Source organism: Schistocerca gregaria, chromosome 1 (genome assembly GCF_023897955.1).
Source record: "Schistocerca gregaria isolate iqSchGreg1 chromosome 1, iqSchGreg1.2, whole genome shotgun sequence".
NCBI classification, from domain to species: Eukaryota; Metazoa; Arthropoda; class Insecta; order Orthoptera; family Acrididae; genus Schistocerca; species Schistocerca gregaria.
In genome coordinates, this window is record NC_064920.1 from 897,222,257 (window position 1) to 897,294,345 (window position 72,089).

The window sequence follows — 72,089 nt, forward strand, 5'->3', positions numbered from 1 at the left end:
AGTTGCTCGCGACTAGTTTGAAGAACATTCTAGACAATTCGAGCGAGTGGTCTGGCCATGCAGATAGTGCGACGTGAATTCAATCGAACATTTATGGAACATAACGGAGAGGTCCGTTCGTCCACAAAATCCTGCACCAAAAACGCCTTCACAATTATGGACGGCTGTAGGGGCAGCACAGTTCAATATTTCTGCAGGGAATTTCCAGTGAGTTGGTTAAGTCTATGCCACGTCGAGTTGCTGCAGTACGCAGGGCAAAAGGACGTCCGACACGATATTAGGAGGTATTCCATGACTACCCGCCCGGTGAGCCGAGCGATCTAACGCACGGCTTTCCGGAGTGGGAAGGAGCGCCTGGTCCCCGGCACGAATCCGCCAGACGGACTTGTGTCGAGATCCGGTGAGCCGGCCAGTCTGTGGATGGTTTTAGACGGTTTTCCATCTGCCTCGGCGAATGCGGGTTGGTTCCTTTTATTACGCTTCGGCTACACTATGTCGGCGATTGCTGCGCAAACATGATCTCCACGTACGCGTACACCACCATTACTCCACCACACAAACATAGGGGTTACACTCGTCTGGTGTGAGACGTTCCCTGGGAGGGTCCACCGGGGGCCGAACCGCACAATAACCCTTGGTTCGGTGTGGGGCGGCGGAAGGGTAAAGTGGACTGCGGTAGTCGTCGTGGGATTGTGGACGGCTGCGGCGGGGACGGAGCCCCTCCGTCGTTTCTAAGTCCCCGGTTAACATATAATACAATACAATACAATCCCATGACTTTCGTCACCTCAGTGTAGAATATGATGCGTTGGGACTAAAATGTACATAAATGTAAAAAGAGAAAAATGTAAAATGCAATGTTTAAATAAAGCGCAGAGTCAATAACAGTCTTCTCCTAAAGGAAGAAGAGTGTTTAGTCCAGAACCTTCCTAGTGAACTTCACGCTCGGTGAGCAGATAGGCCTGTTCCCTGCCTGAATAGTTCTGATGTGCGGAACAGGAAAGCGCAGAGACGACATGGCCACTCTGACACTACAGTGTGTGTGATAACCACACCATCCATATCTGACGAACAGCCGCACCTTTTTTTAATAACATCAGACTGAGCCTGTACAAAAAATGGCAGCTGCGACCGCGCAGTTCCTGTCGTCGACTGCCGCTTACACTAGGAACACCTCCACACTAGCCACCGTCCCGTTGGGTCATCCACTCTCATCTACAACGTTGGGGCTTCAACTGGGTCCTTCTGCTGGCCGACGTCAAACGAGTCCTGAGCGCCTCTACGGGTTCTTCGGTTCGCAGCCCGCGCTGGGTCGTCTTCAGTACCTAAACCACTGAAACTGCTGGCTACCCACATTATTTGTGCTTAATGGCAGGCCCGATCCACCGAAAAGCTCCAGCACGCCTGACTTCTACAGGCCTGGCTTGGCAGGGTGCTCTCCAAGGCGCTGACACCACTCCTTCTCCTACGCTGCAGCCACCTTTCCAGCCCAGCGTCCTTGTGCTAGCGGCCATCTCCCACTGCCGGATGCTGAGCTGGTCAAGCGCCGCCTCCCAGGGTCATCACACGCTACCTGTACACTATCTGCTTCGGCAGTATGAATTCTGCTGAACAAATATGTAGCTATTACAACAGTATTTATGACCCCATGATGACTGAGGGACTGGTTCTTTGTACCTGCTGCCCAGTCAATCATCTTCCAACATTATTTCACATGCTACAGTCTCAATAAGGCTCTAACCATTCTGAACTATAATAGTCGCCTCGATTCAGCACCGAGGAATCTCCGTAAAATGTTGGCTGACGTCATGAATTTGGATGACTACCCAACGCTGATAAACACCACATCACGACGCTGAAAAGCCACTATACGTACAAAAGGTGAGTCTAATTCAATTGTTCATCATTACTGCACGAACGTAAGTATGCATTTACTGAGTATGTGACAGAAGAATGCTTTAACTGGAAAATTATATTCGGGTTCTTTATACGGTTTTTCAGAATAACTTCATAACTGCTGTTATCAGCTCAGCAGATGCAGAGCAGTTATATTTGAGTTTTACATATGCAAATGAGTTGCAGGCTGCCACTGCAGTACGCGGCTGCTCATTTTTTCGTCCTGCGCTGTGACAATACTTCATCATGTGTAATAGTACTCAGCATACAGTAAATAAATTATAGCATTACTTCTGCCTCTATAGTCGTCGCTGAACCCTACGAATATGCTTGCAATAAATTCACCTGTCCACAAAATATAACTCCAAGTAACTTCGACACGATTTATGCTCTATGCACTTCTTTTCAGTGTGTTCATCTTTCATCTCTGTTTTGGAGAGATGAAAGAGGTAAAAAGAAGGGGTTATCACTCCCAACGACAGATAAGCCATAAAAAGAAGGCAAGAATGAGCCAACCAATTCAGTATCGTGAAATGAAGAGATTTATCGTTTTAATACAAGAAGATATCCAATTACACTGTGTTACAACTAATGTGTGCTGATAAGAGGAGAGCGAATAACAATGCAAATTTTACATCTTTCACACGCATATTTCTACTTTGTGGGCATTTGTTACATGGGAGTTGCTTTAGAATAAAATCAAATCAACGTGAGACTGAACCAATAGCTTCGCGCTGCCGTCGGGTGATATACTTCTCTTTCCCGTTGTTTCCTCAGTTAATCACGTCAATTTATTTTATTTTTTATTTTTGTTTTACTCTAACGGCGGTCGTGCAGAGACACAATGGCGAGTTGCAACAATAACATTTCGATATTATGCAGACGAAGATGAGCCAAAATGCCGGTTTATCATCCAAGACAGCGTTTTTGATTAGTAATCAAAACGTCATAGGTCCCTGGTTCGAAGCACGTCACCGCTTAAATTTTGATTTATAATCAGTATTGGCGGCCGAAGACTTGCGGCGGCCGGTCTTGTCCTTGGGGTGGGGAAATGCCCTAAAGATGGAAGAATCACGATGCAAAAGGCAATGGAAACCACTGCGTTAAAGACACACGACGTGTATCCACAGTGCATGTGGCCTGTAATAGAAAAAGAGTCGTGATGATCTCATCATTGGCAAAAGGTTCCGGAATAATCCCCCATTCGGATCTGCATTAGGGGACTCCCAAGTAGGAGGTGGCCATGATAAAAAGATAAAGATAACGTTCTACGAGTCGAGGCGTGGAATACCAGAAGCTTGAATGTGGTAGGAAAGCTAGAAAATTTGAATAGAGAAATGCAAAGACTCAATCTAGATATAGTAGGGTTCAGTGAAATGAAATGGAAAGAAGACAAGGATTTCTGGTCAGATGCGTATAGGGTAATACCAACAGCAGCAGAAAATGGGATAACGGGAGTAGAATTCGTTGTGAACAGGATGGTAGAGCATACAGTGTGTTACTGTGACAGTTCAGTAATAGAGTTATTCTTATCAGAATCGACAGCAAACCAACACCGACAACGATAGTTCGGGTATACATGCCGACGTCACAAGAAGATGAAGAGACAGAGAAAGTATATGAGGGTACTGAAAGGGTAAGATGAAAATCTAATACTCATGGGAGACTGGAATGCAGTTGAAGGGGAAAGAGTAGAAGAAAAGTTTACAGGAGAATTTGAGCTTAGGAAAAGGAATAAGAAAGAGGATACTCTAATTGAGTTCTGCAATAAATCTGAACTAGCAATAGCGAATACTCTATTCAGGAATCACAAGAGGAGGAGGTATACTTGGAAAAGGCCAGGTGATACGGGAAGATTTCAGTTACACTCCTGGAAATGGTAAAAAGAACACATTGACACCGGTGTGTCAGACCCACCATACTTCCTCCGGACACTGCGAGAGGGCTGTACAAGCAATGACCACACGCACGGCACAGCGGACACACCAGGAACCGCGGTGTTGGCCGTCGAATGGCGCTAGCTGCGCAGCATTTGTGCACCGCCGCCGTCAGTGTCAGCCAGTTTGCCGTGGCATACGGAGCTCCATCGCAGTCTTTAACACTGGTAGCATGCCGCGACAGCGTGGACGTGAACCGTATGTGCAGTTGACGGACTTTGAGCGAGGGCGTATAGTGGGCATGCGGGAGGCCGGGTGGACGTACCGCCGAATTGCTCAACACGTGGGGCGTGAGGTCTCCACAGTACATCGATGTTGTCGCCAGTGGTCGGCGGAAGGTGCACGTGCCCGTCGACCTGGGACCGGACCGCAGCGACGCACGGATGCACGCCAAGACCGTAGGATCCTACGCAGTGCCGTAGGGGACCGCACCGCCACTTCCAAGCAAATTAGGGACAGTGTTGCTCCTGGTGTATCGGCGAGGACCATTCGCAACCGTCTCCATGAAGCTGGGCAACGGTCCCGCACACCGTTAGGCCGTCTTCCGCTCACGCCCCAACATCGTGCAGCCCGCCTCCAGTGGTGTCGCGACAGGCGTGAATGGAGGGACGAATGGAGACGTGTCGTCTTCAGCGATGAGAGTCGCTTCTGCCTTGGTGCCAATGATGGTCGTATGCGTGTTTGGCGCCGTGCAGGTGAGCGCCACAATCAGGACTGCATACGACCGAGGCACACAGGGCCAACACCCGGCATCATGGTGTGGGGAGCGATCTCCTACACTGGCCGTACACCTCTGGTGATCGTCGAGGGGACACTGAATAGTGCACGGTACATTCAAACGGTCATCGAACCCATCGTTCTACCATTCCTAGACCGGCAAGGGAACTTGCTGTTCCAACAGGACAATGCACGTCCGCATGTATCCCGTGCCACCCAACGTGCTCTAGAAGGTGTAAGTCAACTACCCTGGCCAGCAAGATCTCCGGATCTGTCCCCCATTGAGCATGTTTGGGACTGGATGAAGCGTCGTCTCACGCGGTCTGCACGTCCAGCACGATCGCTGGTCCAACTGAGGCGCCAGGTGGAAATGGCATGGCAAGCCGTTCCACAGGAGTACATCCAGCATCTCTACGATCGTCTCCATAGGAGAATAGCAGCCTGCATTGCTGCGAAAGGTGGATATACACTGTACTAGTGCCGACATTGTGCATGCTCTGTTGCCTGTGTCTATGTGCCTGTGGTTCTGTCAGTGTGATCATGTGATGTATCTGACCTCAGGAATGTGTCAATAAAGTTTCCCCTTCCTGGGACAATGAATTCACGGTGTTTTATTTCAATTTCCAGGAGTGTATATTACATCATGCTCAGACAGAGATTCCGAAATCAGATACTGCATTGTGAGACATACCCAGGAGCAGGTACAGACTCAGATCACAATTTAGTAATGATGAACGTTAGGTTGAAGTTTAAGAGATTAGTCAGGAAGAATCAATGCGCAAAGAAGTGAGATATGAAAGTACTAAAAAATGACGGGATACGCTTGAAGTTCTCTAAGGCTATTGATACAGCAGTAAAGAACATCTCGGTACCCAGTACAGTTGAAGAAGTACGGAATCTCTAAAAAGGCAATCGCAGAAGTTACAAAGAAAAACCTTGGTACAAAGAAAGTAACTACGGAGAAACCATGGGTAACAGAAAAAATATTTAATTTATCGATGAAAGAAGGACGTGCAAAAATGTTCAGGGAAATTCAGGAATACAGAAACACAAGCTGCTGAGGAATGAAATAAGTAGGAAGTGCAGGGCAGCCAAGACGAAATAGCTGCATGAAAATTGTGAAGAAATCTAAAAAGAAATGATAGTCGGAAGGACTGACTCAGCGTATAGGAAAGTTAAAAGAACCTTTGGTGTAATTAAAATCAAGAGTGGTAACATTAAGACTGAAATGGGAATTCTACTGTCAAATGCAGAGGAGAGAGTGGATAGATGGAAAGAGCATACTGTCTGATGTGATATAAGAAGAAAAAAGAGTCGATTTAGAAGAGATAGGGACTCCAGTATTAGAATCAGAATTTAAGAGAGCTTTGGTAGACTTAACATCAAGTAAAGCAGAAAGAATTGACAAGATTTCATGAGAATTTCTAAAATCACTGGGTGAAGCGGCAACAAAACGACTAAGTTTGTTTGTAGAATGTATGAAAGCGGCCACATACGATCTGACTTTCGGAAATATATCATCCACACAATGCCGAAGACCGTAAGCCCCTACAAGTGCGAGAATTATCGCACAATCATCTTAATAGTTTATGCATCGAAGTTGGTTACAAGAATAATATATAGAAGAATGGAAAAGAAAACTGAGAGTGAATTAGATGACGACCAATTTGGCTTGGGAAAGTTAAAGACACCAAAGATGTAATTCTGACGTTGTAGTTGATAATGGAAGCAAGACTGAAGTAAAATGAAGACACGTTTATAGGAGTTGTCGACTTGGAAAAAGCGTTCGACATCGTAAAATGTTGCAAGATTTTCGAAATTCTGAGGAAAATAGGTGTACGCTACAGGGAGAGACGGGTAATATACAATACATGCAAGAGTCAAGAGGGAATAATAAGAGTGGACTGCCAAGAACGAAGTGGTCAGATCAAAGAGGATGTAAGACAGGGATGTAGTCTTTCATCCCTACCGTTCAGTCTGTACATCGAAGAAGCAACGATGGAATTAAAAGAAAGGTTCAGGAGTGGAATTATACTGAGTAAAAGTGAAGAAGAATTACACGATCTGCTGAATGGGATGAACAGTCTAATGAGTACAGAATATGGATTAAGAGTAAATCGAAGAAAGACGAAAGTAATTAGAAGCAGCAGAAATGAGAACAGCGAGAAACTTTACATCAGGATTGATGGTCACGGAGTAGATGAAGTTAAGGAATTGCGCTACCTAAGCAGCAAAATAAACAATAACGGACGGAGCAAGGGGGACATCAAAAGCAGACTAGCACTGGCAAAGAATACATTCCTTGACATGAGAAGTCAACTAGTATCAAATTTAGGCCTCAATGTGAGGAAGAAATTTCTGAGAATATACGTTTGGAGTACAGCATTGTATGGTAGTGGAACACGGACTGTGGGAAAACCGGAACAGAAGAGAATCGAAGCATTTGAGATGTGTTGCTACAGACGAATATTGAAAATTAGGTGGACTGATAAGGTAAGGCAAGTGGAAGTTCTGTGCAGAATCGGAAAGGAATGTGTGGACAACACTGACAAGGAGAAGGGGCAGGATGATAGGACATCTGTTAAGACACCAGATAATGACTTACATGGTACTAGAGGGAGTTATAGAGGGCACAAACTGTAGGGGAAGACAGGGACTGGAATACATCCTGCAGATAATGGAGGACGTAGGTTGCAAATGCTATTCTGAGATGAAGACGTTGGCACAGGAGAGGAATTCGTGGCGGGCCGAATAAAACCAGTCAGAAGACTGATGACTTTAAAAAAAAGGAAATGAAAAAAAATCGTCACAACTTCCGAACGGTTTGCGTTAGGACGTTCAAGCCGCACATTGGGCGCGGGGCATGGTGAGAATTAGTATGCACACACACATATGCCGTGTTGTTGTTTGTACCTAACAGACAGACAGAAAGACAGACCGAAAAAACGAAGTACCCTCTTCTACACACCAGACTCGAAAGCGAGTTAATGTTGCAGTGTCATCCAGTTCTTACACCAAGAGCCTACTCTCCGCCGCACACCAGAAGAGAAAGCGAGTTAATACAGAAGGTTACGTGAAGGATTTGGAAGATGATTTCATCCCCATTATCCAAAGTGACCCTGGTTTCGATAAGATGTGGTTCATGCAAGACGGACGTCGACCCCATCGTAACAGGAGAGTGTTTCAGGTCCCGCAGGAGCACTTTGGGGACCACATACTGGCTCCAGGGTGCCTAGAGGCAACTGGCATGGGCCTCGATTGACCCCCCTTTTCTCCCGATCTGAATACGTGCGACTCCGTTCTATGGGGCTACATTAAAGAAAAGGTGTACAGCAACAACCCCGAAACCATTGCTCAGCTAAAAATAACTGTTCAGGAGGTCATCGACAGCATCGATGTTCCCGCACTTCAGCGGGACATGCAAAATTTTGCTATTTGTCGGCACCAAAAAATGGCTCTGAGCGCTATGCGACTCAACTTCTGAGGTCATCAGTCGTCCAGAACTTAGAACTAATTAAACCTCACCAACCGAAGGACAAAACACACATCCATGACCGAGGCAGGATTCGAACCTGCGACCGTAGCGGTCACCCGGTTCCAGACTGTAGCGCCTAGAACCGCACGGTCACTCCGGCCGGCTGTCTGCACCACCTCATCGCCAATGATGGCAGGCATATCGAACATGTCATAACCTAAATCCGAATATCTGTAGTGACGTTTACATGTTGAGTAATGTGTATGCACACCGTACTTTGTAACTGATTTACGTTTTCTTTTTTTTTTCATATAGCTCAATAACTGTCACCCTGTACGTAAGACGCGCGATATATATTGTATCAATCCATGTTCATAAAAGCCATACAGCATTAAATAATTGCACAACGTGTTTACAGAATTGCTGTAGATATACTGTGTGAGAGAATATGTTCCCGCACTGGTATAATATTTGATCTTTTTAATTAAGCTATGAATTCTATAGTACCCTTCTTAAATATGTACAGGCTATGGAAATAATTGCCATTATTTTCGTTTTTAGCCTTTGATGACATAAAAGTGACCTGGGTTTTAATTTTATTTATGTTGCAAATTATTTGAGAGCAACGTCTAATGTCTACTTGCAGCGGCTGCCTTAGTCTCTTTCTATAAATCATAATTCACTTTTCCTTTCATTACTGTCTTTTACAGATACATTTCGCTTAGATCTTATGTTAATAGGTCCTAATGTTGTGTGTATGAAAGCGATAATGTGCTAAATATTTTCTCAGAGATTTTATTGTATCTGACTATATGTTTTAATCACGTCGTCTTATATTGCTTATAGCGATGACTCTAATAATCAAATCGCCTTTGTCATCGTCGTCATTGTTTAACTGGCAGTTGTTGCAATCTTTCTAATCAGCAGATATATTCCGGTCAGAATGCATTGCCAATTACACTAATTACTGAACGTCGCCTCTGAAAAGTGCTGAGAGGAATTCGTTCATGTAACAGTGAAAAAATGAAACGAAAAAAGCCAAATAAATTGTTCATATACAAAATAAATCAAAAAATGTCTAAGATGTTTATGTGCTCCGGATGTAAATATTATTTTTTTAACCACATGAAATATCAAGCAACTCTGTACCACAAGAAAAACTTGTTATCGAAAAGTACATTTGAATTAGCAATGCAAAACATCAAATACGTATTCCAATTTGTCTGAAGCAAACACACATACTAAATATTAACCCTGAGACTTCGGGTGACTCCGTGTCACAGAATATTTGCGATTTCCAGTCGCCTGAAGCCGAATACGCCAAGCTAAGGTAAATATTGTTGGACCTATGTTGAACGGCGCTAGATACAGCAAAGTATTTAAACAAGAATTATACTCTGCAGTTATCAAACAAGTATGGTAGGATTACAGCGTGAAACGTAGCTTACATGACACTGAACTAAACAGTAAACAAAAGCTGAGATATATTTAAAAATAAGGGGATTTCGACCCACTGTACAAGTAGTTTGACGGTCTCCAAGTGTTGTGTTCATATGGGGTTCTGTATTTATGTTCATTTTACTGTGCCGGAGCAATAATGAGAATGTGAATCATTACACCTCTTCTGTTAATCTATTGCGTGTATGTCTCCTATTCTTTCAGCATTTTGATATAAAACTTGCACGGTGCTTACTTGCTTTCTTTCTTCCTTTAAGAGTAATGTTTTCTACTTTCAAATCTATAGTGTTTCCACTAAATAAAAAAGAAAAACGTTAAGCGTCCGATAATCACCTGAGACAAAGATGTCACATATCAAGAGTGTACAAGTCAAGAATTGAAAATTAAGAAATCAGATAAACATCAAAATATAATAATCGAATTGCTAGAACAAAGATGATTACAGTGGTACACGCATGTGATAAGAACGAAAGAAGACAGAAAAGTAGCAATCTTATATGTTCCAACAGAGAGGGTATAACATGGGCCCGGAATAAGTGAACACGTTTTCGGGACGACGAGGATTCAAATCCCTGTTCGACCATCCGGATTTATGTTGTCTGCGATTTTTGTAAATCAAGATACGTGTCAGGAGGGTTTCTTTGAAACTTCTCTAAGTCGAACTTGTGCTCCATCACTAATGTCTTCGATGTCGGCGGGACCTTAAACTTTATAATCTTCCCCTCCTTTTTCCTTCTGGAAAAAAAAAGAAAGACCTTCTATGCAGAAGAGCTATAATTGGAACGCTAGGGCTAGGAAGACACAGGAGAGCGGTATCGATCGTAGGATCAGTATTGTGACCGTAGAGACTTACCTACATGTGCACACGAGAAAATGCGGAGATGAAAGGCACCAACAAAGGCATGCATCATATTGTCAGTCAGTACAATTTTATGGAAGTCTCTTCATGTTGCAGCCGGCATATGCTGTTTATTGTCAACAGTTTGTGCTGACTAATATAGCATCAGCGATCTTATTTAAGTATCTAGGTGCGACTTCTAGGAATGCGATTCATTAAGAATGACCCGGAAAGATGTAGTTACCGTATAATCGATATACGAGGGAGAATCAAATATAAACGAGAATTTTTAAATTTATTTCATGAAAAACAAAAGACAATAATTACAATTTATTTTTCCACATAGTTTTCCGACTTAGAAGTCCATTTTTCCCGGGGGGAAGGAAGATTTTTACCGCTGCATCGTAAAATGAAGCTGGTTGCGTCAGAAGCCTATTGCGCACGAAATCCTCCGCGTCCCCGTCTTCTTCAAATTGGTGTCCTTCTAGAGCTGCTTCAAGTGGTCCAAACAAACAGACACGCAGAGCGATAGGCCCGGGCTGTAATGAGGGTGATCAAGTTGAGTCCAGTGCGTTTCCTGTCGTTTGAAGACCGTTACATCTGCAGTATTGGGTCCGTCACTGTCGTGGAGGAGGATGACCTATCGAATCGGTCGGTCTCGTCTTTTGTGGCGATATGCATCCTTCACCTTCTTCCGCAGCTCGTAGTAGTAGGCGTCGCTCGTGCAAAAAATCAGTAAGTAAAATGCCTCACTAAAATTCCTCACAAGACAAAAAAAAGGTTGAAAAAACCTTGCCAGCAGGCAGTTGAGTCTTGGCTCTCACTGGGGCTCTCTCCCTTTTCCTCCGCCACACGTCATTTGTTTATTTGGATTCGTCGCAGGCGACGATCCGACTGCAAAATATATCGCCTCCTTTCACAAACCTTGCTGTAACGTCGTAACTTCTTATTTTCGGTTGACAGGCAAAGGATCCATCTGGCACACACTTTAGGGAACTGTAGGTCATTTATGAGGCTCACCTGAGAGATCCTTTAACTTATTCCAACCGGTTCTGCGATTCCTGGTACTCTCGCCCGTCGATCGCTGTCAAGAATGACTCGAACCGCACGAATGTTTTCATCGGTAATGCTGGTGTGAGGAGAGAAATCGCGTTGCTCATTTTCCACGCGCTGTCGTCCTTATTTGAACTCTCTGTGCCAGGCAAATACGCGCTCATCTGACAATGTTTGATCACCGAACTTTTGCAATCAATCTGTGGAAAATTTCCGTCACTTGATTTTTCTTCACGAACAAGAAAATTGAAATTAGGTGGTGCGCAGTGGAGGAGTGCACCTGTTGCTCCGACATTGCGAACGTTACCGACGAAGCTGCTGGAAGTACTTAACGGCCGGGTCTGTCCATTCCTAACGGCCCCACCCTACCATACCAGAAGCGCAGGACCGGTCATACCAACTGTTGATGCTCAGGATCAAACATCCTGTTTATATTTGATTCACCCTCGTAGAATGGATGAGGTCCTTGTTACCCATCAATGAGAATTAAGCTTGTGTGTGGAAGCCATGTCAAGTGTATCTACGGGGCGACCCAGAAGGGATGGTCAATGTTCGCGGATACGACAGGAACGATCATTCGAAACAAAACAGTCTAGTAAACATGGGCTCTAAAATGCATACTTTAAAAACTAGGAGTACTTCTTCATCATCGCTACTGTAACATACATCTCAACTACTGAACATGTACTCATCTTTCTTAAGGTATGTATTTTAGAGCCTTTGCTTACTAGAAAATTTTTTCTTGTTTTGGTCCATACTACCTGCTCACAAAAAATGGAAAACAAAAAGCTTGTAGTATAAGAAATTTCTTTCGCAGTATCTTGCTTGTTAATAAGTGCTCATAGCTCTCAGCACTGTGGTGCCTGATTTTGACTGGAGTGGACAGCTTTTAACGGTCATTTCCATTGTGTTTTCAATAAATCCTGAGGTTGCAAATGCATGCACGGTAGAAAACCAGTAGGGAGGGCCCACCGCAGTGGACTGTGTGCATCTGCAGCCTCAGGACTGATTGAAAACGCCAAAGAAGCGACAACAGGTTAAGGTATACACTTCAGGGCCCATGTTTACTAGAATTTAAAAATGTGTGTGAAATCCTATGGGACTTAACTGCTAAGGTCATCAGTCCCTAAGCTTACACACTACTTAACCTAAATTATCCTAAGGACACACACACCCATGCCCGAGGGAGAACTCGAACGTCCGCCGGGACCAGCCGCACAGTCTATGACTGCAGCCCTTAGACCGCTCGGCTAATCCCGCGCGGTCTACTAGAATTTTTTGCCTCGAATGGTCGTGCCTTTCATACTCCTGAAAATTGACCAGTGCTTCTGGGACACCATGCATAGAAAAGATACAGCGATCATGTCAGGTTTATTCGGTTGCAGTGAGAGCGTGCTACACACTCAAATGTGATATTCGACAGGAAAGGCGTAATGTATCACGTGAAAGATTGCTTTTCAAACTTCTGGATTCTATGCACAGGGAAGACTCTAAGGACATTACAAAAAGCTCAGTGCGTATTGCGCAGAGAAAGTAGTGACAAAAGAGATCAGCAAACTTACAGAAACAAAAAGACAGCCATCCTTCCAAGCACCATTATGGATGAATAGAAGGGCAGAGGAGCTATTAATTACTCTACCAGGACTTTCTCTCAGACAATACGAGATGTCCTCAGGAGAATCATTAAAGACTTAGAAAGAGGATTCAAGATTAGTGCTTCTCCGTTAAATTTAGGGTGTGCAGCCGCATAAATTCGGCTTCTTCAACTAATATTTCGGCTGTATTCCATCAATCATTTGCAGAATGATCCGAAAGACTAACTCCCCAGCACTCGCTCCGTCCATCTAAACTCGCGGAACGCGCCACTGCACAGGCGGCCACAGATACACAAGGTGCTACAGACGTTGATCTGTGGCAAAGAAGATGATGAAGTCCCATACTCCGTGACAGAACGTAGCGGAAATATGCTGGAGACCCGCACCGTCGTACTAGGCAAGGTCCTAGTGGATGTGGCGTGCCATTGCCTTCCTCCGACCGTAATGGGGAAGAATGATGATGATGAAGACGACACAACAACACCTAGTCATCACGAGGCAGGGAAAATCGCTGACCCCGCCGGTAATCGAACCCGGGACCGTGCGCGGGAAGCGAGAACGCTACCACGAGACCATGAGCAACGGACGGCAAAGAAGAACAACGCCCTTGAATTACATCTGCTCCTGCGCAGTCGATTCACGCTGCGATGTCGACGTACCACTATGAGCCGCATTGTCGCGACGTCTTTGTAAGTTAATTACAGTGAGCGCCAGATCCCCTGAGTTACCCAAGATGAAGCCTCTACCTCCATTAATTAAATTCGGCGCCAAGCGAATTTCATTTGCCTCTTTCACTATCAAGTGATGTAGACGTGGATGATGAAGACCATAAAACTTCGACGTTTTCATACAACAATGAGTATCTATTTACTTGGCTTCTTCTACAGTGCAGATAATTTCATTCGTAGTGCTTTATGTTTCTGCTGTGAAGAATACCCGTTGGCTTCAGAAACTCTCTTTAAGTGTAGGAGCTCGTCCGGAAGACTGTTCTCGTCAGCAATGATGTGTGCTGTGAGAACCGAAGTTCAAAGAACACTCATCGTCTGCGAAGGATGGTGGCAGCTATTTTCACTATTGCGTCGGTTTCACATATACTGCATGTTCCAAGGTGCGGCATTCTTGCGTCGAACCAAACATCCAAAAATGGAAGGCATTCCTGCTTTTCAAATTTCGTTGTAAACTGTATTTGAGCACGGATAGATTCCAGATGGTTTAAAGATTCCTGCAATTCACCATAGGGTCACACTATAAAACTGTCATCAACATACTTCAAAAATACTGTGGGCTTTAAGATTCCAGGTCTTTTTCTCGGAATACTCAATAAATAAATTGGCCACCAGCAGATATGTAAGCCGCTACGAATGAAATCGAAGGTGACTATAAGCAATGCAAATGCCGTATGTGGGAAGCTCGTCGTCAAAAATAGGACGGATCCTCATCAGCCACATAGTGAAAGTGATTTTTTTGTTCTCCTCCGAAGACGGCAGCACCCTCAAATTCCGTTAAAGATCATTTGATGCCCCGGAAGGCCGAGGTTTCGAAGATCCCCTACGAATGTGGCCTGTCATAGATCGGACACGCGGTTCGTACACTCCATGAAAGGAGTACGCAACACCATTGGTACACTCGTCTCTTACAGCCAAATACTAGTAGATTGGCTGTGGCAGAACACTGTGTTGAGACTGATCACTGTATGCTGTACGGCAACGTCGACATTCTAGTGTCTACATCATATTTCTGGGACTCGTTGGTGAAAGTGGCAACTGAAATTCGAATTTAATTAATAGAGATCGCGGCTTCAGCTTGGACGAGTCATGGAATCCGGCACTTCCTGTAATAAACTTACCAAGACGTTGCGACAGAGCAACTCGCAGTGATACACTAGCATCCCAGCTTGGATCTACTGCACAGACACAGATATAATTCATGAACATCGCATTTCTTTGCCATCGATTATCGTCTCCAGCGCCTTCTGTATCTGTGGTCGCAAGTGAAGTGGTGCGTCCTATCAGTTTAAAAGGACGGAGCGAGTGCTGGAGCGTCAGTCTTTCAGGCTCACTCTGAAGATGAGTGAATGGCATACAGCCGAATTATTAGAAGAAGAAGCTGAATTATTCGGCTGCTCACCCGACATTTAATGGAGCAGTCATTGCACCGCGAAAACGTGGAGATGCGCATCAGTGTTAGGATTTATAATCTCGTCGATGACAAGGCCATTAGAATCTAAGAAAAGGTTCTTATTAGGAAAGAACTGGGAAGGAAATCGGTCACACCCTTCAAATGAAACACACCGCAATTTAGCGAAATTATCCAAAATCGGAATCTGCATGGCCGTACAAGGATTTGAACCGTCATCCTTCCGTAAACGAGTCTAGTGTCTTACAACGGCGCTACTTTCCTCGGTAAAAGACGGGTGCGTATGTTATGGATGAAGAAGCGGGTTGTGGAACAAATGTCTGATAAAGTAATGTTTAATAATATTTCCGAGAAAATAAGTCTGGGTTTAAGCCAGTTCTTATCAACTTGTTTGTTCCATTTCGCATATGTATGCAAGTGAGACAGTTTATTTTTATCATACAGAAACTTAGCTTGGTGTGAAGGAAAACAAACTTTATATTCAAAACTATTTTAATGGATTAATGTAAAGTAACGCTGATTTTTCAGAATTTATTTTAGCACCTATACTTCTCTTTGACTCGGCATGGAGTCCATCTCTGGGTTACAATAATATAATCGTAAACATTTTCTACGCTGTATCTATAAACTGGAGTAATTTTGTAGAACAGAAAGATTACTGACCGATGTTACAAACGCCTAACAAATTTCTTTACACGTGCACCAACTCACAGCATTTAACCTTGGGCGTCTAAAGTTAACTCGTCACCAGTGTGTGAACTGTTACGTTGAAAGCACCAAAGGCGTGAAAGCGTGAGTGGTGTGTTTATTTTGCTCTACCTCCGGCCCACAATGGAGAGGACAGGATGATTAAAACGCAGAAAGCCGAGCCGGCTCTTGTTTGTGGACTCTGGTGAGGACTTCCGGCTGGAACACGTCGCCACTCTGCGACTGATTCTGAGTTTCAAGTGACCCGCCGCCCCAGCCGGAACGAGTTCTCCAGACGGTTCTATTCTGTCACTGATGCATCTATTTCTTCGAGAACTAATGTTCGTGTGCTACTTACGCGCGTACCCGGACACAGACACACACACACACACACACACACACACACACACACACACACAGGCGAGTGCTTTCTGATGCACGATGAGAAAGAAAGAGAGAGAGAGAGAGAGAGAGACATATATACCACCTCCTTCTCCTTACCGACCGATCTTTCTTTCTTTCTTTCTTTCTTTCTTTCTTTCTCTTACGCCATAGTCACGCAGCGATCGCAGGATCGGCGTGGTTACAACGGATTTGGCAATGTTAGTTTTAGGGATGGCATGATGCTCTTCCTGCCGCCATCCCGTACCCCCCAGAACAGAATAAGTGTACCCCAACTGTCTGTGTCTAGTGTAAATCGTGAAATAGTGAGGACGTGTTTCAAATGTCTGCGACGCGTGTAACTGAGGCGGAACGTGGCGACCAGCCCAGTATTCACCTAGCGGAATATCGAAAACCGCCTAAAAACCACATCCAGGCTTGCCGGCATACCGGCCCTCGTCGCTAATGACTGATAGTCCATGCTGCTGCAAACGTCGTCGAACTGTTCGTGCAGATGGTTGTTGTCTTGCAAACGTCCCTATCTGTTGACTCAGGGATCGAAACGTGGCTGCACGATCCGTTACAGCCATGTGGATAAGATGCCTGTCATCTCGACTGCTAGTGATACGAGGTCGTTGGGATCCACCACGGCGTTCCGTATTACCCTCCCGAACCCACCGATTCCATATTCTGCTAGCAGTCATTGGATCTGGACCAACGCGAGCAGCAATGTCGCGATACGATAAGCCGCAATCGCGATAGGCTACAATCCGACCTTTATCAAAGTCGGAAACGTGATTTCTCCTCCTTACACGAGGCATCACAACAACTTTTCTCCAGGCAACGCCGGTCAACTGCTGTTTGTGTATGAGAAAAATCGGTTGGAAACTTTCCTCATTTCAGCACGTTGTACGTGTCGCCACCGGTGCCAACCTTGTCTGAATGCTCTGAAAAGCTAATGATTTGCATATCACAGCATCTTCTTCCTGTCGGTTAAATTTCGCGTCTGTAGCACGTCATCTTCGTGGTGTGGCAATTTTAATGGCCAGTAGTGCATGTATCCATGTGTGTCTTCTTTTTATCTCTCTCTCTATGGTGGTTAAGGATTCCGAAGGAATATTTCCATGCTTTTCCGGTAGATCGTTGCATACCACTCCCTAGTATTCCGTGCCTCCTTCGTTCATTTGTCTTCTTTGTCCTGGTCTCAAGTGTGAAAAATAACAGAGCATCCGAGATTTTGATTCGCTTCTATTACAAACACAACTATGAACACATGCAAATGAAAGCTGAATCCGTCTCAAATATTACGTTGTTCATAGTAAAACGCCACTGCAAATTTTAAAACGTCAGCCAAGAGAAATGTGAAGTTATGCAATGGAAATGAAGTCATAAAACACGCTTTTCTCCTGCACACTGCTACAATAGACTCAACTGCCGCAATTGAACATGCATGTGTTGATATAGTTGCTTTTATAGTTCTGCCTTAGCACAATAGGTCCTTACAGTCAATGAGTGTAAATAAATTCGAAGCGGTGCGATTTTTTGTGACATTGAGTCCGGTGGTTGTGCTTATACTAAAATCTACGAAAACTAGGAGTCTGACAGGGTATCAAGGGGCGTGGAGTTAATGTTCCGCCTGCACAGGCACCAATTGTGACAAAGTACTTCCTGTGCTGGAGACCAGTGGGGAAGGATACGATTAAGGTCTTCTTGGCGAACTTTTCTGAAATCTACCTGATGATAGTGCGAAACCATAGAGAGCATATTAGATGACTTGACGGGGATTTTAACTTGGGTTCTTCAGAATATAAGTGTTCGTTCCACTCCATTGCACACTGGTTCCCTCAGTACTTCGCATATTAGGAAAAGTAACACGAACAAGTGATTACAAAAACTATTACGGGTTACTTATGGTACGTTATTAAGCTGTGGAAAGTTCTGCTTTCTCTGTAATGACAAAACACCCGAAGCAAAGTCATTCGATAAAAAAATGGTTCAAATGGCTCTGAACACTATGGGACTTAACATCTGAGGTCATCAGTCCCCTAGAACTTAGAACTACTTAAGCCTAACTAACCTAAGGACATCACACACAGCCATGCCCGAGGCAGGATTCGAACCTGCGACCGTAGCAGTCGCGCGGTTCCAGACTGAAGCGCCTAGAACCGCTCGGCCACCGCGGCCGGTATTCAATAAAACAGAAGTGATATTCGCAAGGAAGCGTTATAGACTCTCTGCTGTTCCTAATCTATATAAACGATTTAGGTGACAGTCTGAGCAGCCCTCTTACATATTTTGCAGATGATGTTGTCCTTTACCGTCTAGTAAAGCCACTGGAAGATCAAAACTAGTTGCAATATAGTCTAGACAAGATACCTTGTAGAGTGAGAAAGTGCCGATTGATTCTAAATCATGAAAACCGTCGAAGTGATCCAAATGAGTACTAAAAGTAATCCGCTAAATTACGATTACACGATAAATCACACAAATCTAAAGACTGAGAATGCAACTAAATATTTAGGGATTAGAATTACGAATAACTTAAATTGGAACAATCCCCTCGATAATATTGTGGGGAAGCCAAAGTCTGCGATTCCGTGGTAGAAAAAAGATGTAACAGGTCTACTAAAAAGACTGCTTACCCTAAGCTTGTCCCCGTCTTCTGCAGTATTGCTGAATATTGTGAGACCGCAGCAGACATGACTGACGGAGAGTACCGCAAAAATTGAAAGAAGGGCAGCTTTATTCTATTATCGCGAAATAGGGAGAGAGACTCACGGAAATGATACGCAAATTGAGGTGGCGATCATTAAAATAAACGCGTTTCTCGTTGCAGCAGTATTTTTTCACGAAATCTTAGTCACCAACTTTTGCCTCCGAATGTGAAAATATTTTGTTGAAGAAATGGTCGTTACAATTAAATAAGAGAAATCAGAGCTCGGACGGAACGACTTATAAGTTCGTTCTTCATGCGCGCTGTTAGAGGAAGGTGGTTCTGTGAATACTGTGCTAGGCACTTATGTGTGAGTTGCAGATGTAGAGCATCTCTTCACTTCGGACATTTTTCTCCCATCGAACTGCGTACATCTCTCTGAAGACCTAGTGTAAAACACTTCGTTTCTTTTTCTACTGTTTCACAACGTTCCACAACACTGTGCAGCAGAAGTACAGTTTCAAGGTTGTCTTACGCCGTTCCATGTCAGTTTTTACTATCAGTACTCCCTGCACTAATCTAATTCTGATGTGCAGTCTCATCCTGACTATCTACCTTAAAAATACGACAATTCTTTCACATCCACTGCTGCGTCTTTCCCATTTATATATTCATCAAATCACAATCCTGCAGTGTAGTACTGTTTGCCAATTTCGTCCTAGCTGTGTTTAACTGTGTCAAGTAGGACGATCGCGCTATTCAGCAGTTCTCAGTGTTAAAACTATCAGCCAAATGGTACCGGCGTTTGTAGCCGCGCGGGATTAGCCGAGCGGTCTTAGGCGCTTCAGTCACGGACTGTGCGGCTAGTCCCGGCGGAGTATCGAGTCCTCCGTCGGGCATGGGTGTGTGTGTATGTTTGTCCTTAGGATAATTTAGGTTAAGTAGTGTGTAAGCTTAGGGACTGATGACCTTACCAGTTAAGTCCCATGAGGTTTCACACACACACACACACACACACACACACACACACACACACATACACACACACATACAGCGGCGTTTGTAAAATTTAATGATTGCAATATCAATAAAGAGTTTCGTGGCATAAACGAAAACTGACAGACGTGTTTCTACATCTGAGAGATGATGTATATTCAAATTTCAAGCCAGTCGCATAAAAATGGCGCTGGTAGAACCACTATGAGAATGCAAATCAGGTTTGCTTTAAGTACAAGTTGTAATGGTCGTGAGCGTTAGTTATCTTTGTGATTGGACATGTTGAGTTGATGTTAGTCAAGAATGCCTTTAAGGCGACAAAGATGCTGTTATCAGCATCCCACTGAGTTTGAACGAGGTCGTTTAACAGGGCTATGAGAAGCTGGATGTTCCTTCTGCGGTATTACAAAAGACTTGGCAGGTACGTAGCCCCTGTGCGTCATTGATGGCAGCGGTGGTCACGAGAAAGTACGATCGCAAGAAGACCGGGCTCCGGACGGCCATGTGGCAGTACCGAGAGGGAAGACTATCGTGTTAGTTATTTGGCTCTGGAGCATTTGACTGCATCTGCAGCCCCAATTTGAACAGCAGTTGGCACTACAGTGACACAACGAATTGTTAAAAATTGTGTACTCAATGACAGCTCCGAGACAGACGCCCTGTAGCGTGCATTCCACTGATACGAAACCACCGCCATTTGCGCCTTCAGTGGTGTGAAGCACGAGCGCATTGGACGACAGGCTGGAGGTCTGTTTTGTTTCGTGATAAAAGCTGGTTCTGCCTCGGTGCCAGTGATGGCCGTGTGTTGTTTAGAAGAAGGCCATTCTGTCTGCGCAATTGACACAGTGCATTTACAGCTGGAGTTATGGTCTGGGAAGCGATTTGGTATGACAGCAGGAGGACTCACGTGGTTACTCCACGCTCCCTGACTCCAAGTTTGTATCTCAGTCTCGTGATTAGACCTGTCGTGCTGCCACTCATGAGCAGCATTCCAGCGGCTGTTTTCCAACACGATAACGTTCACCCACATACCGCTGTTGTAACCCAACATACTCTACAAAGTATCGACATGTTGCCTTGGCCTGCTCGATCACCAGGTCTGCCTCCACTCGAGTACATACGGGACATCATGGGACGACATTAACTGTCTCTGCAGCTGCCGACGAAGTACAACACGCGTGGAACTGTACCCCGCAAGCCAGCCGATGTGGCCGAGCGGTTCTAGGCGCTTCAGTCTGGAACCGCGTGACCGCTACGACCGCAGGTTTGAATCTTGCCTCGGGCATGGGTGTGTGTAATGTCCTTAGGTTAGTTAGGTTTAATTAGTTCTAAGTTCTAGATTGATGACCTATGATGTCCCATAGTACTCATAAGGGAACCTCCCCATCGCACCCCCCTTAGATTTTAGTTACAAGTTGGCACAGTGGATAGGCGTTGAAAAACTGAACACAGATCAATCGATAAAACAGGAAGAAGTTGTGTGGAACTATGAAAAAATAAGCAAAATATACAAATTGAGTAGTGGTCCGTGGTCCCGTGGTTAGCGTGAACAGCTGCGAAATGAGAATTCCTTGGCCCAAGTCTTTCCTCGAGTAAAAAGTTTTATTTTTTATTTTCAGTTTATGTGACAAACTCATGTTTTCACCACTTTTTTGGGAGTGATTATCACATCCACAAGAAAACCTAAATCGGGCAAGGTAGAAGAATCTTTTTACCCATTCACCAAGAGTACAAGTTAGGTGGGTCGACAACATATTCTTATCATGTGACGCACATGCCGCCACCACTGTCGTATAGAGTATATCAGATGTGTTTTCCTTTGGAAGAATCGGTTGACCTATGACCTTGCGATCAAATATTTTCGGTTCCCATTGGAGAGGCACGTCCTTTCGTCTACTAATCGCACGGTTTTGCGGTGCGGTCGTGAAAAACAGACACTAAACTTATTACAGTGAACAGCGACGCCAATGAACGAACGGACAGATTATAACTTTGCGAAAATAAAGGCAGCAAACTTTTCACTCGAGGGAAGACTTGAACCATGGACCTCTCGTTTCGTAGCTGCTCACGCTAACCACGGGACCACGGCGCTCCTGAATTCAGACTGTCCTTGATATTGCCTATCTTGCGCATGGACTACTCAGTTTATATATTTTGCTTATTTTTAATGGTTCCGCACGACTTCTTCCTGTTTTCTCGATTGATCTGTGTTCAGTTTTTCAAGGCCTATCCCCTGTGCCAACTTATAACTAAATCTGAGGGGGGTGCGATGGGCAGGTTCCCTTGTCAGAGCCATTTGAACCATTTTTGTATCCCGCAAACTAATGCCTGGCACCTGTACAACATAATGCATGTGCATTCGTGTGGTTACACCGGTAATTATTGTACCAGCATTTCACATCTATAAATGGCTTGTCATGCACATACATTAACCCATGATCTTGCAATGTTAATCGCTTAAATATGTTACCTAGACAAATGTATTCGAGAAATTTCATTACTCTACATTAATTATTTTTTGGTATTGCGATTTTTTTTTCATCACTGTGTCTGTCTCGACCTTCGACTTTGCGATTCTCGGAGGCATGAATGCCACTGTCCGCTGCAGCTTCTTGCTGGGAGCGGCACTCGCGCATCCGGCAGCACACGCCGCCCTCCGGCGGACTGCGACCGCACTGTCTCTGCAGAGGCCCGGTGTTGCGTCACACGCCGGCCCGGCTGCCCGCAACTAAAATAGGCAGACCGTAGGCAGCGCGCTGCGCCGGCGCCGCCCAGGAATAGACCCGCGCACACGGCGGCCGGCGGCCGGAACGGTGCGGCGCGGCGGCGCGGTCGTTACTCTGCCGCTGCCGCTGCCGCTGCACCCCACATGACTCAACACGGCGCTCGCAGCGCACAGGTGGTTCTCAGTTTTACCCGCCCTCTTTTACCATATCTCGTACTTTCCGCGTGTCGAGGCCGCGTCTCACCCCGGAGACGACAAAATGCTCCTGTATGGCTCTAAGCACTATGGAACTTAACACCTGATAAGTTCCCTAGACTTAAAACTACTTAAACCTAACTAACCTAAGGACATCACACACATCCGTGCGCGAGGCAGGACTCGAACCTGCGACCATAGCAGCGGCGTGGTTTCGGACTGAAGCGCCTAGAACCGCTCTGTTACAGTGGCCGGCTGCTCCTGATGGGTACCTCCTTATGGGAGGGAGCCTCTATGGCAATGGTAGTCAAACTGCTGCCCGATAGCCGCAGTCAAGTTTTCATGTGGACCGCGGTTCTCAGCAAAAAAATGGTTCAAATGGCTCTGAGCACTATGAGACGTAACATCTGAGGTCATCAGCTAGAGCTACTTAAACCTAACTAACCTAAGAACATCACACAGATGCATGCCCGAGGTAGGATTAGAACCTGCGACCGTAGCAGTCGCGCGGTGGCAAACTGTAGCGCCTAGAACCACTCGGCCACTCAAGCCAGCGGTTCTCAGCAGTAATTTTTAACAATATGCATATAGCATCTAACAGCTGAATACATGAACGTCAACTATCGTTAACAGCTTCCTTAGAGTACAAAAAAATGGCTCTGAGCACTATGGGACTTACCATCTGAGGTCATCAGTCCCCTATAACTTAGAACTACTTTAACCTAACTAACCTAAGGATACCACACACATCCATGCCCGAGGCAGGATTCGGACCTGCGACCTTAGCGGTCGCGCAATTCCAGACTGAAGCGCCTAGAACCGTTTGGCCACACCGGCCGGCCCTTAGAGTACAGTTTTCTGCTCAGTAACAAACAAAAATACTTATAAAAAATGTAATGTTTTAAGACTTCCATCATTTTAATTCGCGTTCGCAGATTCGACCGTGAGCTAAGCGAAGTTGGCCGCTTGCTTCGGGGTTCGCGTGACCACTGCAGGATTAGAGGACGTCAGAGGGACAAAATTTTCTTGTTTGTCTTCCACAGCCGACAACTCATTGCCGTATTTGCCTTGTACCGATCACATATTATGGTATAAGTTTCAAAAGCAAGTAATTCAGATTCGTGAATACGTTTTATAGAGACGGTCATCTTCAAATGAGGTACACATTTATAGAAAGGAATATGAAATTGAATTGAAACTGTAGCAAGGCCAGGCAATGAACAGAACAAAAAAGACACTCAAAACATTTGGTAAACCTTTGTGATGCTGTCCCGTATTGCAAAATACATTTATTTGTAGGGAAAATGACTGTTATTAACCCTTTGACTACTTATCCTGTCAATTGATGGAACGTGAAAATTTCGATCGATTGCCGGTCCCGACATGTGACGGGGTACAATTTCTCCCGTTTTTAAATACGAAGTTGCGTATATTGATGGGCTCGATAGATCTTCATGTGGTTCCTAAAAGAGCTATTTGTTGAATGAAGTGAAGCTGATGGTCGAAGGCAGCTGTGCGTTCATTACGTGAAGAAACGGAAGTCACGGCTACTTCACGTCGTATTACGGATGTCGGAAGTTTGTGCGAGGAGCAAGACCTTGTCGAGAATGGCAGTGCGCATGGCGATAGCGACGATTCAAATGATGATGCTGACTTTGTGCAGGAAGAATTCAAACTTCAAGCGCGTATTTCTCGTTTTCATTTGGTAAAACGTGCGGTGAAACGTCGCATTGTTTCCTGAAGTTTCTTCATTTTATGAACCGCGATACACTATTTGTTACAGGCAAACATGAAAGGCTTCCAGAAAAGACATTACATACCAGAGCAGCGAGAGCAAAATAGCCACGTGCTATGTTTCAAAAAATTTATCCTATACGAAAGTAATATTTAACAATTTATACTTGTAATAAAGAAGAAGTTGTTTCAAGCTTATATAAAAGGTTGGCATCACAAATGTTGGCAAGTATTCTTAAAAAAAGAAAAAGAACGTTGTAAAACGATAAAAATGGCCGCTGTTCTAAGAAACAGCAAGATTTAAGAGTTAATTAATTAATTAGTCATTTGTTCCTCAGATAACACAATACATTTCGTCAGTCAGTTACACCGTCACAGCTTTGGGATTGTTGAGAGTGGAATCCATTTGAAACAGAACAGTCGCACGAAGTGTTACGAATGGATGGATGGAGATTAGTGTCTAACGTCCTGTAAACAACCTAGGTCATTAGAGCACCACGTAGCACAAATTCCGAGTAGGGAAGCAGCCGTGCCCTTTGAAAGGAACCATCCCGCCATTTGCCTGGGGCGATTTAGGGAAATCACTGAAAACCTAAACAGGATGACCGGACGCAGGTTTGAACCGTTGTCCTCCCGAATGCGAATCCAGTGTGCTAATCACTGCTTCACCTCGCTCGGTATTCCGAATGGTTCCGGCCTTTAACGACCAGTACCTGGGGACCGGTGGCCTGTTATGGCGAACTTACTGTAGCTAGTCTATTGGGGGCCCATTACAAACTAATTTATGTAGATTACGGACTAATAAGACTGGTACGTATGTGGCCCCACAATCTCAATATTGGTTCTTCACCAAAAAAGATTGATGATCACTGATCTGTGGTGTTTAGTCACTGCAAAGACACTTCTAAGGAAACGGATACTGCTTCATAAAAGTTGAAAAGAAAAGGGTAGAGCTATAGATAGCGTGATACAGAATGAAAGACTTTTGATCGTCAAAAGAGCAACGCGTCAAGCCTTCAACAACTGCCGTAGCAGATTACCGGATGCTTCAAAACGAATATCGGGCTTCCAGGGGTCCTGGTGTTTATTACATCCAACTTACAATTATAAATAATACATCAATTACAAGAGCAGCTCAAACAGTTTTCATTACAAGTGTTCAGTGTGAGCAGCATTTGTCAGACGGCACACATCGAGTAGAAAAGAAATGGTTCAAATGGCTCTCAGCACTATGGGACTCAACATCTGAGGTCATCAGTCCCCTAGAACGTAGAACTACTTAAACCTATCTAACCTAAGGACATCACACACATCCATGCCCGAGGCAGGATTCGAACCTGCAAACGTAGCAGCAGCACGGTTCCGGCCTGACACGCCTAGAACCGCTCGTCCACAGCGGCCGGCACATAGCGAGTAGACAGGTGAGTTCTTTCCAGAACGCGATTAGTGCGTCTGGGGTAATTGTTGCAACAAATTATTGAACCCTGTTTCTTAAGGGGTTTCAAACCATTTGAAATTTTGAAATTTTATATTTTTGTTTTTTCTATTGATATTAATCTACTCAATTTCCCTTTTTGCAATAATATATAGTACAATATATTATTGCCTGTTTACTGGTTTATTCATTCATTTAAACAAAGCACTGAGTGAGGGTGATCACTTTCCAGGAATCTGAACAGTTGAAGAAGGTAAGGTTGGTCAGTTATTCGAATTCAAAAGCTTTCAAACCAGCTGAGGAACAGAAGCTATATCGAGTAAATGTAACTGTCAGTAAACCGGGGTGAACAGGCCATGTATAGCACCGAATGGGTGCGAGGCTGCGACAACTGAAAAGGCATGTAAGGGAAAGATGGCAGATGATTAGGTGGTGAAATTAGACCCACGGAATCTCTCACAGATAAAATCCAAAATTATTATGTCATGGCCATCAGGTAAAATGTCAGTGGCGTAGAAGATATGAGAAGAGCTGTGTGGGCACTTCTGTTTCACCTCTCTTCAAAAGACGATAAACCCATTCATGGCTATGCCCTTCAGGAAGTAGTTCACGGTGTAAATACAACACAGCACAGCAAAGCGGTGAAAAATTTATTCACAAACCAGCTATAAGTTTTGCTATAGTGAAAGTCGTGAAAGAAACTTTCAAAGATTTGTCATATGTAAAAATATTGATGAAATGTCTTCATGGTCGCACCCAGAATCCTAACGAGTTTACCAACAGCGTAATCTCAGCCATAATTTCCAAGACAGTGTGTTGTCAACTTTAAAGGCTGTTTCAATTAGTTTGTATTTTTACAAATAAAGATACTTTTCTCACCTTCTACTTGTCATATAATTTTTCAAAATTACAGCATACACTAATCTGAGTATTGCACATATTTTAACGCAGGGGGTTTTCTATTTTTTTTTAAATCTCAAAGAAGTTAAAGACTCACGTACCAAAAAAAGCGTAGACAGTTTCTTATTTTGATGTCTGCTTTTTACAAAAATAGTATTTTTAAAAATCCTTCGGTTTAGTGGTTAGAAATGTGTAACCTTCAAGCTATATTTTTTTAAAATTTTGTTCCCAATGGTTTCTGATGAAAGGCACGTTCCATATGAATAGACATTACGTTATTTAAGTTAGATTTTCGTCCCCCTTTGCATATTGCATTACCCTTTCAATATCCTCATACACTTTCTCTATCTGTTCATCTTCAGCTTGCGACGTCGGCATGTATACCTCAACTATCGTTGTCGGTGTTGGTCTGCTGTCGATTCCGATTAGAACAACCCGGTCACTGAACTGTTAACAGTAACACAACCTTACAGTGATCAGCCAGAACATCATGACCACCGACCAACTATCGATAGAAACCCGTCCAGGCGATAGCAGCGTCACGTGACGAGTAATGGCTGCTAGTCAGACACACGAACGGTACAGCAGTATCAGTCAGCGTTCTGTTCGTGTGTAGAATAGGGAAAGCTCGCCATCTATCTGAGTTTGACCGAGGGCAGATTCTGATGGCCCAGAGGCTCGGCACGAGCATTTCAGAAACTGCAGGACTTGCCGGGTGGTCGAGGAGCGCTGTGGTGAGTGTCTTCAAGACGTGGCGAAACCAAGCCCAGACGTCGTGAGGTTGGGAGCGTCGAAGGGTGGGCCGATGGTAAAATGGACAGGAGGCGACAGGTGGCGGAACTAACATCAGACTTGAATGCTGGGCAGAGTACAAGTGTCTCTGAACACACAGTGCACCGAACACTCCTAACGGTGGGCTTCCGCAGCCAACGACCCGTGCATGTACCAATGTTATCACCGCGACATCGGCAACTACGACCGAAATGGACACATGACCATCGTCACCGGACGTTGACGCAGTGGCAGAGGATTGCGTGATCTGATAAATCTCTATACCATCTTCATCATGCCGATGGGAGGGCACGAATAGGTCGTCTTCCAGGGGAGCAGCTCCTTGACACCCGTACTGTGGGGTGGAAGCAAGCTGGCGGCGGCTCCATTATGCTCTGGGGAACGTTCACGTGGCCATCCATGGGTTCAGTGGAGCTCGTGCGAGGTACCACGACGGCCAAGGAGTATCATACACTGGGTGCAGACCACGTATACCACTTCATGACAATCATGTTTTCCGATGGCAATGGTATTTTTCAGTAAGATAATGCCTCTTGTCACAAGGCCAGGAGTGTGATGGCGGGGTTCGAGGAAAACAGCGGAGAGTTCAAACTGATGTGCTGGCCCCACAACTCGATACATATGGGATGTGATTGAACCTGGTGTGAGTGCTCATCGCCCACCTCCTAGGAATTTACGGGAATTAGGTGACTTTCGCGTGCAGACGTGGTGCCAACTCCCACCAGCGACCTACCAAGGCCTCACTGCTTCCATGCCACGACGCCGTCGCCGCTGTTATCCGTGCCAAAGGCGGATATACCGATTGTTAGGTAGATGGTCATAATGTTCTTTCCGATCAGTGTCTGTCGGGCAGAGCGTCTCCTTTATGACGTGTCACTAAGCTTGCAGTACATGCGAGGTGCTTATTTGTTTCCATCGCCCTGAGTGGAACGCTTAAGTTCTAATTAATGTTTACCAATCTGAAGTCTTCTATAGTTGTCACCTGCGCAGAAAACAGCACGTTGGCCGTGACTCCGTTATCCTGTGGCCGTAAGAAACTCTTATCGAGGAACTGATGTAATGTGAATAATCAAATTTCCAATTAATTTGTTTATATTGGGTGCGACTCGCTTAAATTTCCAATTAGTTTTTTGCATGGTATTCCACTCGCTTTTTATTAGCAGAACACGAGAAACTGCACATTTACATTCCACTTTAGTGTCACAAATAATTTCCATTCTTCAGCATAATAATGAACTGCCCATTTCCGTATTTACTATCACTCTGTTCTCAACTACATGTCCAAATAGCCACACATTGCTAATAAAGTCTTAACCTGATGCCGACCGGGGCAGGCAACATCTGTGTTCTCCGAGGCTATCCAACCAGCTATCATCTTACAGCCGAACCACTTCGCCCGCCATCCAAGTTAGGCGCTATCCGAAGATCTCAGAAGTGCTTTGTCTGCCTTTTCATTTACTACCTGTTTATCATTGTGCTGGTTATTAATACTCGTGAAGTAATGGAATGATAGCACGCAATTTAGAGAAGCTTTAATCTTAAATGCAAGTAAATACGCTGTCCAGTTTGTCTAATATTAATACAGAAGATTATCATTTTTGCGCGCAACTTCCGAATGCAGCAGCCAGTCGCGGAGAAGGACCACAATTTAGCGGTCTTCCTCACGATATTCTTACCAATCTGTCATCGGTACCTCACACAACATTACGTCCTCTTCCCACTTCTACCTTCTCAACTGCTCTAAGAAGAGCTCCTTGTACCTGAATATAATGGCTGCAAAGCCAGAAATATTACAGGCTGTTTTCAAATGTGCCGTTACACATGATTTCTTACGAACCCGAAAGGTAAAAATCGCATGGCGTCATACCGCGTGGATGTGTATGCCACGCGAAACGACCTGTGTCATCCGGTCCCTTCCGGCTATTCCTGTGATCGGGTACAATGACGTTTAACCAATCGCGTACTGAGTTATACCAGTGAGGTGCTGCACTATGTTGCTGCCAAATAAACTTCTGTGTTTCAGCTCCTTCGAACTGGGGATAGAGCCATAGTTTAGCGCATCAAAATAAGGAACATCAGTTGCTGTTGCGTCACTGAAAAAGAAAAGCCCATAATCTTTTCGCCGAGATATGGCACAAAAGGACATTCAGTTTAGGGGAATCTCGTTGTACCTTTGCTATCTCGTGTGGATTTATTGATTCGCACAGTATGTGTGTTCACATTTTCACGCAGTTGAAACGTCGCTTCATCACGGAAGACGACGTGATCCAGAAAATCTCCATCGTAATGCAGGAATATTTTGTTTGCAAAGTTGGCACGTAAGCCGTAATTGTAGGCATTAGAGCTTGTAACAGGTATACAAACAAAACTTTTTGAGTTGCTCTTTCATTTGATGTTTTACGTGTAATCGTAAGTTGAATGTAATAAAGGTTGCGGACTGTGCAGAAATCTTTCTTTATTTTCAATGTTTACGTTACTTACACTGCAAATAAACCGAAGTCTTGCTCAATATACCGTATTTAATAATATTTTCACAAAGACATGGAAAGGGAAGACAAAGGAAAATTTGGATTGTAAATATATTTCCAAGAAGGGACTGTAAAGCGTACGTAAAATTACATTTATTATTCTATAATGTGCTAAAGTGATATTTGTCGTAAAATTAGGAAAAGCAGTAACTGTCTCGATATCTACACACGTATAAAATGCCACATCTTTATATTTACGGGGCTGTTTTAATGTTTCTATAGAAAAACGCTTGTGTTACAACCACAAAAGGTTCTCTATCAATACATAGTTTGGCAACAGACTATAGTAACGCGTCATTTCGCCAAAGTTGGAGAGGATAGTCGTGATGTACAATGGAGTGACTTCTTTTTCTCTCTCGATGGCCTGATTTTATCTGCACCAGGAATCTATTGTTCTCTTGCAGCTGCCGATGGCTACTCGTACGTCAAAATGAAACTAACGGAGTATGAAGTGCAATACACTTTAATTACAATCCTTTCTTGTAAATTTATTCGCTATCCTATCCCTAATTTTCCTTTACCTTTCCTTTTCAGGCCTTTAATGAAAATTTTAGTAATCAGAATATATTGAACATTATTTCGGTGTATTTGCAATGTAAGTAATGCAAAAATTAAAAAGGTAAGTTTCCGCTTTAGGTTACGACCCCTAGGACCTCTTATTACCGTTCTGTATTCTTTCCACTGCGTAAACCACTGTCTGGCATCTACACTAACATAGATGATTCATGCCTCGCCCGACCCGCATCAAAACTGCCATTTGTCGAAACGCTTGGCCATCTGCAGCTTCCCTGCTGTCACATTCATTTCTCACCGAGACCCACATGTACCACAAATTTGGACGGACGAAATCGGTAATAACAAGAAGGTGCGGTCCTCTTGTTAGGAAATTTCAAGGACTACGTGATGAACCCAGGAATATACTACAGCCACCTATGTACTTCTCCCGTAGGGATAGCGATCAACAGATTAGACTAATTACAGGGCGCAGTGCACCATTCCTGAATAGAATGGGAAGAAGCAGTAATAACTAGTACAGCGGGCAGTACCATCTGCCACGCATATCTCAGTGGCTGGCAAAGTATCAGTGTAGAAATAGATGCAGATGGATTCGTATCTGGGCTTCTCATCCAAGTTTTAACTGTTATTTATGCCTCTGCTATAGGGCTAACAGCGATACACTTAGCGCTCGCTACACACGGAGGTAACAAAAGTCGTGGAATACCGATTGCACATATGAAGATTGCGATAATAACACATACACAAGGTACAAAAGGGCAGCGCATTGGCTGAGCAATTCAGGTGATTCAAGTGAAAAGATTTCCGACGTGATTGAGGCAGCCCAACGGGAGTTAACAGACTTTAAACGCGGGATGTTAGTTGGACCTAGACGCATGGAATGTTCCAGTTCGGAAATCGTTAGGGAATTAAATATTCCGAAATCAACAATGTCAAGAGTATGCCGAGGATACCAAATTTCAGGCATTACCTCTCACCACGGACAGCGCAGCGGCCGACGCCTTGACGTAACGACGACAGCAGCAGCATTTGCGTAGAATTGTTAGTGCCAACATACAAGCAACGCTACAGGAAACAACCACAGAGATCAATATGGGATGTACGACCAACGTGCCCGTTAGGCCAATGCAGCAAAATTGGTGCTAATGGGCTATGGCAGCAGAAGACCGACGCTACCGCCGTTGCCAACAGCACGTGAAATCGGTTGTGCCCTAGATCACTGTAAAATCGTGGCCTGATCAGATGAGTCCCGATTTGAGTTAATAAGACCTCATAGTAGGATTCGATGGGACTCACACCCATCGAATCCATGAACACAAGTTTACAAAAAGCCACTGTGCAAGCTGGTGGTGGCTCCGTAATCGTGTGGGCTGTGTTTACATGGAATTGACTGGGTCCTGTGGTGCGTCTTACGCAATCGTTGATCATTTTCAGCCATTCACGAACTTCATGTTCCCAAACAGCCATAGAAATTATATCGAGGACAGCGCGCCCTGGCACCGCGTCACACTTCTTCGCGTTTGGTTTGAAGAACATTCTGGAAAATTCAAGCGAATGATTAGCCCACCAAGATCACCCGACATGAATCCCATAGAACATTTATGAAACATAATCTAGGGGTCAATACCTGCACAAAATCGTTCAGTGGCAACACCTTCGTAATTATGGACAGCTATAAGAGACAGCATCGCTTAATATTTCTAGAGGGGACTTCCAACGACTCGTTGACTCCATGCCACGTCGAATTGTTGCACTACGCCGGGCAAAAGGACGTCCGACATGACATTAAGAGGTCTCATGACTCTTGAGGTGTCCCACGACATTTGTCACCTCAGTGTGGAGTAGAAATACCTATGGACTGAGCATAGTTACAGTTGTCAAATCAAAATTTTCATGTGAGCTATATATATTATGCTGCTTGTTTACACCTTGCGCTAATACAGGACTTTTAATATAGCACTTTTTTACCTCTTTTACACATTTATTTATTAATATCAGCAGAGGTGAATATTTTTTGCAGCTGTGGATGAAAATCGAAAGTTGACACAGGAGGAACACTTACTTTTCACAGGTAACTACGACAAAGTTATATTTATAGTTCTACGCCTTAGGCGAGCTTTATGCACTACTAGTCATTAAATTTCCTATACCACGAAGATGACATGCTACAGACGCGAAATTTAACCGACAGGAAGAAGATGCTGTGATATGCAAATGATTAGCTTTTCAGAGCATTCACACAAGGTTGGCGCCGGTGGCGACACCTACAACGTGCTGACGTGAGGAAACTTTCCAACCGATTTCTCATACCCAAACAGCAGTTGACCAGCGTTGCCTGGTGAAACGTTTTTGTGATGACTCGTGTAAGAAGGAGAAATGTGTACCACCCACGTTTCCGACTTTGATAAAGGTCGGATTGTAGCCTATCGCGATTGCGGTTTATCGTATCGCGACATTGCTGCTCGCGTTCGTCGAGATCCAATGACTGTTAGCAGAATAGGGGATCGGTGGGTTCAGGAAGGTAATACGGAACGCCGTGCTGGATCCCAACGGCCTCGTATCACTATCAGTCGAGATGACAGGCATCTTCTCCGCGTGGCTGTAACGGATCGTGCACTCACGTCTCGATCCCTGAGTCAACAGATGGGAACGTTTGCAAGACAACAACCATGTGCTCGAACAGTTCGACGATGTTTGCAGCAGCATGGACTATCAGATCGGAGACCATGGTTGCGGTTGCCCTTGACGCTGCATCACAGGCAGGAGCGCCTGCGATGGTGTACTCAACATCGAACCTGGGTGCACGAATGGCAAAACGTCATTTTTTCGGATGAATCCAGGTTCCGTTTACAGCATCAAGATGGTAGCATCCGTGTTTGGTGACATTGCGGTCAACAAACATTGGAAGCGTGTATTCGTCATCATCGCTATACTGGCGTATCAACCGGCGTGATGGTATGGGCTGCCATTGGTTACACGTCTCGGTCACCTCTTGTTCGCATTGACGGCACTTTGAAGAGTGGACGTTACATTTCGGATTTGTTACGACCCCTGGCTCTACCCTTCATTAGATCCCTGCGAAACCCTACATTTCAGCACGATAATGCACGAACGCATGTTGCAGGTCCTGTACGGGCCTTTCTGGATGCAGAAAATGTTCGACTGATGCCCTGGCCAGCACATTCTCCAGATCTCTCGCCAATTGAAAACGTCTGGTCAATGGTGGCCGAGCAACTGGCTCGTCACAATACGCCAGTCACTACTCTTGATGAACTGCGGTATCGTGTTGAAGCTGCATTGGCAGCTGTACCTGTAGACGCCATCCAAGCTCTGTTTGACTCAATGCCCCGGTGTATCAAGGCCGTTATTACTGCCAGAGGTGGTTGTTCAGGGTACTGATTTCTCAGGATCTATGCACCCAAATTGCGTGAAAATGTAATCACATATCAGTTTTAGTGTCATATATTTGTCGAATGAATACCCGTTTATCATCTGCATTTCTTCTTGGTGTAGAAATTGTAATGGCCAGTAGTGTATTTTCATTAATATTGGGACTCAGTTTAATAAAGAATTCATATCGTAGAGCTAATTTATGTGAATGGATGGCCGTATATTTACAAGTGCTAGAGTGTGGGAGTGGACTGTCAATCAGTCCATATTGAGTAATTTTCATCTGCCGATAAGATTTATAAACGGCAGTCGGTGCCATTACCTCCGAATTCTACAGATTTCCTTATCATTGTGCTCATTTTAAATACTGTGATACTACTATCTATGACGTGGAAAGTTAGTGTATGTGATTGATATTTTAGTTTCTTTAAGGTTGAAACGTCCCCTTCGGAAATTTATGAATGACTGCGCTGATAAACTTCTACGTTATTTGATACAGAGACAGCTGAGTAAAACTGAACGTACTCAGACATTTCTCTCTTTACTTATTCTGATCACCAATAAACTGACACACAATATTTTTAGCGCAACGCAGTCTGGCTTTCAATAATCCCTACAAAAGAATGGCCCTGGCTAACAATAACCTATACCTTTCATGAATCACTCACCTCACAAAAATCTTCATTACTCGAAATACTGCAATATAGCGAGCGCCAATACTGCCAGCTAAACAAAAGATTCTAACTACTGAAAGCACTAACTACTGGTAGGTATAGTTATCAAATGAAAGATTTTGATACAGAATAAACAATGTATTTACCCTAATAATCTTCAAAAGTCATCGCTTCATGACATCCATCTTTACAAATTTCTTTTTTCTGGTGGACACACGTCCAGATCGTGCTCACATAGTAATCTCTCAAAACTCTGAAATCTCTCTCTCCACATCCACCACTGCTGGCGGCTCACCTCCAACAGCACAACGCTACGCGTTGATCACATCCAACTGCCCAACGCTTATATAGCGAATATTCCAACAAAGCCAACCAGCCACAGACTGCACAAATCACAGTCAGTGATTTTAATACAGACAGTTTATTGATGATCAGAATAAGTAAAGAGAGAACTGTCTGAGTACGTTCAGTTTTATTCAGCTGCCTCTGTATCAAATAACGTAGAAGTTTACCAGACAATCATTCATAAATTTCCAAAGGGGACGTTTCAAGGTGTAACGTACTCGCTGACTATGCTTACTATACCGGTAAGTCAGTAGGTTTATTAAAAGTGTAACCAATTCATTGTTCATTGGCTACGTTTTCATCTAAGGGATGCTCATACTGCTGTCACATTATCCAATATAACTCCGCTAACTTCATAATAATTAATAACTGCAGACAGTACTGTGGCCAATGGTGAAAATTAATGATGTTCCAAAAACCAGCAGGTTTACATTTAGAAGCAAAAAACTTTTACTGAATCTTCAAGTTCGTGAACTAACAACGACAAAGTCCTTTACAATCACGAAAATGCTAAATGAGGCTCCCCGCGTCACTGTTCAATGGTTAAGTTCTTGTGGCGAGCTATCGAAAAAAATTTACAAGTCCTGCACTTCCACCTAAATGTTAAAGTTATCAAGCTAATGGACGTACGAATTTAACAATTCCAGTGCTTCTGCTAAAATGTTAAAGTTCTCCAGCTAACTGACAGGTCTGGCGGTTCTGCTCAAATGTTAGGGTTCAACACTGTCGAAACTTTTGTACGCTTCCCACGATTACTGCACGAAATTTCCCTTCTCCTCGAAACTGTTGCCGACAAAATTTCTAAGTTCTAAGAACTACTAAATAAAATTTTTGCAAGTCAATGCAACAACCCTGCGAAACATTTCAATCGCTTAAAACTGACATCTTACTTCTGGTTCGACTCTCAAATCCGACGGCCTTGTGCGAATAAGACGGCTGCCCTTAAATAGCCTCTATCTGCTGTTATTAATACTCTCATTTATACATTACGCTTGGTTTAATGAAACATGCTATTTGCCAGTACGGACCATAATTTCACCGGCTTTCCTGAGATGCCTATTGTCCTTAATTTGTTATTATCAAATATAACGAAATTTTCACGAATATCTACATCTACATGATTACTCTGCAATTCACATTTAAGTGCTGGGCAGAGGGTTCATCGAACCACAATCATACTATCTCTCTACCATTCTACTCCCGAACAGCGCGCGGGAAAAACGAACACCTAAACCTTTCTGTTCGAGCTCTGATTTCTCTTATTTTATTTTGATGATCATTCCTACCTATGTAGGTTGGGCTGAAAACAAAATATTTTCGCATTCGGAAGAGAAAGTTGGTGACTGAAATTTCGTAAAAAGGTCTCGCCGCGACGAAAAACGTCTATGCTGTAATGACTTCCATCCCAACTCGTGTATCATATCTGCCACACTCTCTCCCCTATAACGTGATAATACAAAACGAGCTGCCCTTTTTTGCACCCTTTCGATGTCCTCGGTCAATCCCACCTGGTAAGGATCCCACACCGCGCAGCAATATTCTAACAGAGGACGAACGAGTGTAGTGTAAGCTGTCCCTTTAGTGGACTTGTTGCATTTTCTAAGTGTCCTGCCAATAAAACGCAACCTTTGGTTCGCCTTCCCCACAATATTATCTATATGGTCTTTCCATCTGAAGTTGTTCGTAATTTGAACACCCAGGCACTTAGTTGAATTGACAGCCTTGAGAATTGTACTATTTATCGAGTAATCGAATTCCAACGGATTTCTTTTGGAACTCATGTGGATCACCTCACACTTTTCGTTATTTAGCGTCAACTGCCACCTGACACACCACACAGCAATATTTTCTAAATCGCTTTGCAACTGATACTGGTCTTCAGATGACCTTACTAGACGGTAAATTACAGCATCATCTGCAAACAACTTAAGAGAACTGCTCAGATTGTCACCCAAGTCATTTATATAGATCAGGAACAACAGAGGTCCCAGGGCGCTTCCCTGGGGAACACCTGATATCACTTCACTTTTACTCGATGATTTGCCGTCTATTGCTACGAACTGCGACCTTCCTGACAGGAAATCACGAATCCAGTCGCACAACTGAGACGATACCCCATAGGCCCGCAGCTTGATTAGAAGTCGCTTGTGAGGAACTGTGTCAAAAGCTTTCTGGAAATCTAGAAATACGGAATCAGCTTGAGATCCCTGTCGACAGCGGCCATTACTTCGTGCGAATAAAGAGCTAGCTGCGTCGCACAAGAACGATGTTTTCTGAAACCATGCCGATTACGTATCAATAGATCGTTCCCTTAGAGGTGATTCATAATGTATGAATACAGTACATGCTCCAAAACCCTACTGCAAACCGACGTCAATGATATAGGCCTGTGGTTCGATGGATTACTCCTACTACCCTTCTTAAACACTGGCGCGACCTGCGCAATTTTCCAATCCGTAGGTACAGATCTATCGGTGAGCGAGCGGTTGTATATGATTGCTAAGTAATGAGCTATTGCATCAGCGTAATCTGAAAGGAACCTAATCGGTATACAATCTGGACCTGAAGACTTGCCCGTATCAAGCGATTTGAGTTGCTTCGCAACCCCTAAGGTATCTACTTCTAAGAAACTCATGCTAGCAGCTGTTCGTGTTTCTAATTCTGGAATATTCCATTCGTCTTCCCTGGTGAAGGAATTTCGGAAAACTGCGTTCAATAACTCCGCACAGTCGTCGGTAACAGTACCATCGACACTGCGCCGCGAGGGTGTTGACTGCGTCTTGCCGCTTGTGTACTTTACATACGACCAGAATTTCTTCGGATTTTCTACCAGATTTCGAGACAATGTTTCGTTGTGGAACTTACTAAAGGCATCTCGCATTGAAGTCCGTGCCAAATTTCTCACGTCTGTAAATTTTAGCCAAACGGGATTTTGCGTTCTTGTGAACTTCGCATGCTTTTTCCGTTGCCTCTGCAACAGCGTTCGGGCATGTTTTTTGTACCATGGGGGATCAGTTCCATCTCTTACCAATTTATGACGTATGAATCTCTCAGTTGCTGTTGCTACTATATCTTTGAATTTGAGCCACCTCTCGCCTACATTTGCATAGTCAGTTCCGAAGGAATGGAGATTGTCTCTTAGGAAGGCTTCTAGTGACACTTTATCCGCTTTTTCAAATAAAATTATTTTGCGTTTGTTTCTGGTGGATTTGGAAGAAACGGTATTGAACCTAGCTACAGCGACCTTGTGATCACTAATCCCTGTATCAGTCATGATGCTCTCTATTAGCTCTGGATTGTTTGTGGCTAAGAGGTCTAGTGTGTTGTCGCAACCATTTACAATTCGCGTGGGTTCTTGGACTAACTACCCGAAATAATTTTCGGAGAAAGCATTTAGTACAATCTCGGAAGATGTTTTCTGCCTACCACCGGTTCTGAACAAGTATTTTTGCCAACATATCGATGGAAGGTTAAAGTCCCCACCAACTATAACCGTATGAGTGGGGTATTTATGTGTTACGAGACTCAAATTTTCTCTGAACTGTTCAGCAACTATATCATCGGAGTCTGGGGGTCGGTAGAAGGAGCCAATTATTAACTTAATTCGGCTGTTAAGTATAACCTCCACCCACACCAATTCGCACGGACTATCTACTTCGACTTCACTAGAAGATAAACCACTACTGAGAGACACAAACAATCCACCACCAATTCTGCCTAATCTATCTTTCCTGAACACCGTCTGAGACTTCGTAAAAATTTCTGCAGATCTTATTTCAGGTTTTATCCAGCTTTCTGTACCTATAACGATTTCAGCTTCTGTGCTTTCTATTAGCGCTTGAAGCTCAGGGACTTTCCCAGCACAACTATAACAATTTACAACTACAATTCCGACTGTTCCTTGATCCAAGCACGTCTTGTATTTGCCATGCACCGTTTGAGATTGCAGCCCACCCCGTACTTTCCCGAGGCCTTCTAACGTAAAAAACCGCCCAGTCCACGCCACACAGCCTCCGCTACCCGTGTAGCCGCCAGCTGAGTGTAGTGAACTCCTGACCTATTCAGCGGAACCCGAAACCCAACCACCCTATGGCGCAAGTCAAGGAATCTGCAGTCAACACGGTCGCAAAACCGTCTGAGCCTCTGATTCGGACCCTCCACCCGGCTCTGCACCAAAGGTCCGCAGTCGGCTCTGCCTTCATCTCGTAAGCAAGACCGGCAGTCTTCACCAAATCAGATAGCCGCTGGAATCCAGAGAGAATTTCCTCAGATCCAAAGCGACACACGTCATTAGTGCCGACATGTGCCACCACCTGCAGCTGGCCGCACCCTCTGCTCTTCATGGCATCCGGAAGGACCCTTTCCACATCAGGAATGACTCCACCCGGAATGCACACTGGATTTCTTCCCCTCCTTAGCCGCCATATCCCTAAGGGTCCCCATTGCGCGCCTAACATTGGAGCACCCAACTACCAATAAGCCCACCCTCTGCGATTGCCCGTACACTCGAAGGCTGAGAATCATCCTCTGAAACAGGGCAGGCAGCAGCATCTGGCTCAGCCAGAGACAGTACCTGAAACCTGTTTGTCAGACGCACCGGGGAGGCTTTCTGATCAGCCTCCGGGGACGTCTTTCGCTGCCTGCCACGCCTTGGAACGACCTCCCAATCAACCACAGCCGAGGGCTCAGCCCCACTGCGGGACATAATCGAGAGGTCACTTTGTGCACAAAATCCTGCGCCGGCAACACTTCTGTAATTATGGACAGCTATATAGACGACTTGCCTCAATTTTTCTGCAGGGGACTGCCAATGACATGTTGAGTCTATGCCACGATGAGTTGATGCACTACGCCAGGAAAAGGTAGGACTGACGTAATGTGGGAGGTATCCCCTGACTTTTGTCATCTCAGGGTAATTTTGTATCCAACGCATTTTATATCACTGAGAAAGCGATCAAAGTTGTCATGGCATAGTTCAAATCGTTCTTGAAGCAAATTCAACTTCAAGTAAGAGCCTTGGTCATGATCTACTCGCCTGTTGTTGTAACTACAGCCGGCCGCGGTGGTCTCGCGGTTCTAGGCGCTGAGTCCGGAACCGCGCGACTGCTACGGCCGCAGGTTCGAATCCTGCCTCGGGCATGGATGTGTGTGATGTCCTTAGGTTAGTTAGGTTTAAAGTAGTTCTAAGTTCCAGGGGACTGATGACCACAGATGTTAAGTCCCATAGTGCTCAGAGCCATTTGAACCAACCATTTGTAACTACATATTATTATAACCGATAATGGCATTAGGAATAGTACACTGTGCAACACAATTAAAAAGTTTTTTTCCTTGAAACTTCGTAATTGTCTCCCACCGCGATTCATAAAATTGAAATTTGGCTCAAAGGTGCCTCCAACCTTTCCCTGCAATTGTGCAGAAGCATGGGAACCTACAGCGTCACCCTCGCGTTTGGCGACGCTTCAAACAGCTGGGTGTAGACACACACGGGAAAAGGCCAGAGCTCAGAAGTTCATGTGAGGTGTAATGTGGGTTAATGACGTCGTATTGGCACCAGATTTCACCAAAATTCTGCCCCTGGACGCCATGGAAGTGTTACATAATGAGACGGTCCTTACAGCCCTTATTACCTTCACATTCGATGGAGATCAGAAGCGTGACGCCTAGCGTTGAAGTCACGAGGGATTTTTATGAGTGGCCGAGGAATGAATCTAAACTGATTTGTGTAAGAGCGCGCCAGCAAGTGGTGGTTACGGCTCCAGATGCGTGACAAACACGCAGGGCCACGAGCACCCTTGCCTGACATGAAACTGCAGTTATACGTCAAGCTCAGCCAGTGAAAAGCTGTCAAACGAACAATGAAATCAATCGATAGTACGCCTCGCAGACGTCAAAGGGTGGAGTATCAGTGTCTCCGCGAGTACGATACGGCACAATGGTTGGTCCCTGAGAAACGTATTTGTCGTGCCGTTACATTTCGGCTCATACGGGGCATTCTGATATAACACAGGTCTGTGCGTGTGCATCCAGTGAGAAGAAGAGCGACGCATCACAGCCGTGAGTGGCTGCTGATGCAACATCTCCAAATCAATGTATGACCGACAAATTGTCTGCGTAGCGGCAAGGAACACACAGCTTCGTTGACGGAGTTGGCTTGAAGCCAAGGCACTACATTCGGTGTGGACCTGTTCGAGACCTGCCCGGATTGGTGTATTGCATCCTCCACCGTAGCCTTCCACTGCCCCCGAACCAGCAATTTGTCATACTGTAACGAGTTCGTGAACCCCATCGCTGGTGTACTGGGCGGGAAAATGTGGTATTTAAGACAATATCCATTTTCTCCTATCCTATGTTGATGTTTGAATGATTATTAGTTGTTCAAAATGTTCAAATGTGTGTGAATTTCTAAGGCACCAAACTGCTTCGGTCATCGGTCCCTAGACTTACAAACTACTTAAACTAACTTATGCTAAGAACAACACACACACCCATATCCGAGGGAGGACTCGAACCTCCGGCGGGAGGCCCGCGCATTCAGTGACATGGCGCCTCTAACCGCGCGGTCACTCCGCGCGGCCGCGTATTAGTTGCCATCGTGGAGACAACACCACACTGTTGAAGGCGAAGCGTGCAAACGTCAAGCGTGATTATGACGGTACTGGGCACTACCTACCGTAGTTGAATAGTCTGGCTCGAGCCCTCGCGTGCTACGGCACGGAAAAATATATATTTGTTACACTCAACACTCAGCTTAATTGAACGGCCCCGAGTTGTGGCTGGTCTCAATGTTTGGCTGTCATAAACTCAGTTTTTAAGCTGAAATAAAGTATAAAAAATGCAGGCAAATATTGCGGTAAAATTTAAAAATATTGAGTCACTCACGTTGATTTATAATTCGAACAAGTAGTTTATTGCTATTTTTCCACGAAAATCTTCAATATATTCACTAAACACTCAAAATGCAGTCTGTGGGACTTTTACGTAAGGGCGGCCGTTAATAAGTGATGCTTCAACAGTTCACTATAAAATTCATATGTCGCGATTATGGCCCTCGACAGTCTGCTCACAGTCCACAGAATACAGAGTTGTATGCTGTTCTATTCCACTGTATTGCTCTCAACTTGATCGTTTTCGAACGTCGCTACATACATACTTGTCCCCAAACGTGGCTACCAATCTACTGCTACCCCCAGATGGGCGGCACGTCCGGCTCTAAGCGTTGCTCAAAACCAACTGTCTTCAAAGATGGCCGCCCTTTGCACCCTCGAAACGACTGCCTAGCTCAAAAAATGTTTGACAAAAAAATTACTAATATTCTAAAACTAAACACAAAAACACATATGATAAATTGAAAAAAAAAGGAAATTTTCCACGCGATAACAATCTAATGTCCAGTTTTTTGTATCTGCCACCGTTTTTCACAAACAATGCTCTTGAAGCGTGATATTGTTTTTCCCAGATTTTTGATACAAAACATAAATGAACAAATAAAAATACATACTTAATTACTCATTTACCTATTTAAACTTTAGAAAGCTGCCGCCAGTTTCATCTCTTTAAATTTATTGATTACCATAAACACATTTTCTCTCAGCCGAATCCCATATTCCGACCACTCATTCAAAACTGGTACCTATTCAGCTAAATCGGCTACGACTGCTCGATGCGGCTCTACTAGCCGCATCCGTAGACACTTTGTTCATATTAATCGGCCAAAATTTTGCGAAGATATTGGCTTTTGAACTTTCATAAATTTACTATTTTTAAGACGACTTTTCTAAACATTCATGGTGGTGACTGATTGTTCTATATCGTGTCTCCCTACCACTTTCGCGCAACGACGCTCTGAGCGTGTTTTTTAGGGAATTGACTATTTTGAACCTGGGACCTGTTGCTGGTAAGGAGACGCCAGACCACACATGACATATAGAATTCAGAAGAGTTCAGTGAGACTAGCGATGATATAACAAAATACTAAATGATCTCAGCGTCAGCTCCACTGCACTCCCTGTAAAAGAATCTTAATACTAACTAAATTTAGTGGAAAGGGTTCAAGGCTTTCCTATTTTTAGTTAGCTGGTAAAATAACGTCGAAAAAGCAGTTAAGTTTACCATTGGAAATTTTATTCTACTCACAAAACATCATTTATAGATAGCACTATTGATAAAAGGAAATGTTTTAATACAAAAATGTGAACGAATATTCCCTGAGTCGGTTTCCAAGTTCTACAATGGATCGAAGAATGACCTATGCCATATCACATCTATAATCTAGGTTTAATTTAAGTATCACAAAAGACAAAACTATCAAAATGGTCTACAGTGACCCTCAATTATCTTTAATTACTTATCTAACTTGTCGTAAATTACAGTGGCTGATGTGGCTTCTCAATAACTATGTAAAAGAAAATTTATCGCGTTTCAGATTTTTACTTCAAGTGGCAAATGTGAACACCATGAGTTTTAATTAACGATCGACACTAGTATTACGCAAAAAGGGGGTGTAACAGATGAGACTTCTGCAGTTCTGAGTGAAGCCTTATGCGCTCAAAAATGCGGCATCGCGTGCGTTCATTACCTAGTCGGTGTTTAAGCAGCGTCAGGGCGGCAGCGGCCGGCGCAGCAGCCATCCAGCTCGCCGTCTCGGAACCAACTCTCCTCTTAACTTCTCCTTACTACGATTTACCGAAGTTAGTTTAAAAAAACTATCTGGCTATGTTTTCATCTGACCAATCAGGGTCACAATGTTAACCTTAAGCTCCGCCTACAAAAATTCTGTCTATCCAATCAGAAACGTTATACTTTTCGTGGTGGGGCATTTTAAAGTTTGCAACGTAACAGAGACGCTAAAAAGTCTCACGCTAAAACCTGCAGCTGGTGTGGTCCTTTTAGCGTTATCGTGAGATCTATACTGTTCTTCTGGAGGGCTCTATCTTTTAACATGGGCTGGAGGATTGTCCTAATGTAACAGACACGCGAAAAAGTCTCACGCTAAAACTTGCGGGTGGTAGTGGCCCTTTTTGTGTTATCGTAAGATCTATACTGCTTTTCTGGAGGGCTCTAGCTTTTAACATGGGCTGGGGGTGGTCCTTCACGTACCTGAGACGCGAAAAAGTCTCACGCTAAAACGTGCTGGTGGTGAGCCCTAGTGGGTGACGTGGGTGTCCGTCCCTTATGGTAGGACCTTCTAGCTTAACACGGTTCTGCTCTCGGCTTCTGTCCTCTTTTCTCCCCTCGGAACTGCGTCTGCCTCACGGTGGGAAGGTACGACATGCATTTAGGTATTCTTGTGTTAGTCTGTGGCATTCCATTTGCTCACTCGTTACTTGTATTACTTTGGTTAATTTAATGTCACGATTTATTCGGAGCTATGTGACATACTACTGGATTTACTTATCATGTCAGGGTTTTCATGTAAGGTGTTGGATTTGCCTGACACCTTACACAGTAACTTTTAAACTATTATTTATTTTTGTGGCGCGACTAGATAATTTAGTTTTACATATTTTTCTGTCCATGAGTGCCAACTCGCACCTCTGCGTCACTCTTAGTTCTGTTTTTATCAATTTTTGTCTGGCATGAAAAATTTCTCCAAGCGCGCAAACACGGCCGTATACACCCCTGCCTAGCTCCACTCGGGTGTTTCCAAGGCCGCGTAAATGCTAGCCGCTCGCCAGGGCTCCGTAGTATCCGCCAGATGTCTCAGTTCTTGCCTTCTTCTATTCACTGTTCAAACATTTCGGCATCCACTTATAACGCTCCTTGAAAATGTTCAGTACCTTGGCTGTCTTTGTAGCCGATATTCGCTGGTCTTCAAGGATCAGCTTTTGAACAGTATCGCTTATTGCTGCGTGTGATGCGGGTTGCCCAGTGCGGAGTTCATCTTGAATGATGAAATGTTCAGTCTTACAGAGGACTCAACCATGTACCCAAGTGCCCCTGCATCCAGGCACCCAGTGTTGCAGGAACGACACTTACCGGTTAGTGTTTTTAATATCCAATTGTGAATGTACTTCGGTGATTTTCCTGGAGTAACAAGAACTTCATGACGCCTGTACTTCGACAGACATTAAACTTTCCTGTCTCTCTACCATCCCACGTTTCACCTGAAATTAGAAGCCAGCTTACGGTGTGTGGTGGAGGGTACTTCATGTACTACCGTTTCTTCCCTCCTTTCTTTTTCCATTCGCAAATGGTGCAGGAAAGAATGATTGTTGATAATCATCTTCTTTAGGTCTAATTTCTCGGATTATCTCGTTGTAGTCATTTCGCGAGGCATAGGTGAGAAAAATTATTATGTTACCCGACTCATCCCTATATGTTGTACGTAGAAATTTCAATAGCAAAACACTCCGTGATGCCTAACACCTCTCTTGCAGCACTTGCCACACGATAAAGAGTGCGACTGGTATCAGTTCCTCCACCAAGGAAAAATCCCTGACAGAACCAGGAGTCGGGCTCTGATTCCCCGCCTGGCAGTCAGCCGCGCTGACCACTCATCTACGGAGTAGGATGGAAGTGCCTAATAATGCTTGCGAAACGTTGTGGTCAAAAGATGGCCCCTGTCAGCACATGAGTACACTTATCAGAATGCAGCATTGTCATCTTCTGTAACGTCCACAGATGTAGCGGTTGCTATGATACAAACAAAAAGCGATAAAACTGATAATTCGTCAAGTGTTTCCAGCAGCTCTATATTGTTTGATAGTACTTGACAGAAAAAGATGAAACTCTCCTGTAACAAAAGTTGCGATTTCCTTCAACAATTAGATTCCGGTTTCTTCTGTCCATCTTAATGTGCATGATCTATGTCCTCTCCTTAAGTCATAATTCCTGAGGAAAATTTAACTGTCAACCACAACAGAAACCGTTTCGTTCCAAAAAGTGGAGTGTTATTACATCATACACATTTTAAAAAGTTAACATTACTCTGTTTGTGTAGAGTTAAGCCAAAAGAAACGTACGATGTTGTACACTGTCATCAAACTTAGTCGCATGCTGACGGAAGTGTTGTAAACACTGTCTCCTTGGAGCAAATACATAATATGTAAAGCCTCTTAGGTGGTACCACGAGATACGAGACAAAGTTATTTTGTGAAACTCAGGGATCCCTCTGTATTCTAACCATAGGGCGTAACTTGTGAGGGCGCTTCCAGTAACCCTTAACATAGAGAAATAAACGTTTGTAACTGGTTCGTGAAGTCGAAACTTAATGCTATATCCACAGCACAAATTTTGTTCACAGTATTTTGGGATTAACAAGCGACGTAAAGATATTTCATGTTTACGTCACAGTTTCGATGCACCATTTATTTCCTCAGACCTCTTTAAAAGATGTAACTGGTTGTATTGTGTCTACAGTCCTACAGGAGACAATTACCATGTATTTCCACAAGAAGAATTATGAGAATTCTTGGAGATCGTTGCACTGACTTTTAAAGAGTGTCTTTCTTGTTAACATAACGCAATCATTGAACCTTTCGATATCAACGTTAGGGATCATGTGCTGAGCCAGTCCTTGGGCGTAACATATTTGCCGCGCGGGATTACCCGAGTGGTCTCAGGCGCTGCAGTCATGGACTGTCCGGCTGGTCCCAGCGGAGAATCGAGTCCTCCCTCGGGCATGGGTGTGTGTGTTTCTCCTTAGTATAATTTAGGTTAGGTAGTGTGTAAGCTTAGGGACTCATGACCTTAGCAGTTGAGTCCCATAAGATTTCACACACATTTGAACATTTTTTTCGTAACATCTTTCCAGGTTAAATAGCTCATTAGATAAATTACGATTTCCTGGTGTACCGCCTTGCCTTTCCTTTCTCGCTGGAGGAATGATCGTTTAAACGTCTCTGGTACGTGCTGTAATTACTCTAATCTTGTCCTCACCGTCCCGAAGGGAGTGATATATACAGGGAGCTGTGGTGTATTCCTAGATTTATGGTTTCTGGGGCTGGCGCTTATCTTCAAGCGATTGCCGGTTACGTTTCTTCAAGATCTTCGTGACTACCCCATGAGACCATTCGTGCAGGACTTCTATGTTCAGTACCTCTGTTGGTACTCGCTCCGGTGATACATATACTAAAATTGATAACAATACAGAGAAGGTCAGTATGGCCCGTGTGCAAGGACGTCATGTAAATACCCCTGGTAATCTCACTTGCTACGAGGCCCACACACTTGAGGAATATTCTAGGATACGTCGCACGATTGTTTAGTAGACCATCTCCCTTATACCCTATCTGTCTATCTGTCTGTCTGTCTGTGTGTGACTAACGTCGTGTGTAAGTTGTGCGTGTGTAACAGCGGGGTGAGACGCGGGAAAGTAAGTACAAGAGGTTCCTGCTATACAAGACTTCGTAACTGACACTACGGAACAGTTGTCTGCACACACTGCAGAAGCTGGTGCAATTCTTCTCACATCCACCCTTGACAGATTTTTCTTAAACAACACAACACTCAAATGTAACTTTCCCAGTTTCCAATATAAAAAAAACGCAGATTAAACCACAGAAGTAATTCTTGACACCATCCCATGTTTAGAATTACCAGGTCTTAGCTTAGCAACTACATGTGTCCAGTATCTTTCATTCCTTTCAATTGTGTGTGCATTCGTGGCAGAATGATCATCTCCTGTGTGACTGCCACGTCGAGGGCATGAGTTCAATTTCTTGTACTGTCAAGAAATATTCATTAACGAGAGAAATAGAAGGATAATGCACTCGACCTGGTGACATCTTGGGTAAACGACCTCAACAGCCGTGATAGCAGCGTGCTAACCACATAGCCCTACAAAATGCCGTCCTTATGAACTTATTCGCTTATGGGAGACTCGGCGGTCGATCGGGTGCAGGTATGTCGCTAGGCCACTCTCAAAGTGTAGTTTTCTTTTTTATTCTCTTGTATTTTCTCTTAGGTGGGAGAATGGAATTCAAACAGACACTCAGCTATTCAGGTTTTTAAGTTTTACATGGTTTCCTCAGTGACTTCAGTCGAATGTTGAGATGAGTTCTGTATCCTAGCTAGAGATTTGTGGGCAACGCACTTCATGTCGCCAGAACGTTAAATGAACCTTCCTATAAAGACGTAATACTCAAACGCGGATGACCCACTACATATCCCTAGCACCATGCTTCATCAGGACCACATGTGAAACTTTGTTACTAGATACAAGCAGCACCCCAGAAACCAATCATAATTATGTGTACTAATGTGTGCGCAATGACGGAACAGGGCAGTGTAGACAGAGTAACGAAATATTTCTCTAGAATTAAAGAAGGAAATGTCATGAAAAGCATAGATTTAGCATAGTAGCTCCGACGGAATGCACAATATGCAGCGAGATTCTGTATCGGCGGCAAGAGCTGCAACGAGTGCTCGTTTTGCCTCGAGACAAAGACCAGCAGGCTGCCAGTGCGCGGTGCGTCGGTCAGCGACACACAGCAGCGACGAGGACGCGGAGAGAGCACGAGCAGCAACAAACAGCACTTCCAGGAAACGGCTGAGAGCTACGGGGAGACAAAGAGCAGCGCTTCTGAGCTGTGTGAATCAGCGCGCCCAGGTGCTACCGAGCAGCGGAACACGAGAACAGTCCAGTGCTGGGTGTGACCCACGAGCTGAGAATACACCGAGCGTCGCTTGTGCAGGAGCGTGCGCCTGTGAGCTACGCCGACCGCAGTGCACAGTCAATTCAGCTGAGAATTTCAGCCTAGCTTTTGTCATGTGTAACACAGCAAATGAATGCTTTCACATTATGCACAAACCAGAAAACCACAGCTCTTCACTTTCATTTGAAAATACCGTTTTTAATTAAAGAAACGTCATCTTATCATCTGTTATAAATTCCAGTGCATGTGAGTCAGTCTGTGGTCATCTGGATATTCGTGGAAAATAAACAGGACGCCGTGCTATTGCTATTCCCGCCAGTTCCGCCCCCTCATGACACTGAAGTGTTGAAATTACTTCAGTAGACCAAATGTGGGTTTTTAACAACCTACTTCTACTATAAATGATAATAACAATAATAAAATACTACCCTTATGAGAGCCATGTAGCCAGATTACCATGCCCAAATCCCAAAATTCGTGCAATAAGTGAAATTTAAGAAAATTAAATATGGTAGGGATCGAACACAGAACAATCTGGTCCAAGGAAAAGTAACCATCTAGGACAAAGGAGTGGCTCTGGAAGAGGGTGGTGGGAGAGAGGTGGTGATGGATGTGTAGAGGGATCGGGGTGTAATTAGAGGGTTGCCTTGATGGGAGAGGAAAATAGAGGAAAATCTGGCAACAATGCAACCTGTTCTCTTGCTCTCTTTTGTCCACTGTTTAGTTTTAAACTGTTAGGAATGTTCTTATGTTCTCGGACTTTTTTTCAGAACATGCAGCTATACCTTTCTCAAGACGCAAAGCAAATGTTTTTCATTTTCGTTATATCTGGATCAGTCTTCTTCATATTTCCCCTAATTATCTTCCTGACGTCATGTATCAGAAAATATGCAGTATCTTCTAATGTTGTAGCAACTGGATAATTGTATTCAGTATCTACCTACAAAATAGCAAGTACTGTGTACGCCGTCATTCATTACATCCTGTTTCAAATAAGATAGCATAGACGATAATCAAAATTACTTGTTATGCGTATTAAATTATATTAGTATAGTTTTTATACCACATTTCTCGGAAATCGATAAAAATGAGTTTATACGGTCAGGATTCTGTCTGTTTCCCGGTCACTTAATGCGGCAATTGGTCTTCCGTGTTGGACAGCGTCAGCGGTGGCAACACCGCCTATCCAGCCTCGTGGCAGCCTCCCATTCGGGTAAACTTGTGTACAATGCTGTAAACGTGGAGGGGCTCATCTTGTTGAAAGATGCAATTCCTGATATTCAGGATGTGACATGCGACACAATTGTAGTATGTACAGATTCTCTCAGTGAAGATAAACGCTTCATAGGCTGTCCTGTTGGACACGGGACTGTTGGTGTTCCATAAAACTTGCTGCGGAAAGCACCTTGCACATTTACTAACGATCGGCAACACGGAAATTCTATCATAAATTTTGTCTAGTTCGCCGTCATTATCTACAACTGAAGAAAGTGGCCCTCTTATAGCGGTTCTAAATTCCCAACAACAAGTAAAAAAAATTCCTTTGAGTATTCATTTTTCATGACCTTTATCATTTGTACGTTATGTTTAGTCATTCATACCTTCTTTCAAATGTTCTACGGACTTTATCATCATCGTGTACTTATTCTCCCCATAAAAGGCGATGTTATTGTCAAGCTTACGCAAAAAATTTGCTGCCACTATTATAAGCTCCTCTCTTCATGTTTATCTTACTGCTTGCTATCTGTAAATGATATAAGAGTGCAGCGTTGGACGGGAGGAAACCGATCTATAGCAGCAGGCGGTCGTTAGCTTCTTCTCCTTTTGCTTCCAGTTCGTAGTGTGGCTGTGTTTGGGTTATAAACATTTCGTTTTCTATTTTTTGTTTATGATTTTCTTTTCCTCATTCCTCAGTCTTTAAGGTTTTAAATGTGCTATAGGCTGCACATTAATTGAAATAATGTGACAGTTTTGATGGTACAAACTTTTAAATACATTGTCTAGACCGTAACTCACTGTATAGCACGAGGCACGATAAATAGTTTCATAAATACAACAATAAATAAAAAACGATAGGCCGTAATATCGAAGGAGCCCAGCTCAGCTGAAGATTGAGTTCCTCGGCAGGTGATGTGTTGTACCGACGCGTCTGGTCAACGTCAGCTCGCAGATGGCCCACTATAAGTGTCTGTTTGCAGCTTCTACAAATATTAGAGTATTCGCGGCTGCTGAACTTCTCACATAACGGGGCACTTTGTGTGCACTAGGTTCAGTTTACTGCTGGCTCCGTGTTAGCTTGTTTTCATAGTATCAGGCGATCGATATGACGAATAACTGCCGAGATGAACAGAACTCACTTGCTATACCCGCATATACACTGCGTAAAAAAGTGTCACTTGTTCGAAACCCCATAATTGTCTCCTATTGGGATACATTATTTTGAAATTTGGGTAAAAGGTGTGGTTAACGTTCCTCTGTAAGGGTGCAAAAGCGTGACGCCCTGCGGCGTCATCCACGGGCTCGGTGACGCTTCAAACAGCGAGGTGTCGACATATGGGAAAAAATGGCCATAGGTGAGGAGTCCTTGTGAGGTGTAAGGTGGGTTAGTAAAGTCACATTGGCACCAAATTTCGCCACACTTCTGCCCAACGCCATCGTGGACGTATCACGTGATGGGAAGGTCGTCAGATGCCCTCTTATCCACATTTCGCTCCTTATTTTGACGCCTCTGCGATGGAGGTCGTAAATGCGACACCCAGCATTGAAATCACTTAGTTTTCTTATGGGTGGCCGAGGAAAACATTTCAGACATACCATCGTTCAGAATCAACTTAGAAGGTGGCATGAAAGATGTCAATGAAATCAGCCCTTCCCTTGAAGCTTTGATTACCACACAACTCGCGGCCGGAAACAACACTTCCTACTACGAAATGCGAAACAGGACGGCCTTCTCGGCAATGTTCGACACTGCTGACATTCCACGGACGATTCAACCCTACTTTAAGGACATCAAGGAGCTGCAACTCCTGTGAATGCTATTTGACACGTTTAGAGTGTAGTAAGAGAGCAACTTTTGTTCTGAAACTTCCTCGGAGATTAAAACTGTGTGCCGGATCTAGACTCGAACTCGGCACCTTTGCCTTTCGCGGGCAAGTGCTCTACCAACTGAGCTACCCAAACACGACTCACGCCCCGTCCTCACAGCTTTACTTTTGCCACTACCACGTCTTCCTACCTCACAAACTTTACAGAAGCTCTCCTGCGAACCTTGCAGAGCTAGCACTCCTGAAAGAAAGGATATTGCGGAGACATGGCTTAGCCACAGCCTGGGGGGGTCTTCTCAGAATGAGATTTTCACTCTGCAGCGGAGTGAAAATCTCATTCTAGCTTTTGTTCTGGTATACAGGGTGAAACGACTAGGGAACACGCAAAAAACATTCGATTAAATTTAAACGTGATCTGAAGCAGAAAAGGATGTTTATGCTTCTCCAGCCCTCCTGTGATGTCATCACTGACGATTGCAACATTGACATGTGCGAGAATAAAACGGCAAAGTGTACCTCTAAGACTCCCCTCTCCCCCCCCCCCCCCCCCAAAAAAAAGTTCTGCAAACACACTCAGACCCACTTACACTTCTTTGATGACTACGTTGAAAATGTAGCTGTAGGTCGCGGCTGCTCTAGAAGGGCAGGCAACCTCTTCGATACCCCTTACGTGGGGTTGCCACACCTCAGGCGCTAGAGCAGCATCGAGGATAAATGGGTGCTGAAGTTTCTGACAGGTACATTTTCAACGAGTTCAACAAAGGGGCGTGGTTGGCACTGAGGGTGTTGTAGAACTGAGGGGTTCTTAGCGGTACCATTTGTCGTTTTATTCACGTACAAATAAATGTTGCACTCGTCTTTGATCACGCCACAGAAGAGCGTGAGGCAGGAAGGTTGAAAAAGCACAAACACCCTTTGCTGTTTCAGGACACGTTCAGATAACGTCGAATGGTTTTCAACGGTTCCCAGCGGTTCCACGCTGTATACCAGAGCAAAAATTGCTGTTACATTACACTCCAAAGGGGTCACATCATGTTCAGTTGGGTTCCAGCCCCACGATGTTCTTACAGTAGTGTTGAATCGTCCTGGTGGTGTCAGCAGTGTTGCCATTTGCACTGCGAACTGTCAATTTAGACAGGAGGTGTGTGGGAATCAACGCCCCAAGGGAAGGGGTGATTTCATTGACATCCTTCATGCTACCTCCGAAGCCTTTTCATGTCGACTTGGAACCGTGGCGTGTCTGAAATGTTTTCCTATGCCACTCATAAGAAAACCGAGTAATTTCAACGCTAGGTGGCGCCGTTCTGACCACCAACGGAGACGCATGAAAAGGAATGGTGAAATGTTTGTAAGAGGGAATCTGACGACCTTCCCATCGGGTGACATGCTGACGATTCCATTGGGCAGAATTGCGATGAAATCTGGTGCCATTATGACATCGCTAATCTATCTTTCGCAACAGATGAACTCAGCTGTGGCCTTTTTTCGCTTGTGTCAATCCCATGCTCTCTCAAGCGTCGCCGATCCCGGGGGTGACGACGCAGGCCGCCACGCTTATGCACCATTACAGAAGAAAGTTTTACAAACCCTTGAGTCCAATTTCAAACTTTTGCGAGCCAAAGAGAGACAATTAAAGGGTTTAAAAAAAGCGATAAGTTTATTTTTTTATTTATTGTGCAGTCTGGATCGCAGAAAGAAGGTAAATTAGCATTTATGTGAAACAAGCATATTTGGAAACAGGAATTGCATAATAAATTGGTTCTAAATGCAACCATATCTATTGGACAATAGGCCACTGGAAAACCGTGGTCTCGTCAGATGAAAGCATATTTCAGTTGGTAGGAGCTGATGGTAGGATTCGCGTGTGGCTCGGACCCCACTAAGTCATGGATCCGAGTTGTCAACAAGGCACTATGCAACCTACTAGTGGCTCCATAATGGTGTAGCCTGTGTTTACATGGAACCAACTCGGTCCTCTGACCAAGCCGAACCGATCATTGACTGGAAATGGTTATGTTCGGGTACTTGCAGAACATTTCCAGATATCCATGGACTTCATGTTCCCAAACAACGATGGAATTTTCATGGATGACAATGCGCCAAACCATGGTACCACTATTGTTAACGATTGGTTTCAAAAGCGTTCTTGGGAATTCGAGTGAATGATTCGGTCACCCAGTTCGTTTACAAAATCTTACACCGGCAACACTTTCGCACTATGGAGGGAGCACGTGTCAGTATTTCTGCAGGGGACTACCAACGGCTTCTTGAGTCCATAACCACGTGGAGCCTCTGCACTACGCCAGACAACAGGTGTTCCGACACGATACTAGGAGGTATCCCATGACTTTTGTCACCTCAGTGTGTTTTGTTCCAAATAATTAGGGGAACGCGTGTATCAACACCTGGTATGTTAAATCTATTTTGATACTGACGGTACCTGTAGTATTATTGCGTGGCTTGAGATCTTCAGTTTCAATGTAGGAAACAATTAAAATCATTCACCATTTATTGGCTGTGTTATGCATTACAATGTCAGGTGATCCCCCAGAAGGAAATGAGTACCGGTGTCCCATTATATTCTAGTGAGGCACACAGATGGCAGTTGTCATTTATGGACTTTGTATTCAACAAAGCACATGCAATGCGACATCTTAATGCAGTGTAAGCTGCAAGGGCCGTCTGTTTGATCTAAAAAGGATTAGCTTTCGGCCGTGTTGCTGCAGTGGGCAACGCCTCTCCATGTGTCATATGCAAGTTGTGGACACGCTAGAGGTGAGTTGGACAAGGTAGCCGATTCGTTACAACCTTAACGTCCAGCCATCTTCAGAGTAAGCCGCAAGTCTTGCGACTTACTCTGAAGATGGTTGGACACTGCTGCATGCCCGAAATGTAATAGGCTATTTATTGCCATTCTTCTGCCTCCGGCAAGATATCCGATTCTATCTGCAAGGGCGAATAATTCTGATTTCTTTTCATTGTGCTAAAGGTATATTATGTTTTTACTGTCTTCTTGAGCTCTGCCTTCGAGAACTCTATTGGGCTGTAAATTAAGTTCTGGTTTGCTGTCACTTCTGTGTTGTCAGAAGGATACTTGACGTTTAGTATATTCTTTGTAAAATAGATCCTACGCTTACACATCCCCCAGCCCGAAACCCACTACACCCTAATCCTACGCTACAGTCTTAAAATAACGCTCTTCGTCGATTCTGCAGAAACTTCTTCATTCTTCATTTTATCAATCCGTCTAATTTTCAACAATCTTCTGTAGCACTAAATCTCAAACGCCAAGACGTTCTTTTGTTTCCGCTGCCCATGTTCCACCACAATAAAATGCTATGGTCCAAACGTAAATTCCCAGATATTTCTTCCCCAAATTAAGGCCTATGTTTATTCCACTAGATTTCTCTTGGGTAGAAATGCCCTCTTTGCCTCTCCTTGACTGCTTTTTATGTTCTCCTTGCTTCCAAGCAGCAGAAGTCCTTAACTTCTTCTACTTCGTGACCACCAATTTTGATGTTAAGCTTATCGCTGTTCTCATTTCTCTGTATCTCATTACCTTCATTTTTTTCTGGTTGATTCTCAATTCATATTCTGTTCCCATTAGACTGTTCACTCCATTCAACAGATTCTTTAATTCTTCTTCATTTTTGTTTAGGATAGAATTGTCATCAGCGCAATTTGTCGTTGATATCTTTCCAATCGGAATTTTAATACCACTCTAGAACCTTTCTTTCATTTCCGCCATTGCTTCTTCGGTGTATGCATTGAATAACAGCGATGAAGGATTGCAAACTTGCTTTACACCCTTTTTAATAAGAGCACGTCAGTCCTGCTTTTCCAGTCTTGAGCCGGCCGGGGTGGCCGTGCGGTTCTAGGCGCTACAGTCTGGAACCGCGAGACCTCTACGGTCGCAGGTTCGAATCCTGCCTCGTGCATGGATGTGTGTGATGTCCTTAGGTTAGTTAGGTTTAAGTAGTGCTAAGTTCTAGGGGACTGATGACCTCAGAAGTTACGTCCCATAGTGCTCAGAGCCATTTCAACCATTTTTTCCAGTCTTGTTGTTTCCTCTTGGCTCTTGCACGTATTATACATTACCCGCCTTTTCCTGTGACTTGCTCCTATTCTTCTCAGAATTTCGAGCATCTCGCGCCATTTTTCATTCTTGAACGCTTTTTCTAGGTTGACGAATACTATGACTGAGTCATGATTTTTCTTCAGCCTTGCTTCAGTTACGAAGCGCAACGTCAGAATTGTCTCTACGGTGCCTTTACGTTTTCTAAAGCCAACCTGATCGTCATGTAACAGATCCCCAACTTTCTTTTCCGTTTTCCTGTACATCATTCCTGTCCGCAGCTTGGATGGATGACCCATTAAGCTGATGGTGCTGCTGGTCATGCGTATGCTACACAGTACCCTCAAAAGCGCCATCCAGAAAAAACATGTCTTTCGTTGCCTGGAGCAACACCTCCGGGAAACCGGCAATCTTCGTTCGCACGTAATTGACAGAGGTCTTAGACAGAGTACTTAGACGTACTCCACAAACAAAGGACCCGATTCTTGAAACCGTTCACCAATCACCACGGAGAAGTCTCCGTGTTATTGCAAGTTAGTTCCAGATGTCTCAAAAACTGGTTGTTGAAGTGTTGCTCGATCAAGAATAGCATCCACATCATTACACGTTAATTTAACACCAGTGGCAGAAGACAACACACAACGACCACATTTTGTGAATGTCAAGTGGAAGATAACGAACATTTTATAAATAACATGATATGGACTGACGAATCTTAACTTCACTCATGAAGGTATTTTCTATCTCCACAACAGCCATTATTGGTTAGAATACAACCCACATGTCACTCGTGAACGTCGCTCTTAGGCACGATTGGCATAAAACTGTGGGCTGGAATCGTGGGAGGAGTGCTTTTAGGCCCTTACGTATCGCTGGATGAGTTGAATGCGACCCTGCATCAAACGTTTCTTTGCAATATTTTGCTTCACGCTTTAGATAAACGTTCCATTTGGTTTACGGCTATAGCTGTTATTTGAGGGTGATGATGCACCCCAACACTTTGAAATGAATGTGTATAAGTATTTAAATGAAGCATTACCACGGAAATGTATTGATCGTGGAGGTCCAATGTTCTGGTATCCACGTTTCCCGCACCTTAAACCATTAGAATTTATTGCTGAGGACACTCAAAGAAAGTTTATAGTACTCCGCCCAAGGATGTACACGACCTAATCGCTCGAATCCATGTCGTTTCAGCATTTGTGGGTGCGAGTGTGTTGCGTAGTGTCCAGAGAAGTATAATTTAGCAAGCGGCGAAATGTTTGGAAATGAAAGCTGGTAACTTTGAACTGCTTGTTCAAAGTGAACATTGCTCTTACGTGTACGTACCGGCTCTTTGAAGATAAGCCTAGACGTCAAACGTACTGAATGGAGTTACTGCATGTAGCATTAATGTGCAGTCTACTAGCGTAGCCTACCTATCGTGTTCTTTGTAACTCACTGGCTGTAAACGATGTTACAGTATCCACTATTATTTTCTATTTGCTTTATTTGCGTCATAGACGAAACAAAGTGGTCGTTTAAGCCCGTAAGTTCATGTTGTGTCTTAATATTTAAATAAAGGTAACTGTAACAGAAGGAAACATACACAAGATACCGCACTACAGAGGTGTAAATTGGACAGAATTTGATGCTTTAACTGAATAAAATTGGTTGGAACGTAGCTCGAACATCTGCAAGTCTGCATATCCATTCGCCATGGCATTGCCTCGTCTCACTGACCTACTTGGACAGCTCCGGCACAACGCAGAGATCGTGCTGCCTGTTGTTGGTCATGCTGCACGCAACTGCAACGTTGCCAGAGCCTCGTTTTTTAAACCACATTTCTATTAAACATATTGGCGAGACTAGGTTTTGCTAGGCACACTTTTGTCTTGAATTGGAATGAGGAATCGCATCTCGATTACAAAGTGTGGCATTTATTTTTCGTCCTGTACATATACGACGGTGATTCCACAAATCATGGCAACTGTGGTATATCTTACGATAATGCGACGATATTGGAAGCACACTATGTACGTTGAAGCGGTACGGCAGTGTGTATCTTCAGAGGGTGAATTGAAACATACGCATTGGAACTCGGTGTAAATTTATTGTGCACGAATACAAATGGAACAAAAATTAATGAGAATCAACTGATATCTTTCAAAATAATCCCTCAGTGGACCGAGACAGCGTTGCCAACGATGGCGAAGGCGTTGTATGCCGTTGGCATTGCCATCAGTGTGTGGCACCTGTCACCGAAATGGCGTGAGGAAAACCACCCCATTTAGAACATGCCTCTTCAGTTGTGGAATGAGGTCGAAGTCGCGTGGATTGGGTTTTGGTGAGTATGGTGGGTAGTGAAATATTTCCCACCACCAACCACTGTACACAATTCTTGATGACATCTGCAGTGTGGGCTGTAGCGTTCTCATGGAGTGACTGCATTATACAGCAATACCGCACATTTCGCCGTCACTCATAGCTACTCGTAGTTCCTTATGACACCGAGAAGCACTTCTACTAGCGAGAAAGGCAATTTTCACGTATGCTCGTTGTTCCACTCTGTTCGTGCGAGAAGGAAGCTGAGATCGCCCCGAAATGCCATAAATGCAGGCTGGCAACCTGTTTTGTGCTGGCGCGGCAGCATAGACTGCAGATTCGCCTTGTGAAGGAGCGTGCTCCTGTCCGTTAGGCCGACAGCGTCGCGTAGTAGCGCCCAGGCAACTCCCGCTTGTAAAAAAACAGCGGGGGCTGTGCCGTTTGAATTAAATCTACATGTTCTGTGAATACATTTATGTACTTTGCAGTGTTTCACCATTATACTATAAAACTCTTTTGCGCCACTGTTTCTTAAATATGGTCAACATAATATTGATAAAAGTTCAAAAAATGTAGACGTAAAGTATGACAGCAAACAATGAAATTAATTACAGTTCATGCACTTTACTCACCAAGATCACAGTAGGAGGCTGGAAATATATTCCTCTTTCTTGAAGACATAGTTGAACACGTCTGCAGCCATTTGTTAACACCTTTACGAATGTTTCATATACAATCGAATACAGATAATCAATTATTGCTGTCTTCAGTTCATCTCGTGTATTTGGGTTATTATGATACACAAATGTTTTAGCCTCACCCCCAAAGGACGTATCGGAAAGAGACAGATTCAACGAGTGCAGGGGCCAGAGTCTTTTCGTAAATACTCTGTTTCCAAAGATTTCATGTAAAAGCCATAGGGACTAATGTGCTGCTTGAGCAGTAGCGTTGTTTTGTTGCAAAAATGCATGATTGATTGCATTCTCATTCAGCAGGGCAATACATGGATAAATTATCTGGGACCAACAACATAGGAAGTGACGGTAGTATCGAAGAAGATCGGTCCTATAATTCGTGCTCGCGTTGTGGCAGCACACAGTCATATTTTCTCTTCGTGCATGTGGATTTTCTGATGACCAAATGTGTGAATTCTAGAAATTATTATAGCCAGATAGGTGAAACCAGGCCTCATCAATCAAAATGGTTCGATGTAAAATACGAACTCCATGTCAGTTAACAAATCGCTGAAACCATTCACAATACAATGTTCGTTTCACATGGCCCACATAGTGTAGTTGTTGGGCAGCAGTAGTTTTATACAGATACTTCCCCAGTTCGTTGGCTACGATCCTATGTGCTGTCGCATAAGAGACTTTAGCCTCTTGTGATAATCTCCTCACAGATGGTCCTCAAGCTTCCGTTATGTTAAAATTGTGGGCCTACCAGTTCGAGGTGCATCATGAACTGAACCTGTCATCTGGAATTTGTGAGTTAAAGCACGTAAAGTGTTACGATGTGGACACCTCAAAGCAGGAAAACGCAGTCTAAATTACGATCTCACATGCTCCGTAAAGTTTCCTCCTGCACGAAAAACCTCTTCCACTAAAACGCTCTCTCTGCAACAGTAAGCATTCTCACTACGCTCAGTTTACACAAGAACTCGACAATAACATAACTAACAGCTGTAACACACACGCAACACTACCACCACCAACCGACCACTGCTGACCCACGGAACACGTGCAAGCATAAGGCGAAAGACGCGAGGCTCGTCGATGCGGAGAGACTTTGCGGACGCACTGTACTAGACAATGAGCAGAACCTCTTGCTCATGATACCCATACTGCCCACATCAAACAGGTGACGATGTAACCTTACATTTACACCTCATCCCATTATTGCCTGCATCCACAGAACTTACAAGCATAAATCAACCCTAACAAAACCCACTGACTTGCCATGACAGGCTGTGGGGCCCACGGCAAACACTGCTAACAGTTACACATAACTTGTATTGATTTCTGTATCTGAGGGTGACTCAGGTACACCGTTTCTTGTTGAAACTGGCTGAGGCTTATGAGAGGGCAGCGTCTTCTGCCTGTTGCTGACGAGGCGGCGCCTTGCGCTGCTGGGGCCGGCAGCCTGTAGGCCACGGCCGTTGACGTCAGCAGCACTTCTACATCTACATCCGTACTCCGCAAGCCACCTGACGGTGTGTGGCGGAGGGTACCCTGAGTACCTCTATCGGTTCTCCCTTCATGTTGTGCTGCAGTGGCGTCCAATTCGGGAGACGGCCCCCCAGATCCAAACGCAGTGGCGGTGGCGGTGTGTAGAGCCTGCTGAGTGGGAAGTGCAACGCGCTGTCCTAGGACAGAAGTCGTCTGAGTCTTTGGCGTCAAGTCCCACTAGGAACTGAATGTCGGTGGCGGGAGGCACGAGCGGCAGGTCAGCAGGGCTGTGAGACCGAGTCCCGTGAAGTACTTGGTGGACACGGTAGGTGCAGCCCGGTCTTGAACCCACGGCCGCTGCTGTTGGAGCCTAGATCTCTCACTGGTGCTCCGACGTCGTGACGATACTGATGGCTGCCGGAAACGACAAGTGATCCCTGCCTTAAAGTCCAGGATGTATTATTTCAGAAATTAGAATTATATATTAATACCTTCAGCTGCTGACGGGCGTTGATATATATTAACGGGGACAGGTGAAAATATGTGCCCCGACCGGGACTCGAACTCGGGATCTCCTGCTTACATGGCAGACGCTCTATCCATTTGAGGGTACAGAGGATAGTGCGACTGCAGCGACTATCTCGCACGCCTCCCGCGAGACCCATATTCTCATCTTATATGTCCACACACTAGATTCGTAGTGTCCCTACCCAACACACTCATTACTCGTGGAAGACATTCTTACTAAGTCCGGTAAGAGTTCGGGTAATATGTGTGCATCCGCACAGAAGAAGGAGGTCATGGCTGCTACTGCCAGAACTATATACTTATATGGATATAGTGTCTGTTCTTTCGGACATGTCTGAAAGAAGAGACACCATAACCATATAAGTATTATTTCAGAAGTCGGGCAGTGGCAGCCAAAGTCGCACATGACGAATAAACTCTTCCGCAATGCCTGATAAAATACTTTTATAAAAAAATCACGACCGGTTTCAAATCAATGGAGATGCATCCTCCGGTGATCTGTACAAGAATTTCAAACATTAAGGAATTGTAATGATATTAAAAGTAGATGTGTCATACCATAAAACGCCATATATCAATGAGAGCTAAGTACTCTCAAGTTTCTTTATTTCTTCAAACAGTCTTGGCGTGCGAAGTAAACGCTACGAGGCCGTTTCCACCGTTCATCGTCAAGATTAAATCAAAAGGGCACTAAAAGCTGTTGTCTGCGGTCGAACTGACTGCGAACCTGCAGCGCGTATGAGTGAGAGGAAGTCAGATAAAACCATTTAAATTCCTGACGCGTGTGCAGTTGTGGGAACTAACCAAAAACACCACATTAGCATGTCTTAACTTCGACGCGGAAGTATAATAGAGCCTTGAATATATTACCATGCAGTAAACATCACAGAAATGCTCACGGCGCCAGTCTAAACAGTACTAATGGGTCGGTATTACGAGGTACGCGTGAGAAGCGGCGCTAGCGCGAGTCACAGACAGAGCTTTGCTATATATGACAAGAGAAGTCGGAGCTGGATTTGCATGTTACAGTACATGGTCATTAAGAATTTCTTTTTTAAATACGTTTATAGCTAAAAATGGTTAAACACGTTAAAATAAAAGTTGATACATCCCTGAGAAAACCAAGGTAATAAGATGAACTTCTTTTGAATGCAACATTTGACTATTTCTTAGAACCAACAAGCGTATAGCGTATCACTAGTATTGCAGGGCGCATAAATAACACCGGCTTTTTAAATCAATTACGTTAATTGAGAAAAACACTAAATCAAACCAACTATTATGAAAACAAAAGTCACACAAAGCATCACAGAGTGCTGTAAGGATGCAACAGTTAGATAACCGCTTTTAGTGAGCTATTAGTTCAGTCTTGGAGATGAACTGTGGGAACTGGCTTATTGAATTTACTTTGCCGAATCGTGACTGTCTAAGAAATAAAGAAACTTGTGAGGACTCAACTCTCACGCATATATGGCGCTTTATGGTATGACACATCTGTTTTTAAAACCATCGTGATTCTGTAATGTTCCAATTTCTTGTACAGATCACCTGAAAAGAGGTCTCCACTGATGCGAAATCGGTTGTGACTTTTCAATAAAAGTATTTTAACAGCCGGTGCGGAAGATTTTATTAAAATCCAGAGATATTTATATACCTCTAGCGCCAATAAGTTTGGCTCAAATGGCTCTGAGAACTATGGGACTTAACATCTATGGTCATCAGTCCCCTGGAACTTAGAACTTCTTAAACCTAACTAACCTAAGGACATCACACGACACCCAGTCATCACGAGGCAGAGAAAATCCCTGACCCCGCGGGGAATCGAACCCGGGCGCGGGAAGCGAGAACGCTACCGCACGACCACGAGCTGCGGACGCCAATCAGTTTCATTACATCCCGACGCCTAGACACGCTGTCATGGTGTGACACCTCCCCGCTTGCTACACAGTTTCCTCAGTGCGGAGCCAGTTACCGCTGAGCTCAGCTATCCACTGACATGAGTCTTATTGTGATCCACATGTCGCCACATTGTCGGCTGCTGACCCACAGCTGATAACGGGAATTCTATGGCGCTTCGGTGCTACCTCTAACTACTTTTGTTTAAGAATAATAATTTTCTGACCAAAGACTAGGTGGCAGCACTAAATACCTGATCATGCTGAATTCAATTTGTCTCAAAAACAACACAGGAAATCAACGAGAAAACAGTAGCACTCATAACAATAGCAGTACTCTCAAAAATACCCATACAACAAATTAACGATTTTACAAAATTACTTTGTGGAATTCCAGGACGATTCCTTCTTCTCTCAGTTTCAACAGTTCAAGTACGGACCCGTCTGTTTTCAGCATATATTTACAAAACGCTCATCCTGCGAACACAACAGTTAATACTGCAATTCGTATATATAAATAATCACAGAGTTTCTTCCTGATTTCCTTTGTAAGGCTTGATTCCTATATCTCCACATCCTCTACAGGAAAGAGGACTGATAGAAGGTTTGCGTCCTTGCAGCCATCGGTAGATGGAAATGTTGTGATGTGACGAGGTCCTTGTATCTGAAATACAGCAGCTGTGAGGTGGGAGGGCAACTGCGTGTTTCCGGCTCTGTCAAGTAAGGTGAACAGAGAGATTCCGTCTTCCAAGACTTCTGAAAGGCGTTCAATAGTGTACTATGCACTCCACTGGTAACTAAGACACAATTTGGTTCTGGTAGGTCCGAGCAACGCACAAGTATTACAGAGATGCTTCGGGAACTCAAATGGGAAACCCTGGAGGGAAGGCGAAGCTCTTTTCGAGGAATGCTGTTGAGGAAGTTTAGAGAACCGAGATGTGAAGCTGATTGCAAAACAGTCCAACGTATATTTCGCGCAAGGCTCACGAAGGAAAAGTAAGAGAAATTGGGGTTCACACAGTGGCATATACATAGCCATTTTTTCCTCGCTCTGTTTGCGAGTGTAACAGGAAAGAAAATGACTAGTTGTAGTACAGGGTGCTCTCCACCACTCACCGTACAGTGACTTGCTCGGTATGTATGTAGATGTAGATAACAAAGAGTATATTCGCAAATATGTAATTATCACTACAAATATTTAACTGATAGCTCCCAATACGTTACACTCGATGGCGAATGTCCCGCAGAAACGAAAGTAGCATCGTATGTGACCCAAGCAAGCATAATAGAACCTCCAGTGTTCTGAATGTAGGGCGGCCGCTGTGGCCGAGCAGTTCTACGCGCTTCAGTCTGGAACCGCGCGACCGCCACGGTCATGGGCCGGGCATGGATGTGTGTCAGTTAGGTTTAAGTAGTTCTAAGTTCTAGGGGACTGATGAGCTCAGATGTTACGTCCCATAGTGCTCAGAGCCATTTGAACCATTTTTTTTTATTGTACATGGCCCGGAAAAAAAGTGGAGCACGCCGGCCGAAATAGCCGAGTGGTTCTAGGCGCTACAGTCTGGAACCGCACGACCGCTACGGTCGCAAGTTCGAATCCTGCCTCGGGCTTGGATGTGTTTGATGTCCTTAGGTTAGCTAAGTTTACGTAGTTCTAGGGGAGTGATGACCTCAGCAGTTCCATAGTGCTCAGAGCCATTTGAACCATTTGAAAAGTGGAGCACGCACAATTGGAGGAGTAATCGTAATGAAACTTCACGGGATGAGAGGGTACATGCTATTATTTCAGTCGGGTCCAAATTACAAAAAATCTTGAAGTATGATCCCAGTTACTGGAATGAATTTGCGCCTTTTCTGGACTGGATTCATCCATTGAGTCAATTGGGAAGAGTGTCATAAAAGCTTTGTCTCATCTGCTGAGACAAACTGTTCCACAACTGTGGTGACTGTCTCTTGATATCCTGGATACTGGCACTGGGACGATCCCACACGTGCTTTATCAGGGATAGAGGCAGGGATCGTGTTGGCCACGGGAGTACGTCAATACCACGCATACAGTTCGTAAAAGTAACTGTCATGTGTAGACAACCACCGTCATCGAGAATGAGACTTTCACTCCGCAGTGGAGTGTGCGCTGATATGAAACTTCAAAAAAAATGGTTCAAATGGCTCTGAGCACTATGGGACTCAACTGCTGTGGTCATTAGTCCCCTAGAACTTAGAACTACTTAAACCTAACTAACCTAAGGACATCACACACATCCATGCCCGAGGCAGGATTCGAACCTGAGACCGTAGCAGTCGCACGGTTCCGGTATGAAACTTCCTGGCAGATTAAAACTTTGTGCCGGACTGAGACACGAACTCGGGACCTTTGCCTTGCGCGAGCAAGTGCTCTACCAAGTGAGCTACCCAAGCATGACTCACTACCTGCGCTCATAGCCTCACCACAACGAAGGAGACGAGCCACTGGCGGAAGCGAAGCTATGAGTACGGGTCGTCAGTCGTGCTTGGGAAGCTCAGTTGGCACTTGCCCGCGAAAGGCAAAGATCCCATGTTCGTGTCTCGGTCCGCCACACAATTTTAATCCGCCAGCAAGTTTCAAGCACCGTCCTGTTGAAGAGAAGCACCACGATGCTGTCGTACGAAGGAGAATGTACGTTGTCGTGTCCTGACATAGGCGGGAGAGGGAAAAAGGGGGTTAGTGGTCAGTCAGCGCTCCCGAGCGGTACAGAGCAGAAGGCAGAAGGACAATTCACAGTGAAGGCATTTGATTGTTTTCTTCTATCTGAGCCAACAATGGTACAGGCATTTACTAGAAATGCAGTCGGTGAGACTCGGTAGGGAACTCGTTGTGAAGACTCTTGGACAAACAGTGCTTTGAAATAGTTGTTTATTCCAGACAGGACTAACTAATACACTGAAGGGTAGTTCTAGGGTTAGAAAAAGCATGAATAACACTGTTACAACAGAAGCCAGTGCATAAGTCCCAGGAGTGGATGCTAACCACTGCACAAACACTAGCAGCATCTTAAGGCAACAACTTAGTTGCAAAACAAAACATACTAAATGTGACGCTGTTCACTGAGGCACTCCAAGAGAGGGAGCAGACTTACGCAGAGCTGGACCGAGGCCGGAGTCGACGGACGCGGATTCGGCGCCCAGATCGTCTGACTGAGACCTCTGCCAAAATTCGGAATCTAGGAGTTTTAAAGAGTTGCTTGGGGGCCCTGTTTCTCTCACTTAAAGCCACCAAGCCAATCCCGTAGGTCTCTTGCAGGTGCCTGCCAATCACGGTTTAGTTAGATTCCCTCTATTGTTCCTAAGGCGGGGATGTTAGTGCAGTTGCACTAGCTAAGTCCGTATTTGGTATCAACATTCTTCAGCTGAAAGCTAAACGCAACTGCTCTGCCAAATAAGGCTTGCAACATTATTGTTGTACGTCATTTAGCCCCGCCCTCAGGCTTCCCGGAGTAGGGACTGTTAGGTCAACAGTTTCTTGGCGTTTTCGCTCTCTTTCTAACCTTGTGAGCCTACTGACGTTGCTGTTCTCAGGGCTCGTATCAAGCTGGCTTTATACGCTACTACGTGCCTGTTGGTTACAAAGTTCTCCGGTGACAACCTACCACAGCGTCTAGATGACATATGAAGTTACATGTTAATTCCTTGAAGAGTAACTAGCGCCCTGGGACCGCGTCTGGAGGAGTCTGCATTCTCGCAAGGCTCTCCCCTTACGGTTTACTTCATGTAACAATTTCTCTCCTAGTTTCGTCTGCCCTCAGCATCGTTTCTGCTTCCGCGCCTTGGAGCGCCTCCCTCCTTGCTCACAGCGTCAAGGTAACACTACAGTAACAAGAAATAATCAAGATATTACAACGTGACGCCCTGTTGTGCCGTCAGTCCCCACCAGTACTACCAGCCGCAACCTGAAGACATACGCAATGGCTCCGCACACGACGATGCCAGCGATAACACCACTGTGTCTCTGCAAAACCACGGAAGAATGGTCGCTGCCATACTAGTCGACAATGGTCATCTGGCATTGTGCGGAACCACGATACAGAACTGAACACATTGCGACGCCATTCATCACTGTGCCAGATAACGACACCAGTCAAAACGCAGCCGAGTGTTGTGGTGTTAGAGTTTGCCTACGCTTGGAAAGGTAATTCCCCAGTCCGGCTGATGTTAGTTTCCGGCCAATGGTGCGGAATGACACTGAATGTTTCAGGGAGTTGACTACTTGTTCTCGGATGGCAGGCGCAGATGTGAATGTTTTATGATGTGCTTGGTGCACACAGTTCGGCGATCCTCCCTCGTGGTACTCAAACATGCTTCACGAGTACGCCTGCCCTCACGTTGCCACCCAGTCCAACATCGGGTCACTGTCACATGCGAATGCCCCAAAAATCTGGATACTGCACGATTCGACCAGCCGGAAAAATGGAAACATACGACGAGGCCCCTTCTAGACTCTGTTGCGTGCTGATAACGCTGTTTCATAAATTTATGCACTGTCTTCGTAGTGATCATTCAACTTCTGACGCTGTTCACATCCCACATACTCTCGGGTCTGGTTACAACAATATACTCGAATATCACCAATCCACTCTGATGGCTGTTCTACTTGTCACAGAGAATTGCAGCTCTAATGATTCACATATTCGCCGATAGTGAGTACGTATACGAAGTTACACAGAAATCGACGGTGTGTTCTCGTTGCTCCACTTTTTTGTCACACAGTGTAAAGAACTGATTTACCAAATAAGATCGGGAGCAGTAGAAGAATGTTCGCTGATGATACTATTGTCTACCGGACAGTATCACCGCTGGACGGAAGATTCAAAAAAAATTTACACACGGTGTAATTTGTTTTAGTGTAAACCAAAACCAGATAATGCCAACGAAACAGAGAAAGCACACGACAGTGTCTGATTACTAAAAACTACGGTAAATACCTTTTATATGTGACATTTCGCAGTAATATTCAGAAAAGACATGTAATGGTACGATCAGATAAAATAGGTATTAGAGAAATCAGATGGAAGACTTAGATTCGTTGGGAGGGTTTCTGGGAATGAGTGATGGATTTGAGAACGATATCACATATAAGATCCTATTGCGACCAATTCTAGAGTATTGTTCCAATGCTTAATCAAGCAGACACGATATCAGACATCGATCGAATTCAGAGACGTTCGGATCTTTATAGGTATGTTTATCCCGCACTAAGAAGTAATAGAAATGTACAGAGAACTTAAATGGAAATCCTTGGAAGAAAGACGTTAGTTCTTGCGAAATCCTTCTGAGAAAGTTTAGAAAAGGGATATTAGAGGAAGACTGTGAAAAAATTCAGCTACTACCAATGAATATCGCACATAGATGTCAGGACAATAACATAACAGGGGTTATGGTATTCAACAGTAGAGGTCGACACTAGAAATATTTTTCGAATTTTGTACAGGTAAATATTATCTCAGCCGTATTTATTTTTAAAAATCATATAATTTTATACACAATACGTTATATTTCAAGCTAAAATTTATGAGAAGAAATTACTTTGTTTTCGTTGTTATAATTTATATGTACTGGCTCTGAATGTGCAGTTAAAATTGTTTTTCTTAGAAGCATTTGAAAATACAAAATATTTGACAAACCTAAAATTTCTATTATTAATTACGCAATCCAGGCATCTTTATTATGTTTATTTCTGGATTCATTTATAAAATATTAATCTAAACTAATATCAATTCATTTGCCAAGAAAAACTGTAAACATTTCGAAATAGCGTTATTACCGCAGAGTGAGGTAGTAGCAAGCATGCCTCTGGTGTGATCGACCGTATTTTTGTGTTTTGGACGAACAATGTAATGTCGGCTTTGTTAGTGAGACAATTAAAACCACAGTGTGATATAGTAAAATGTGAGACAATAAATTATCGTGAAAACAAAAATTCTCCAAAGACATTCTTCAAAATTATTTAAATCAATTGAACCATGAGAACACAAAACGTGAGAATTTCAGCTTCAAGAATAAGACCCCTAGACATGAAGAACTGAAGGCAATAGTGCGAGAACAGATAAGTAAAAAGTTTATTGTAAATCCTACTCATCTCGAATCATCTGAAAAGGCTTCACCATTGTGGACAGTAGCAACACCAAGAAAGGGACGGAAATATTACAGACAGGAAAGAAAATAGATAATTCTGGTACAACATACCTTCCCCTCATTTAACTGTACAGAGCCTAACGGAGTATACACAGTGAATCACCTAAAACTTGCACCGCAAATACTGTAGAAATCGAAAGTGCTATTGATGTGCAGTTTTCACAGAATGGATTCATAGTCAGAGGCTCGTATTGTTAGCCAATCAACAGACTGTAATAATACTCAGAAAGTGGATTTCTTTTTTTGCAAACGTACGCTTTTTTAAAATGGAACAGTGTCTTTTGAGATTAATAAGCTAAAATTAAGGTGAATTAGAATGTCAGTGGTGTTTGTTGCTGGATTCTAGTACGAGTCGTTTACGAGATACCGTGTCTTGAAAATTTCTTACCCCGACACTTGTATAATACCTGTAGTAGCACACACTAAAGAACAACACAAGTACATACACTAGTTATGTGGATTCTGACCAGTAACGTGACAAAAGAACGTAACAGGTCGAGATCAAACTGACTACCGGCACCAGCAATACACGCTCCTAGTCTGGTATGAAACGACAGCTGCACACGTGTTAGTATCTCAGCGGAGGTGTCCGAGCAGGCTGTAGTAATACGTCGTTGTATATCAACCGGTGTAGTTAGTATATCCTAGTAGACAGCGTCTCTCAGCTTTCACCTCAGAAAAAAGTCTACAATAGTGAATTCCGGGGAACGGGCTGTCCAGGGTACAGATCCCCTGTGTCCAATCCATGATTTGTAAACAATTCGTGAAGACATGCTGTAGTATTTCTTGCACTATGGGCTGGATAGTCGTCATGTTGGTATCACAGGTTCCTCCTAGTCTGCAGAGGAACATCTAGCATCCGTGGAAGGCTGCGATATTTGCGAACGTTCAGTGATCTGTCTATGAAACCTGGGCCTGTAAGCTGATGGTTCAAAATCCCACACCACATGTTTACACTCCATGGACACTGATATTTCACCTGACGAAGGCAACGGGGATTGTCAACAGATCAATAGTGCACATTTTGGCGTTTTACCTGGCCACGATTGGTAAATGTGACTTCATCACTAAACGACATACATCTGAAGCGTCCTGTCTTAACGCCCATATACAGAAGTTAACACGATTCTCATAATCGTTTCTGTGCAACTCTTGATGGCGAGAGATGTGATGGAGATGGAACCTATGTCGATGTAGAACGCGTAAGACACTTACCTAATGTGCGCATCAATTAATTTTCCCCTCTTTTGCCATCAGTTGTTTCCTTCTGTTACCTTGTCTAGGTGTTACATTACCACTTTCACGTCAGATGTTGACAAATAATTGCCAAGATGCCTGACGTCTATTGGGATATCTTGTTGCATACACCGTACAAGAACGAACTGCATCCTTACTACACTCTCTATACACCATGAGCATATCGGCGCCGGCCGTTTTGGCCGAGCGGTTCTAGGCGCTTCAATCTGGAACCGCGCAACCGCTACGGTAGCAGGTTCGAATCCTGCCTCGGGCATGGATGTGTCTAATGTCCCTAGGTTAGTTAGGTTTAAGTAGTTCTAAATTCTAGGGGACTGATGACCTCAGAAGTTAAGTCCGATAGTGCTCAGAGCCATTTGAACCATTTTGAATCCCATAGTGCTCAAACCCATTTGAACCATTTAAAAAATAGTATGTTTGCACCATAAATATACTTTCTAAGTATTATTAGAATCTGTTTATTGGCTAACAGTGCGAGCCCCTTACTATCAAACCATTCTGTGAAAACCGTGCATCAAGATCACTTTCCATTTCCGTAATACTTGCGGCACAAGTTTTAGGTGATTCACCCTGTATACGTACTGTACAGTAGATCTAAATGTGCTACTGTAGACGTGTACAATGTGGTTAATGTCCTCTTGCTCTACGCACTCACAAATGGGCAGTATACCTTCCTAAAGCAGACGGTCTATTAAGTGTCTATGATTGAATTACAGGCGTGCTACTTTTAAGAAACTCTGCGTGGTATAGTTCACTTAGTATACCAATGGAAAGAAGGCATATGTCGGCGAACCTCATTATAGCGATTTCTTCTGGTGGATCTTTTCCGTTCCTAGTCTCATTTGTACTTTAACGCTTTCTCGAAATAAGTTATGAAACCCGTGTACAGAATCTTATTTTAGGATAACAGACATTCCATATTTTATGGGATCGCCCCTTATTTACCATAAGAATCCCGTTGTCCCGAGAAAATACGTACAGGACACATAATGTTCCGTTCTTCATTAATCATTAACCTTGCCGTATATTTTCAAACAGCATAATCAAAAGGAGACGGAAATGTGGTCATACCCAAACAATAAAAAAAGAAAATACCGTAAAACTTTTAACATGGCTGCTAAGGTTCAGTGACCGTGTCAGACTTATATTGTAACAAATAAGATGCATCTTTTCGAGTCAGTACAAACTTTAATTTAATTAATGTACTATATACCTAATGTTTTGGTAAAGTTAGTCTAATTCTGAAGACGACGCTCATAGTAGCGTCGAAACCAGATCAATTTTGACGTAATATTTGTGACCGAGGGCTTATTTGTTTCAATATAAGAAAATACCGTGTTATCTTTTAATAAACTGAACTGAACGAGACACGATTTTTGAAGTCGTTTAGTTGCTACTACGTAATGCTCTCTCATGGCGTACAGTTTGTCAGATCCGCTTTATTTGTGCGTTGCCTATTGCTTCGGGTCGTCACGTTTATAACTGTGATTTTAGACCGTTAGAGTCACAGAATATGTTGAAATTTCATGGCAGATTAAAACTCTGTGCCGGACCGACACTTGAAATCGGGATCTTTGCATGGCAGCGCACACTCCGCTGCAGAGTGAAAATTTCATTCTGGGTGGTTCTGCAAGGTTCGCAGAAGATCTTCTGTTAAGTTTGGAAAGTAGGAGACGAGTTACTGGAAGAATTGAAGCTCTGGGAAAGAGTCGTGAGTCGTGCTTGGGTGGCTTAGATGGTAGGGCACTTGGCCGCTGAAGGCAATGGTCCCGAGTTCGAGTATCGGTCCGGCATACAGTATTAATCTGCCAGGAAGTTTCATATCAGCCCACACTCCACTGCAGAGTAAAAATTTCATTCTGGAAGCAGATTATGTTACCTGACGTAATATACTCCAAACTTTTCAGAGAAAAGGGAAAAAGAAAGTGTGTATTTACTAATCAAATTGAAGCTGAGTTTCCATTTCTGAAATTTGTACAGAAAAGCAAGAAATTAT

General features: G+C 44.0%; 1 non-coding gene across 1 annotated transcript; it reads left to right on the forward strand.

The window, feature by feature from the left end:
• Nucleotides 1-47,104: 47,104 nt before the first annotated feature.
• Nucleotides 47,105-47,212, forward strand: LOC126286686 (U6 spliceosomal RNA). Its single transcript, XR_007551716.1, has one exon. It is a non-coding gene; the product is annotated as a U6 spliceosomal RNA (small nuclear RNA).
• Nucleotides 47,213-72,089: the final 24,877 nt, after the last annotated feature.